The sequence below is a fragment of the Rhinopithecus roxellana genome, chromosome 12 (genome assembly GCF_007565055.1).
Source record: "Rhinopithecus roxellana isolate Shanxi Qingling chromosome 12, ASM756505v1, whole genome shotgun sequence".
Taxonomy (NCBI): Eukaryota; Metazoa; Chordata; class Mammalia; order Primates; family Cercopithecidae; genus Rhinopithecus; species Rhinopithecus roxellana.
In genome coordinates, this window is record NC_044560.1 from 73,856,673 (window position 1) to 73,928,761 (window position 72,089).

Below are 72,089 nucleotides of genomic sequence, written 5' to 3' on the forward strand. Positions count from 1 at the left end.
CCTCTCTACTGAAAATACAAAAAACTAGCCGGGTGCGGTGGCGGCCATCTGTAGTCCCAGCTACACGGGAGGCTGAGGCAGGAGAATGGCGTGAACCCGGGAGGTGGAGCTTGCAGTGAGCCGAGATTGCGCCACTGCACTCCAGCCTGGGCGACAGAGCGAGACTCCGTCTCAAAAAAAAAAAAAAAAAAAGAAATTTCCCATACTCTAGGGTGGGCCTGGCTCAGCTCAGCGAGGATGCCCTGCCTGAAAAGGCTGCAGCTTTCATCCCTCAGCCCAGCATCTGATCACATCTTCTGTAACTCAGGGATTGAGTGGGCGGGGCCTTAAGCATTATCCAATCAGAGACGCTGGGCTGGAAACCGTCCAATCAGGCAGGCAGCTGGAACAAAGAGGACGGCTTCTGGGTTTGGCGCGGCCTTTGTCTCTCTCTGCATCTGGAGCTAGGTGTTTCCTCTTCACTACTCTGTGCCCTCTGCTCCTAGAGGCGCAGCCTCTGTGGCCCTTTCTCCTGCAGGTATTGGGAAATCCACATCCAAGATGCCGGGACCCCCTGGAAGCCTAGGAATGGTGAGCGTGCCGGTTCGACATCCTGAGAGAGGAGGGACTGGTTGATGGGAAGTGGCTGTGGCGGCACTCAGGCCTCCCCGAAGTCAGCTCCACAGTCTGCGCCCCGAGTTCTCCTTGCCCAGCTCGGCCTCAGTCCCCTCCAGCCATAAGATGGCTACGGCGCTGTCAGCCAGTCCGGGGCTTCCTGTCTCTTGCCTGCGCAGTGACTGTGCCCTGGCCTGGCGCCCTCCCTGGGCAGCAGCTCTGCACCCGCAGCTCCGGGTCTCTCCCAGATTGTCAGGAACCACGAGAAGGTCATGAGGGGAGATCTTGACTCGGGGTGCGCGTTCACGAATGGGAAGAGCTTTGGTCCTTGGGGTTCAGAGTTTCTCTTTTCTCCTGTTAAAAATTTACGGGGCCGGGCGCGGTGGCTGACGGCTGTAATCCCAGCATTTTGGGAGGCAAAGGCGGACGGGTTGTCAGGGAAACTAAGTTCCTCTTCAAAGACTCAACTTCCTGGTCAGAAGTTGTAAAAATTGTAAATCAACCCTACCCCTTCTTTCCCCTTTTCCGTTTCTCGCAAATCGCGCGTTTATCCTATTTGGAAAAAGTTTGGATCAGCTTAGATTGTGCGATCTGACCCCAGCCAATAGGGGAAGGACACAAAACCAAAAACTACGTTGGGGTTAAAAACCCCCTCCTGGTTGGGCGCGGTAGCTCAGACCTGTAATCCCAGCACTTTAAGAGGCCTAGGCGGACGGATCACGTGGTCAGGAGTTCTAGACCATCCTGGCCAACATGGTGAAAACCCGTCTCTACTAAAAATACAAAAATTAGCCAGGTGTGGTGGCGGGCGCCTGTAGTCCCAGTTACTTTGGAGACTGAGGTATAAGAATTGGTTGAACCCAGGAGGAACAGGTTGAAGTGAGCCGAGATCGCGCCATCGCACTTTAGCATGCGGGACAGAGCAACACTCCTTCTCAAAAAAAAAAAGTAAGAATCTTAAAAATTTCTTCCTTTATATAAACACGGTGTTTAAGTAATTTCACTGGATTTTTCAAACAGTTTCAAGAACGAAGTGAATAACACTGACATGGAAATTAAATCTTAAACCTGGTAATTACGGGGCTGGGCGCGGTGGCTCAAGCCTGTAATCCCAGCACTTTGGGAGGCCGAGACGGGCGGATCACAAGGTCAGGAGATCGAGACCATTCTGGCTAACCTGGTGAAACCCCGTCTCTACTAAAAACAAAAAAAAAAACTAGCCGGGCGAGGTGGTGGGCGCCTGTAGTCCCAGCTACTCTGGAGGCTGAGGCAGGAGAATGACGTAAACCCGGTAGGCGGAGCTTGCAGTGAGCTGAGATCTGGCCACTGCATACCAGCCTGGGCGACAAAGCGAGACTCCGTCTCAAAAAAAAAAAAAGAAAAAAGAAAATCCTGGTAATTCCAAGCTAAGGCTAATATGAAGCCTGCAAAAGGAGGGGTTTTTAAAAAAATTTTTTTTTTATTTTGACGCGGAGTTTAGCTCTTATTGCCCAGGCTGGAGTGCAGTGGTGTGATCTTGGTTCACCGCAACCTCTACCTCCCTGGTTCAAGGGATTCTCCTACCTCAGCCTATGGAGTAACTGGGATTACAGGCATGCGCCTTCACGCCCGCCTAATTATATGTGTTTACTAGAGATGGGGTTTCTCCATGTTGGTCAGGCTGGTCTCCAATTCCCAACCTCAGGTGATCCACCCGCATTGGCCTCCCAAAGTGCTGGGATTACAGGGTTGCGCCACCGCGCCCGGCCAGCAGGAGGTTATTAAAGGCCCAGTTAGTTTTTTCTGGGGAGCCTCCCCTGCAGTTGTCCCAGCCTGCTCACCCCAGCTATGGAAGGAGCCTTTATCTTGAGAGAAGCTACAAAGCCCTGGAAAGCTGGGGCCCCACAGGCAGATGCAGTTAAGATTAAGGCGGAAGGAAACTGGGAGGGTCTTACTGATAATAAAGCTATTGTTTTGAGGTACTTTTCAGACTTTTTAAGATAAAAAAGTTAGATTTATATTAAGAAATGAATTAGTATTGGAACAGGAGAAAGTACCAACTAATTATAAGTTCTCTGTGGCTTACAAAAATGTAGGCAGAAAAGGGCTTTCTTTCCTAGAGAGGAGCAAACAAGATTAGATAAAAGGTGGGAGGGGAATGGCAAATGGAGGGTGAAAAAGTCGTATTTTAGCTCAGAGAATGTCTTACCCTGAAATCAGCATGTTTTTCGGAGGGACGTAAAATGGGGTTGTATGTTGACTTAGACTGACGGTAGCTCAAAGTTCAGGAGCCTGAGGGAGGGAGATAAACTTAAATAACGTTTGACTAATAAATATTTTAGGCCAGGCACGGGGGCTCATGCTTGTAATCCCAGCACCTTGGGAGGCCTAGGCAGGCAGATCACCTGAGGTCAGGAGTTCGAGAACAGCCTTAGCAGCATGGTGAAACATCGTATCTACTAAAAATACAAAAATTAGCCGAGCTTCGTGGTGGGCGCCTATAATGGCAGCTACTCGGGAGGCTGAGGCAGGAGTATTGCTTGAACCTGGGAGGTGAAGATTGCAGTGATCAGTGAGTCCAGATGTCGCCACTGCACTCCAGCCTGGGCAGCAGAGTGAGACTTAATCACACACACACAAAAAAAAGAATAAAAGAAAGAAAAGGAAAAAAAAAATTTGACGACTGAAGGCAAATCAGCTGATTTTTGTAATGAGAAAAAGGAGAAAATGTACAGAGTGTGTGTCTGGCTGTGTGATAGGTGAGAAAAGAGCACCATCTAAGTCATAATGGGAAGGGTGTTTCTTTCCATAAACTGTTTCTGGAGTACACAACAAATGGAGAATTTTATTAATCACAAATATTTTCCATGATTATCTATGTGTTTCATCTTTCCCCATCTCTTTTCTTTGTTGTATGCATTTCTTCCATTTGGCTTTTCCTGGGCTGCATCTTATATATTAAACCGGTAAACGTAACTACAGTGTTTCATTGAGTTCTGTGAATAGCTCTACCAAAGTATTGAACTTCAGGGACATTTCAGGAGTCCCCAGTTTTCAAACATTAATTCAAAAGAATAGATGGGCCCATAGGGTTTGTGACTGGCATCTGCAGTGAGGACAATCTTGTGGGACCAAGGGTCTGTGATGACTCTGGGTGGTGTTAGAATTCAAATGTTAGACAATGAGTTAGTGTTGGAGATTTGTTTGATGTTCAGCAAACTCTACAGATATTGGTGCCAGAAAAAAGTTATCATGGAGGCCCGGCCTGGGGCAAAGCTCTGAGTGTTTGGGATTGTGAATCTCTGCTCTCCTGTACACAGGCTGCCACACTGCCCATTGTTCTGTGATTCCTGGTCTTCTCCCAGGGTGACAGAGGACTGAAAACTTAGAGAAAAGGAGTTCTGATTAAAGACCCCCTTTTATTGTAGCTATCACCACAGTATTCTCACCCACTCACAAACACACACACTAGACATTGATGTGTCCACGCTCCTCCCAGGACTAGGCATCACCCTCTCAGAAACTTCACCACAGCATTTTTGGTCCTAGCGTTTCTTGTGTTTCTTGTCAAGAATCCACAAGTCTCTGTAAGTCTCCTGGTATATCTCCACCCCCAGACACCAAATCTGCAGCAGGAACCTGTTTTCTCCACCAACTTAGGATCTGGGCTGCCTGTTTATAGTCTCATCTGCCTGCATGCACACAGAAATAAATCAGAGTACAGTCCCACCTGGGCCACTATCTGTAGTGAAAATCAGTCCATTCACCTACATTGCACTCTCTTCCACCCAGGAATTTGTTTTCTTTTAGATTTTATTTTTTATTTTTGGTTTGGTGTACACTTGTGTGTTTTTTTTTTTTTTTTGAGACGGAGTCTCGCTCTGTCACCCAGGCTTGAGTGTAGTGGCGTGATCTGGGCTCACTGCAAGCTCCGCCTCCCGGGTTCACACCATTCTCCTGCCTCAGCCTCCTGAGTAGCTGGGACTACAGGCGCCCACTACCACGCCGGGCTAATTTTTTGTATTTTTAGTAGAGATTTCACTGTGTTAGCCAGGATAATCTTGATCTCCTGACCTCGTGATCCGCCTTCCTCGCCCTTCAAAAGTGCTGGGATTACAGGCGTGAGCCACCGCGCCCGGCCTGAAGTCTACATCTTAAGGGATATTTGTGAACAGAATAATTGCTATTGTAATTTTTTTTTTTTTTTTTTTAGCAGAATCTTACTCTGTTTCCCAGGCATGAGTGCAGTGACATGATCTCGGCTGACTGCAATTTCGGCCACTCAGGTTCAAGTGATTCTCCTGCCTCAGCCTCCCAAGTAGCTGGGATTACTGGCCCCGGCCACTGTGCCCAGCTAATTTTTGTATTTTTAGTAGAGGCGAGGTTTCACCATCTTGGTCAGGCTGGTCTTAAACTCCTGACCTCGTGATCCACCCTCCTTGGCTTCACAAAGTGTTGGGATTACAGACGTAAGGCACTGCACCCAGCTGTATAATTTCAATTTTTTAGCCTTCTTTAGTGTACATGTTGATTTTCTAATAAAATTACCCTAGAATACCTTAAGGGATTTGTTTAAATTGTGGATTAGTATATAGTATAAAGTTGACAGGGTAGTGGCTAGAAAAGATTAAAAGTATAGGAACTCTGGGATTTAAGTTTCTTTTAGGTAAGCTTAGAAAACACAAAACGGGAAGTACCCCAGTTGCATAGAGAACAGAATTCTACATAAGGTCCTCACACTTCCTGAGACCTGATCAGATTCACACTTTTTGGAGGCTTTATTTAGGTCTGACCCTACCCTGGAGTCTTGCCTCACAGAACTGATTAGAAGAAATCAGAGTTTTGGCTGCTGAATCCTGATGCCTTTCTAGAGCTGGTGCTCACAATTTCCTGACTTCCAAAAGCAGATGAATGGGAAAAATAAAGCACGTATTTTAGGGTCTTAGTTTTCTAAATTTTCTGTTAAAACCAGTGCTTGCAGAGACATCCTGTTAGGTAACTTTTTTTCTATTCCTGCAGATCCAGTAGTTGCTCCACAAGTCACAGAAAAGTAAATGTAAACAATAAAATTTTCTCTAAATTACCTTAAACTCTTCCTTTCTCTTTCTTCTTTCTATATTTTGCTTCTATCCTTTACAGTGTTTTAAAAAAAGTTGATGACAGAGAAACAGAAGAAGAAATAAAAATGCTGGGGCCTTTACCTAAATCCTAAAATGTATTAAACCCTTAGTACCAGCTTTCAGGGTGTTATGAAAATTAAATCACATAATGTGTTATGCCCAGCAAAGTGCTCTGTGTCATTCTCTTGAGCACAAAGTACCTGCTTAATAAACATTGTATTAGTACATGTGTACATGTTGTTTTCTAAATAGACTTATTCTGACATTGCTGTCTTCAGTTCCTCTGTAAACTTTAAAGAGGCAGCAAAGAATATAAAACTTTAGGATGGAGATGGGTTGTCCCTATTTGTATCAGAAGTATTTGGTTGTGACAAGAGTGCTGAGTGTAAGGGACCCTGTGCTGTGCCTGCTTCGCTAACTAATTTTAATAATAAGCCAAGGGGAAGCAACATCAGCATTGACAGGGGGCTTGTTTAAAACACTCATTCGTGGACCCTTTTCAAACCTGCAGAATCACATTACATAAAGTGGAGCCAAAATTACCTAGTGATTTATAAGCTCTTTAGAGCTTGAGAGGCAGTGCTTATCTTGGTGGTTATCAGCCCAGGCTTCTCATTAGGATCACATGGCCAATTTGCAGAAATCTCTTGTTCCCTCCCCACAGCTTCTGTTTATTCTGCGTGGAAGCATCCATGTTATTTTAGTGAAGGGCCTCATGTGACTCTTAAGGTGAGACCAGAATCGGGTATGAGGGCTTCAAAATACATTCATGAGAGTTAAGTTCTACCATTGCACTAAAGGGTGGTCACAGGGGCAGTTCTGTTTGGGTTTGGTACAGACAGGTCAGTGTGGCTTATAATGCCATTACTGGAAATTGCTAGTGTCTGTGGCAGGGAGAGCACCTGAGGACAGGAAAGGCAAAACTTATATTTCTGTCTTCGTGGAGCAGTTCATTGTTCCCTGAATCTCTTCTGTTTCAAAGGACGGAAATAGGTGGGCTTTTTCTGTCTTTTTCTGCCAGTTGATATCATGCCAGCAGGTAATCATGTGGTACTAACACCCGACCAGCTTGGTCAGGGAGACCCTAACCCAGGGGTGCTAGAGGAATTAAAGACACACACACAGAAGTATAGAGGTGTGAAGTGGAAAATCAGGGGTCTCACAGCCTTCAGAGCTTTATCCAGAGATTTATCCATGTATTTATTAACAGCAAACCAGTCATTAGCATTGTTTCTATAGATATTACATTAAGTAAGAGTATCCCTTAAGGGAAACAAAGGGATGGGCTGAATTAATTGCACCAGGAACATGCCCTTAAGACACAGCTAAAAGCTAAAGGCTTTTGTTTGTGGCTTACGAATGCCTTTAAGCAGTTTTCCGCCCTGGGCAGGCCAGATGTTCCTTGCTGTCATTCTTGTAAACCCACAACCTTCCAGCTTGGGCGTTACGGCCATTATGGACATGTTACAGTGCTGCAGAGATTTTGTTTATGGCCACATTTTGTTTATGACTTGCTCCCAACACCTTTGAAGGCATGTTCTCAAGATGCAGGTTAATTTTTCCAGAGAATCTCATCTGAGAAGGAATTCTATTTGATTTCAAGTTTTAAATTGATCTGGTATTCATTGCAGGGCTTCAATTGCATGTAAATAGATGTGAGAGTTGAAAGACCTATAAGGGGCTTCTCTCGCTTTACAATGTCTTATTATTTATTTATTTATTTATTTATTTTTCCTCTGGTTGATGAAATGCCAGGGTGAAAGGGATAGCCAAATGGACTAAAGCACAAGTGCCACTCTAGTTATTCTGCAGAGTGCCCATTAAAGGTCCACCACAATACCACCACACATCGGCTCAGGGATGAACAAGGGCTGACTGATTGATAAGCTCTTGAAAATTCTTGGCCGGGCGTGGTGGCTCAAGCCTGTAATCCCAGCACTTTGGGAGGCTGAGACGGGCGGATCACTAGGTCAGGAGATCGAGACCATCCTGGCTAACACCGTGAAACCCCGTCTCTACTAAAAAATACAAAAAAAAAAAACTAGCTGGGCGAGGTGGTGGGCGCCTGTAGTCCCAGCTACTCGGGAGGCTGAGGCAGGAGAATGGTGTAAATCCAGGAGGCGGAGCTTGCAGTGAGCTGAGATCTGGCCACTGCACTCCAGCCTGGGCGACAGAGCCAGACTCCGTCTCAAAAAAAAAAAAAAAATTCTTAAGCTCACTGCATCCCTTCAGGTCTCCAAGGAATGCTAAGTTCCTCCCTGCCGTGAGAGACAGGAAGTGAACTTAGTGTTGGGAGACGGAAGCTGGATGGTCCTCGGGGACTGACCACAGGGACTTCGAGATACAGCAGAGAGAACTTGGCATGACTCATTACTCCAGGCTGCAGAATCCTGGAAAAGAGCTACCATGTAGCCCATGCGTGGTCGACTGGAGGACCACCTTAGTGGAAAGGGCACATTCAGGGCCTCTGGCCTGCCATCTGCACAAGCATAACAATTGCTTTTGTTTAATGTGCAGATGGAATATTTGATCCATTTCAACCAGGCATTTGCATCTTGATATGTTGTCTTAATTGTCAAAGTTTGTTTTAAGTCTTTAACTTCCATGATCCTCTAGTAAAATGAATGTTTTATCACTTATTTTTATTAGTTTTTAGCCCAAAAAAGCTAAACACCATTTTATATTTAATAATGCTTTTTGTATGATTTTTATACCACATAAGCTAAATTTTACCTTTATATTAATGTGTTATTAATGTTAAATTTAATTTTAATAAAACCTTATGGATATATTTATCCAATTTTTAATGTTTGACCACAAGGTAAGATTTTATAGACTCTTTTTAACCTTTTATAATTTTTGTTAGAGCAGGTTGATGCTTTAAGAAAAACCTGTTGCATTTTTACTTTACTGTCCAGTTCACAGAAAAATTGGATGATACCTTTTTAACTTTAGCTAATATGTTTATACACAGAATTTTCTTTACAATTAACGTCTTAAAACTTGCTTAAACTTTTAAAGCAATAATTTTTTTAACCTTTTAATGCAGGTAAAAATCCACATTTTAATGCCTCCTTATAATCTTTTTACTACAGGTATATTTTACTTTTTTTATACACCTTGCATAAAACTGTTTCTTCAGTAGTACTCACGAGGCCTTATTACTTTTAAATTATACAACTTTTTTGCATAAATATTTTTGTAACTTTTTTTCTTTTACGACTTTTGCAGGCATTTTTTTTTTTTTCTGTCACCCAGGCTGGAGTGCAGTGGCGAGATCACTCACTGCAAGCTCCGCATCCCGGGTTCACACCATTCTCCTGCGTCAGCTTCCCCGGTAGCTGGGACTACAGGCGACTGCCACCATGCCATGCTAATTTTTTGTATTTTTAGTAGAGATGGGGTTTCACTGTGTTAGCCGGGATGGTCTCGATCTCCTGACCTCGTGATCCGCCCGCCTCGGCCTCCCAAAGTGCTGGGATTATAGGCGTGAGTCACCGCTCCGGGCCGTAGACAATTTTTTGACATGTCTCAACTTTCTGACTTGTTACAAACATTTTTTTCTTTAAACAACCAGTAATTTATTTCAGGACAAGAATTTACCATATAAAAGGCCGGGCGCGGTGGCTCAAGCCTGTAATCCCAGCACTTTGGGAGGCCGAGACGGGCGGATCACGAGGTCAGGAGATCGAGACCATCCTGGCTAACACGGTGAAACCCCGTCTCTACTAAAAACTACAAAAAAACTAGCCGGGCGACGTGGCGGCGCCTGTAGTCCCAGCTACCCGGGAGGCTGAGGCAGGAGAATGGCGTGAACCCGGGAGGCGGAGCTTGCAGTGAGCTGAGATCCGGCCACAGCACTCCAGCCTGGGCGACAGAGCGAGACTCCGTCTCAAAAAAAAAAAAAAAAAAAAAAAAAAAAAAGAATTTACCATATAAAATTATTTTATATAAACCCTGCCCTCCCCCCTTTCTTCCCTTTCTTGGAACTTTTTTTAACATAGTTCCTAGTGGGGTGGGCTTATTTGTGCCTAACCCATGCTTCTTTGAGAAAATACACCACGCTCACACCACACGCACACCAGAAAACAAAAAACAGGTAAAAAGGGCACACACACATTTCTCCAGTTTACACCAAACCAAAATCAAAACCAAAATCAGAGTATCCAGAAACCCAAGCCAGGTCAAAACCAAAATGAAAGTATCAAGCAATCCAAGTCAAGTCAAAAACAAAAACCAAAGTGCCGGTACGGGCCCACCGTGGATGATCAGGCCAAGCTTCTACTCAAATGGAGAAGGCACCAAAGTGCCAATAAAGGCACGCTGTGGGTGATCAGGGCACGCTTCCACTCAAATGAAGTGGGCAAGTTCCAAAGACTAGTCTTACCAAGTTTAAGATGTCCGGACTTCAAGTGCCAGTTCCTTCCCGGTGTTCAGCCACTGTGTTAATCATCTGCTCTGGCAAGGCATTCCACTGGGGCAATTGCCTACCTGGGAGCTGCTCTTTGGATGGCGTCACTCAGTCTGGCCAGAGTCCCCACAGGGATGCTCCAAGGGCAGGCCTAAGCCTCCTAAGGGGCTGCCTCAGCCATACATCAGTCACCCGGCCTCCGGGTCAGGGAACCAAGAAATGTAGCAGGATGAGCCACAGGCAAAACCTCTCAGACACCAGAGTTGTAGAAGGAAAGGCTCTATTCAGCTGGGAGCATTGGCAAGCTACTGCCTTAAAATCAGAATTCCCCGAGTGTACAATTTCTGTCCCTTTTAAGGGCTCACATCACTAAAGATTTCACATGAAAGGATCATGATTGATTTGAGCAACCAGGGGGTACGTGACAGGGTCTGCATGCACCGGTGGTCAGAGTGAAACAGAACAGGGCAGGAAGTTTCACAATGTTCTATACAATCTCTGGAATCTATGAATAAAATCAGTTTCTAAGTTATGAGTTGATTTTTAACTATTGGGTTTAGGCCAGGCAGGCCCAGGCCTGGTTTCAGGCCTGGTGCTGGGCTGCCTGCCTTTGGTTTTACTTCTTTGTTTTTTCTTAAAACAGGTACTGAGTATAAAACGATATAAAACAATATGAGAGGGTCTCTCTCTTTGCTCAATTGTACATGTTAAAGTTTGATAGGTGCTTTCTAACTCAACATGTCTTTTCCATCTGAAAAATATTCATAGCTGATTCTGTATGATGTAAATGTAGCACTCAAAAATGTACATATTCATGTTCGTGCCCTTAATTTTATACTTTATTATCTAGAAAAATATCATATATGAACTAATGTTGTGGATCTTAGGCTGCCCTTTTTTCTCAGAGTTGGAGAATATAATAGAGAATATTTTTGTGTTGAAAATTATTTTATTGGAGAATTTTAGTCAGTCCTATAAGTAACAACCAGTTCTTTTTACTCTCCCATTTCACCTTAAATAAAATTAAAAATTCGACCAATGGTGACTTGGTAAAAACGTGTGTGTTTGTGTGTTTTTCAGGGACCATTGCAATTCAGAGATGTGGCCGTAGAATTCTCTCTGGAGGAGTGGCATTGCCTGGACACTGCACAGCGGAATTTATATAGGGATGTGATGTTAGAGAACTACAGAAACCTGGTCTTCCTTGGTGAGGATAACTTAAATACATAATTCATAAAAAAAACCCTAGAAGTTTTATTTCTCTTTTTTGTGGAATGAATTTAGTGCTTTATTCTTTGCATAAAAGAGTTTCAGATGCCCTTTTTCCAGAAAATCTTCCGAATTTTTTTATTTAGAAAAGAATTTCTTCAAGATGTTTCATCTTAATCCAAACTTTCCACATTGCTGAGTTGAGCTTTATTCTTCACTCTAAATTAGTGGTAATTTCAGAATTTTAGTGGCTTAAAATATTGTTGCCCCCACCTGAAAATCTCATTGCCACCACCAATTTTTGATTCAGTAGTACCAGCTAGTAAATTTTAAAAGCCTACCTGCAGGGCCGGGTGCAGTGGCTCATGCCTGTAATTCTAGCACTTTAGGAGGCTGAGGCAGGCAGATCACCTGAGGTCGGGAGTTTGAGACCAGCCTGACCAACATGTAGAAACTCCATCTCTACTAAAAATACAAAATTAGTCGGTCGTGGTGGCATAGTCCTGTAATCCCAGCTACTCTGGAGGCTGAGGCAGGAGATTCCCCTGAACGCAGGAGGCAGAGATTTTGGTCAGTTGAGGTTGAGACATTGCACTCTAGCCTGGACAACAAGGGCAAATACTACTGTAATTTTGATAGGTAATTTATTGAATCTATAGATCACTTAGGATAATATGGCAATTTAAAAATCTATTTGGGTCTTCTCTAATTTTCTCAGTTTTTTTTTTAAAGGTTTTTTACCTTAGTGATTTTTTTCTAAGAAATTTATTTAATGCTATAGTAAATGAGACTTTTTCCTTTCTCTGTTTTATCAGATAGTTTTAAGTGTTTGAGACCATATACTTGTATGTTAATGTTTTGCTAATTTACTGAGTAGTGTATTTGTCAGTTTAGAAAGGTGTTTTTTTTTTTTTTTTTTTTTTGAGACGGAGTCTCGCTCTGTCGCCCAGGCTGGAGCGCAGTGGCGGGATCTCAGCTCACTGCAAGCTCCGCCTCCTGGGTTTACGCCATTTTCCTGCCTCAGCCTCCCGAGTAGCTGGGACTACAGGCGCTCGCCACCTCGCCCTGCTAGTTTTTTGTATTTTTTAGTAGAGACGGGGTTTCACCGTGTTAGCCAGGATGGTCTCTATCTCCTGACCTCGTGATCCGCCTGTCTTGGCCTCCCGAAGTGCTGGGATTACAGGCTTGAGCCACCGCGCCCGGCCAGAAAGGTTTTAAAGTACTGTTTATGGTTTTTTAAGTACCGCTTATGGTTTTTTAAATATAAGACTTTATGATCTACAAACAGAAACTTTTTACTTATTTTACTCCATCTCCAAAAGAAAAAGAAACCTACAAGTTGAAAGTATTTTCTAAATATTTAGAAATTTGTTATAAATTAGTATTTTGGTATGAATTTACTAGAATATTTTATTACATGCTTTCTGCTGAGCACATTACTAGGTTGTAATTGGAGAATATAAGCAAGATTCATGCTATTTATTTTTAATGAAACAGGTATTGTTGTCTCCAAGCCAGACCTGATCACCCATCTGGAGCAAGGAGAAAAACCTTTGACTGTGAAGAGACATAAGATGACTGCCGACCCCTCAGGTAGGTGCGAGTGAAAATGAATGCAACAGACGACACAGATAAGAGGTCCCAAGGTCAAAGAGAAAGCTAGCCCTTAAAATGTGATTCGGGAAGCTGTGTTCCAAAGGAAATAGTTCCTGGGCAGCTGTATTTATTTATTTATTTTATTTTATTTTATTTTATTTTATTTTATTTTATTTTATTTTTCTCTCACAAAGGGACATCTTCTGTCTCATGCTTCTAAATTATCTAAGAATTCTACTATTCTTTCTATGAGCTTCCTTCAAGTTCACAGTGAGAGCCAAATTCTTCTTTATGGTACCTAAGAGACTGCAGCTGCTTTTCCATTGTTTTGGGGACACACAAATATCTGCATGATTTCAAGAAACTAAAACTGTTTTTTAAGTTGTCTTTTTGCATCAGATCTGAAATGTGTGAGAGTATTAGTTTTTGTTGCCTTTTTGCTCATTTTTTCTGCACAGTCCATTCTGTTTTTATTACCAGATAGTCTTGAAATATGGTTTGAAATTGTAAGTATGATATCCTTCTGCTTTGATCTTTTTCCTCAAGATTGCTTTAGCTATCAAAGTTACTTTAGTTTCATTTAACTTTTAGAAATGTATTAGAACTATTACTATGAAAAAAAAAACCACTGCAATTTTGATAAGAAGTTTATTGAATCTATAGATCACTCAGTATAATATGGCAATTTTAAAATTTATTTGAATCTTCTCTAATTTTTCATAGTTCTTTTTTTTTTTTTTTTTTTGAGACAGAGTCTTGCTCAGTTGCCAGGCTGGAGTGCAGTGGTGCAATCTCTGCTCACTGCAACCTCTGCCTCCTGGGTTCAAGCTATTCTCTGCCTCAGCCTCCCAAATAGCTGAGATTACAGGTGCCCGCCACCATGCTCAGCTAATTTTTTTTTTTTTTTGTATTTTTTGTAGAGTTGGGGTTTCACCATGTTGGCCAGGCTGGTCTTGAACTCCTGACCTCATGATCCACCCACCGCGACCTCCCAAAGTGGTGGGATTACAAGCATGAGCCACCATGCCTGGCCCATAGTTTTTTTATTGTAAAGATTTTTTACCTCCTTGGTTAATCTTATTCTAAGAAAGTTACGACTTAATGCTATAGTAAATAAGACTTTTTTCTTCCTCTATTTTATCAGATAGTTTGTTTTAAGTGTATGAGACCATACATATACTTGTATGTTAATTTTATATTTTGCTAATTTACTGAGTGTATTTATCACTTTAGACAGGTTTTAATGTACTATTTATTGATTTTTAAATATAAGTTTGTATTATCTACAAACAGCAACTTTTTACTTATTTTTCTTTAATGTCAATGGATTTGTTTCTTTGATTAATTCTTCTTTCACATGCTTCCAGTGCTACATTAAAATAGAAGCATTGACAATGGACACAATATAGTTTTGTATTCGTTCCTAAATTTGATGGTGCAAACACCTCTTCAAGTTTTTCTTTTTCTTTTCTTTTTTTTTTTTTTTTTTTGAGACGGAGTCTCGCTCTGTCACCCAGGCTGGAGTGCAGTGGCCTGATCTCAGCTCACTGCAAGCTCCGCCTCCCAGGTTTACGCCATTCTCCTGCCTCAGCCTCCCGAGTAGCTGGGACTACAGGCGCCTGCCACCTCGCCCAGCTAGTTTTTTGTATTTTTAGTAGAGACGGGGTTTCACGGTGTTAGCCAGGATGGTCTCGATCTCCTGACCTCATGATCCGCCCATCTCGGCCTCCCAAAGTGCTGGGACTACAGGCTTGAGCCACCCCGCCCGGCACCATCTTTTTTTTTTTTTTACCAAAACTGAGTCTCTATTGCCCAGGTAGTACAATTTTGTTGATGGCATTTTTCCCATTTGACAGCCTTTTTTTTTTTTTTTTAAATAACTTTAGCGGCCGGGCGCGGTGGCTCAAGCCTGTAATCCCAGCACTTTGGGAGGCCGAGACGGGCGGATCACAAGGTCAGGAGATCGAGACCATCCTGGCTAACATGGTGAAACCCCGTCTCTACTAAAAAATACAAAAAACTAGCCGGGCGAGGTGGTGGGCGCCTATAGTCCCAGCTACTTGGGAGGCTGAGGCAGGAGAATGGCGTAAACCCGGGAGGCGGAGCTTGCAGTGAGCGGAGATCCAGCCACTGCACTCCAGCCTGGGTGACAGAGCAAGACTCCGTCTCAAAAAAAAAATAAAAATAAAAATAACTTTAGCAATATCACAATTTTTTTTCTGAGGTGCAAAAATGTTTTAAATAAATTCACTGGTGTCTGTAATCCCAGCATTTTGGGAGCCCGAGGTGGGCAGACCACCTGAGGTCAGAAGTTCGAGACAAGCCTGGCTAACATGGTGAAACCCTGTTTCTACTAAAAATACAAAAAATTAGCCAGGCATGGTGGCGCACGCCTGTAATCCCAGCTACTCGTGAGGCTGACACAGGTGAATCGCTGGAACCCTGGAGGTGGAGGTTGCAGTGAGCTGAGGTTATGTCATTGCACTCCAGCTTAGGCAACAAGAGTGAAACTGTGTCTAAAAAAAAAATTCACTGGTTACCTCATGTGACTATGCTTATAAATGGAGCATCATTATGTGATTTTTGAAATTTTGCTTATATGTGTGTTTGTTATAAATATATTTCTGTGTATCTAAGTTTGTTTATACAGTTTTTCATGTTTACATCGTGTTTTCTTTTAATAAATTTTTCAGTTATTTTTTGTATTTTTTGTATACACAATTTTTGGTTTTTTGATATTTTAGTATTTCTTTTTATTCTCATTTTTCTGATTTTCAGTAGTTGTCTGGGTTTCTGTTTTTTTTCTTATACAGTCTTTTTCTGTCACCAAGGCTGGAGTGCAATGGTGCAATCTCAGCCAGGCTGATCTTGAACTGCTGACCTCAAATGATCCACCCACCTCAGCCCCCTAAAGTGCTGGGTTTACAGGCATCAGCCACCGTGCCTGGCCTTTTTTATTTTATTTTTGAGACAGTGTTGCTCTGTTGCCCAGGCTGCAGTGCAGTGGTACAGTCTCCACTCACTGCAACCTTCCCCACCCAGGTTCAAGCAATTCTCCTGTGTCAGCCTTTCAAGTGGCTGGGATTACAGGCACTTGCCACCATGCCCAGCTAATTTTTGTATTTTTAGTAGATACAGGGTTTCACCGTGTTGGCCAGGCTGGTCTCAAACTCCTGACCTTGATCTCCCAGTGTGTTGGGATTACAGGAATGAGCCTCCAACACTGGGCTGTTCAATTCATTTGGAATTTTAAAAATTACTTTATATACTTTTTATGGGTGCTTTTGAAATTTTTTTTGATGGGGCCATGTTGTTTTAATATTTGGTATACATTACAATCTTTGATAGAGATTTGGAAATTAACAAAAAGCTACCTGTTACAATCTTTGTAATATAGCTTTGTCCTGGTGTAGTCTGAAATCAATTGTCTTGGCTAGAGATTCTGGGAATTTCTCAAACATGTTTTTAGGATGAATCTTGTCTAAAATTTTGTGTTTATTGTTTAGTTAAATCAGCTTATTTGTATTTCTTCTTAATAGTAATCACTTGCTATACCCATTCCCTGTTTGGGGTACCGCAGTTTCTCTGCTTCTCTATAATTTACCTTTAGACGCAGCAAACTGTCATTCCAATGTATATCACCATTGTTTTCAGCATTTTGTGTCATGGGACACTTTATCTAGTAGCTCCTAGAAGACAGAAATAAAGATGTATGTACCAATGTATATACATTGTTTTTTAAAAAGGAAACCAGGAGTTGGCACAATTTACATTTTTGTGTATGTATATGAGACAGAGTTTCACTCTTACCCAGTCTGGAGTGCAGTGGCATGATCTTTGCTCGCTACATTCTCTACCTCCACAGTTGAAACAATTCTCCTGCTTCTGCCTCCAAAGTAGCTAGGATTACAGGTACCTGTTACCATGCCTGGCTAATTTTTTTTGTATTTTAGTAGAGATGGAGTTTTACCATGTTTGTTCAGGCTGGTCTCAAACTCCTGACCTCAGGTGATCCTCCTGCTTTGCCCTCCCAAATTGCTGGAATTACAGGCATGAGCCATTGTGCCTTGTTGGCAATTTATTTTATTATTATTATTATTATTTTGAAACTGAGTCTGGCTCTATTGCCCAGGCCAGAGTGCAGTGGTGAATCTTGGCTTACTGCAACCTCCGCCTCCTGGATTCAAGAAATTCTCATGCCTTGGCCTCCTGAGTAGTTGGCATTATAGCTGCCAATGACCATGACTGGCTAACTTTTTGTAATTTTAGTAGAGATAGGTTTCACCATCTTGGTCAGGCTGGCCTTGAACTCCTGACCTCAAGTGATTCACATCAGCCTCCCACAGTGCTGGTATTACAGATGTGAGCCACTGCACCAGGTTGGCAATTTACTCTTAAAGGCACAATGTTATGCTGGGGAGCAAGAAGAGCTGTTGCATATAAGTAACAGACTTTTCTTTATCTTCTTTGTGACTGTTTGCTTTATGCTTACTCAGGGCCTTTCACACACTTAACTCGTTTATAAATTTTTCACAGGCCGGGCGCGGTGGCTCAAGCCTGTAATCCCAGCACTTTGGGAGGCCGAGATGGGCGGATCACGAGGTCAGGAGATCGAGACCATCCTGGCTAACATGGTGAAACCCCGTCTCTACTAAAAAATACAAAAAACTAGCCGAACGAGGTGGCAGGCACCTGCAGTCCCAGCTACTCCGGAGGCTGAGGCAGGAGAATGGCGTGAACCCGGGAGGCGGAGCTTGCAGTGAGCTGAGATCCGGCCACTGCACTCCAGCCTGGGTAACAGAGTGAGACTCCGTCTCAAAAAAAAAAAAAAAAAAAAATTTTTTCACAAATGTATTTTGGGCAGTATGTTTTTGTTACATTTATATGTCTAGGAAGAAATTACAGCTTGAGGTATTTTGCTATGTCATCTTGCTTATGTAGTTTGTATAACTTTATAAGTTATATTTGTAAAGTATATTTATCTGAGTCTAGCAATTGAAGTAATGTGTTTTTGTTGTTTCTTTCAGTTATGTGTTCTCATTTTGCCCAAGACCTTCGGCCAGAGCAAAGCATAAAAGATTCTTTCCAAAAAGTGATACTTAGAAAATTTGAAAAATATGGACATGGCAATTTACAGTTTAAAAAAGTCTGTGAAAGCGTGGATGAGTGTGAGGTACACAAAAGAGGTCACAATGGGCTTAACCAATGTTTGACAACTACCCAGAGCAAAATATTTCAATGTGGGAAATATGTGAAAGTGTTTCATCAATTTTCAAATTCAAACAAACAAAAGAGAGGACATACTGGCAAAAAACCTTTCAAATATATAGAATGTGGCAAAGCTTGTAAGCAGTTCTCAACTCTTACTACACATAAGAAAATTCATACTGGAGGGAAACGCTACAAATGTGAAGAATGTGACAAAGCCTTTAACTACTCTTGCAGCCTTACTAGACATAAGAAAATTCATACTGGAGGGAAACCCTACAAATGTGAAGAATGTGGCAAAGCCTTTAAGCACTCCTATACCCTTACTACACATAAGATAATCCATACTGGAGAACAACCCTACAAATGTAAAGAATGTGGCAAAGCTTTTAACCATCCTGCAACTCTTTCTTCACATAAGAAAATTCATACTGGAGAGAAACCATACAAGTGTGATAAATGTGGCAAAGCCTTTATTTTATCCTCAATCCTTCGTAAACATGAGAAGATTCATACGGGAGAGAAACCATACAAATGTGAAGAATGTGACAAAGCCTTCACTCGTTCCTCACACCTTACTATGCATAAGATAATTCATACTGGAGAGAAGCCATACAAATGTGAAGAATGTGGCAAAGCTTTTACATGGTCTGCAGGTCTCCATAAACATAGGAGAACTCACACTGGAGAGAAACCCTACAAATGTGAAGAATGTGGCAAAGCCTATACTACATCCTCAACTCTAATGGAACATAAGGCAGCTCATACTGGAGAGCAACCTTACAAATGTAAAGAATGTGGCAAAGGTTTTAACTGGTCCTCAGATCTTAGTAAACATAAGAGAATTCATATTGGACAGAAACCAAGAATGTGACAAAGCTTTATTTTATTATTATTATTTATTTATTTTTGTTTGAGAGCGAGTTTCGCTCTTGTTGCCCAGGCTGGAGTGCAATGGTGCAATTTTGGCTCACCACAGCCTCCACCTCCTGGGTTCAAGCGACTCTCCTGCTTCAGCCTTCTTGAGTAGCTAGGATTATAGGCATGCGCCACCACACCTGGCTAATTTTGTATTTTTAGTAGAGATGGGGTTTCTCCATGTTGGTCAGGCTGGTCTCAAAGTCCTAACCTCAGGTGGTCTCCCTGCTTTGGCCTCCCAAAGTGTTGGGATTACATGCATGAGCCACTGTGCCTGGCTGACAAAACTTTTTAAGGAAGTTCTCAACCCTTATTACACATAATTCATACTGGACAGACACCCTACAAATGTGAAGAATGTGGCAAAGCCTATAACAAGTTCTCAGTTCTTTTATTTTTATTCATTTATTTATTTTTTGGGATGCAGTTTCACTCTTGTGACCCAGGCTGGAGTGCAATGGTATGATCTCAGCTTACTGCGACCTCGGCCTCCTGGGTTAAAGCCTTTCTCCTTCCTCAGCCTCCTGAGTAGCTGGGATTATAGGTGCTCACCACTACACCCAGCTTGTTTTTGTATTTTCAGTAGAGACAGGCTTTTGCCATATTTGCCAGACTGGTCTTGAACTCCTGACCTCAGGTGATCCACTCACCTTGGCTTCTAAAGTCCTGGGATGACAGGCATGAGCCTCAATTCCCAGCCACAAGTTCTCAATTCTTAAGAGACATGGCGATAATTCATGCTGAAGAGGATCTCTACAAACCTGAAAGATGTGACAGTGCTTTTCCCAACACCTCCAACTTTTCTACGCATTAAAAAAAATTACACTCTGTGAAACCATAGAAATGTATGAAATGTGTCAAAGCCTTTATATAGTTGCCACACTTTATTGTAGGTAAGCTAATTCATACTTCCAAAACACGCACAAGTATGAAGAATGTGGCAAAACTTTTAATCAGTGCTTACACCCTATTTCACAGGAAAGCTATTATCCTTGAGAAAAATTGTACAAATATAAAGAATATGGAAAAGCCATTAATGCCCATCACATCTTACTCAACGTAAGATGGTTCATAGTTATTAAAAACAAAAGAGAAATTACTGTGAAAAAAATCTTTCAGAAAATATAAGCCTTTAAGGTGAAGAAGAGTATTGATTCTGAAGACAAGCATTACAAATATAAAGGGGTTTGTAGTACCTTTGCTTGTATTACAGATCTTATTGCACGCGTTTTGTATTAGAAGGAAACCCTAAAGCGGTTGCCAAGCTTTGTTCAACATCGGGGAATGTATATTGAAGAAGATTCCTGCAAACGTAATGAATTTGGAAACACTCTTTAGATAATTATTTGTGACCGGGCATGGTGGCTAATGCCTGTAATCCCAGCACTTTGGGAGGCTGAGGTGGGAGGATCACCTGAGGTCGGGAGTTTGAGATCAGCCTGACCAACACAGAGAAACCCCATCTCTACTAAAAATAGAAAATTAGTCATGTGTGGTGGCACATGCCTGTAATCCCAGCTACTCAGGAGGCTTGAACCTGGGAAACAGAGGTTGAGAGTGGAGATCATTGCACTCCAGCCTGGGCAACAAGAGTGAAACTCCCTCTCCAAACAAACAAACAAAAAAAAATATTTGTGTGTAACTAAAAGTAGATTTTTAGAAGCATTGTAATTACATTAAAAGTATACTTGTTCCGGCCAGGCACAGTGGCTCACACCTGTAATCCCAGCACTTTGGGAGGCCGAGGCAGGTGGATCACAAAGTCAGGAGTTCAAGACCTGCCTGGCCAAGATGGTGAAATCCTGTCTCTACTAAAAATACAAAAATTAGCTGGGCATGGTGATGGGCGCCTATAATCCCAGCTACTTGGGAGGCTGAGGCAGAGAACTGGAATTGCTTGAACCCAGGAGGCGGAGATTGCAGTGAGCTGAGGTCACACCATTGTCCAGCCTGGGTAACAGAGCAAGACTCCATCTCAAAAAATAAAAATAAAAAAAGTATACTTGCTTCCTTAAAAAAAAATTTTCTGAAAAGTGAATAATGATGTAATCCAGCTTTCAAATTACGTTATGCTATTTTATTCTTATTGTATTCATATGTGAAAGCGTGTGTTCAATTTTTGCTGCATCAGATATATTAGCGATACTTTTTTATTAGTTGGGCATTTATGACCTTTTCTATACAAGTAAGGATATTAAAATGTAAGATGCATGATGAAAATATAAGTGGAGAGGCTCTTTGTAGTTAATGTATATTAAGTAATGTATAAGGTAGGTGTTCAGAGTAATACTTTTCAACGTTATAGTGGTAAATAATTATAGAGAAAAGTACATTAAACTAAATTAGTATATTGTACTTTTATGTCACAAAATGCAGTACATTTAAAAATTGTTAGATTATGAGTGAACTTAATTTAATTTGATGTTTTTTTACTATGTTAAGACTATTGTGCATTTAATGAAGCATTATTATGCCACTAACTAACCTATCCCACCTTACTCAAAGGTGTAAGTAAAAGATGGTAAATATACTATTTGGTACATAATAAAGTAATGTCTCTACTAATCACTTTGCCAGTGGCTTTAAACAGCCAATGAATGTAAGAATATTGTTCCCATAGGTTAAACTTTTATTTTCAGGAGAAAAGAACAATTATTGGAACAAGACAAATTTTAATAAGGTGGTTAATAAAAAACTAAGCACCTCCAGAATGCTGAAAGCAAATCTATACTTTCTGCTTTGTCTTTTATTTATTAATGTAAAATGTTATGGCTTATGTGTCAAATTTTTTTCAGAATCTGCTTATTAAATTATAGGCAGCTTTGTCTCCAGAAACAACACTCTTGAGTATAACAATAAAAGCCCTCTTCAAACAGAAAACAAATAATCATTGTTAACACTTATTTTAATGAAAATTCAACCAAAATCAAGTAATTGGATATATTTTTATTGTTCTATGTGTGTGTGAATGTATAAAGTGGTGCATAAAGGAAAAATAATTTAAGCCAGAAAAAAAAGATGTTAAATAAAAATATTTGTAATGAATAAAACTGGAAATTAGTTAACTATTATTTGCAGGTGATATCTTTGTTTATGTAGATAACAAAAGCAGCAGAAAATTTTCACGGAGTCTCTCTCTGTCACCCAGGCTGGAGTGCAGTGATGCGATCTCAGCTAACTCCAAGTTCTGCCTCCTGGGTTCACTCCGTTCCCCTGCCTCAGCATCCCCAGTAGCTGGGACTACAGGCGTCTACCACCATGCCCGGCTAAATTTTTTTTGTATTTTTTGTAGAGACGGGGTTTCACTGTGTTAGCCAGGATGGTCTCGATCTCCTGACCTCGTGATCCGCTCGCCTCAGTCTCCCAAACTGTTGGGATTACAGTCGTGAGCCATGGCACCCAGCTGTGAGAAGCTTTTAATAAATAAGCATTTAAAAGAAACTAGGGTTACTTGTTATGTTTAAAATATATGCTATTCTCACACAAAATGAAACTGCTGCAATCCAACTTGAGAAGCCAAGAATAGCCTTACATTGTTAAACACAGAAAATATAAACGTATACTTTGCAGAACAGGGTTAGGCACTCTGACATGTGAAAGAAAATATTAGGAAATAAACTATGTTATTCTTTTTTCTTTTTTTTTTTTTTTTTTTTGAGACGGAGTCTTGCTCTGTCACCCAGGCTGGAGTGCAGTGGCCGGATCTCAGCTCACTGCAGGCTCCGCCTCCCGGGTTCCCGCCATTCTCCTGCCTCAGCCTCCCGAGTAGCTGGGACTACAGGCGCCACCACCTCGCCCGGCTAGTTTTTTGTATTTTTTAGTAGAGACGGGGTTTCACCGTGTTAGCCAGGATGGTCTCGATCTCCTGACCTCATGATCCGCCCGTCTCGGCCTCCCAAAGTGCTGGGATTACAGGCTTGAGCCACCGCGCCCGGCCAACAACTATGTTATTCTTTAGATATAGGTGAAGAAAGATGAAAATTCTGTAATTCCTTCTTGCCTGCAGCAAACTTAAATTTATAAGTAACTATTTTGATAAATATAGAGTGCCTATTAATTATGTAATTCACACATAACATGCAAATTCTAGCATATTGTCCTAAATATGTAAATCTAAAATTACAGACAAATTTGAAATAGAAAATAGAAGGTATAGGGAGAGTGACATCAGTAAGATGAAAAGATTAAAAATGCCCTATTTTGATATCCCCTTACAGCAAAAAAAAAAAATCAGCCATCCCTGACAAAAATGCCTTTATTGGCTGGGCACGGTGGCTGATGCCCTTAATCCCAGCACTTTGGGAGGCTGAGATGGGCAGATCACGAGGTCAGGAGTTTGAGACCAGCATGGCAAACATGGTGAAACCCTGTCTCTACTAAAAATACAAAAAAAAAAAAAAAAAAAAAAAAAAAAATAGGTGGTTGTGGTGGCACACGACTGTAATCCTAGCTCCTCAGGAGGCTGAGGCAGGAGAATTGCTTAAACCTGGGAGGCAGAGGTTGCAGTGAGGTGAGATGGCGCCACTGCACTCCAGCCTGAAGGAGAGAGTTTCAGAGAAATAAATAAATGCCTTTATTAGAGAACCAGGCATTATGGCTCACACTTGTAATGACAGCTACATGGTACATTAATAATGGAGAACAGCTTCAGGCCAGGATTTCGAGATCAGCCTGGGTTATGTAGCAAGATGTCATCTCTAAAATAATTGTCTCTATGAGAGATTTGAGATCCAGGGAGGGAGTTGTGAAACTGTTAAAGCTTAAGGTTGAGAAGTGTTCTATTCAGAAGGCAGGCCCTCATTCAGATGGAAAACTACCTGACCACTTTTCTTGGCTACAGACCAGGATAGGGTTCACCCAACTTGGTCCCACTAAGAATTCTGAACTTCATCTGTAATCATCCAAAACTCCTCCCAGCCAGTCTGGCAGAGGTCTTGCCATTCCAAAGACCTGGAGGAAGGCACATATTTATAGCCATATAGGCAGGCCTGCAGACCTTGGCCTGTACAGGGGTCCCTGAAGTGGTTCAATTACTCAGTTTCTGCAGACCCAGCAGCCTTGTGACCAAGCTACAACCCCTCTTCCTTACAAATTCAGAGAGCATCTCATCACCCTAAGGGTCCAACAAAAGACGATCTTTATCTTCTAAAATCAGTGTATGAAAACTTGAAGAGGTGTTTGCTCAATCAACTTCAGACAGCAATACAAAGCTATATTGTGCCCATTGTCAATGCTTCTATTTTAATGTAGCACTGGAAGTATGTGGCAGAAGAATTAGTCAAAAAATGTTTTTAAATCCATTGAAATTAAAGAAAAATGAGTAAAAAGTTGCTGTTTGCAGATTATACAATTTCATATTTAAAAAACCATAAACAGTATATTAAAACCTGTCTAGGCCGGGCGCGGTGGCTCAAGCCTGTAATCCCAGCACTTTGGGAGGCCGAGACGGGCGGATCACGAGGTCAGGAGATCGAGACCATCCTGGCTAACACGGTGAAACCCCGTCTCTACTAAAAATACAAAAAAACTAGCCGGACGAAGTGGCGGGCGCCTGTAGTCCCAGCTACTCGGGAGGCTGAGGCAGGAGAATGGCATAAACCCGGGAGGCGGAGCTTGCAGTGAGCTGAGATCCGGCCACTGCACTCCAACCCCAGCGACAGAGTGAGACTCTGCCTCAAAATAAATAAATAAATAAATAAATAAATAAATAAATAAATAAATAAATAAATAAAACCTGTCTAATAAATACATTCAGTAAATTAGCAAAATACAAAATTAACATACAAGTATAAGTATGGTTTCATTCACTTAAACTATCTGATAAAATAGAGAAACAGGCTGGGTGTGGTGGCTCATGGCTGGAATCCCAGCACTTTGGGAGGTCGAGGCGGGTGGATCATCTAAGGTCAGGAGTTTGAGACCCCAGCATGACTGACAAGGTGAAACTCTATCTCTACTAAAAATATAAAAATTAGCGGGCCGGGCGCGGTGGCTCAAGCCTGTAATCCCAGCACTTTGGGAGGCCGAGACGGGCGGATCACGAGGTCAGGAGATCGAGACCATCCTGGCTAACACGGTGAAACCCCGTCTCTACTAAAAATACAAAAACTAGCCGGGCGAGGTGGCGGGCGCCTGTAGTCCCAGCTACTCGGGAGGCTGAGGCAGGAGAATGGCGTGAACCCGGGAGGCGGAGCTTGCAGTGAGCTGAGATCTGGCCACTGCACTCCAGTCCGGGCGACAGAGCGAGACTCCGCCTCAAAAAAAAAAAAAAAAAAAAAAAAAAAATTAGCTGGACAAGGGGCCAGAGATTATAAGGGGCCCAGAACGGTCTTAAGAGGACCCAAGCCTCCATCTGGAGGGCCAAGAGCCTCAACTAATAAGCCCCCTAGGGAGTATAGGGGGGCAGAGTGGGAGAGAATGCTAGGATTGAGAAGGGAGAAGGAAAGATAGATGTTACCAATGTGGAAAAGACACACCACTTCAAGAGGGAGTGTCCTGAACTAGAGAGAGAGAAACTCTCACACTCAGGACTTTTGAGGAACAATAGGGAAGTCAGGGGCCCCACCTCTTTTATTTTGAGTCCCACCAGGAGCCCTTGATAAATTTGGAGGTGGAACCTAAATGTGAATTTATCACCTTTCTTGTCGATTCAGGGGCTTCACCCTCCTCTGTTTCCCTTCACCTGGTCTCACCTGCTCTTCAGAAGAACTTTTATTCTCTGAGGTAAAAGGAGGATTTAAGCAAAAAAATTTTAGAAAGCACAGAAGTCAGATATCAAGATTGATTTACCCATATTCAATTTTTATTAATTCCTGAAGCAGGAACTAATCTACTAGGAAGGGACTTAATGTTAAGGCTAGGCACAGACCTTCCAGTGGGCCCTAAAGGAGTCCTCACTTCACTACACTTACTGCTGTGGATGAGAAATATATTCATCCTGATGTCTGGTCAAAGGAAGAAAACAGAGGGATGCTCCAAATCCCTCCAATACATATCAAACTAAAAACTCCTGGGGAAATAGTAGGAGAAAGCAATACTCCATTCCTTTAGAGGGCAGAGTAAGGCTGAAGCCTGTGATTGAGGGTCTCGTTAAAGATGGGCTTCTTGAACCCTGTATGTCTCCTTACAATAACGCCAATCCTGCCTGTCAAGAAATCAGATGAATCATATCAATTGGTGCAAGAACTTAGAGCTATTAATCAAATAGTCCAGACCACTCACCCCATTGTTTCCAACCCTTACACCATTCTTAGCAAAATTCCATATGATCATCGATGGTTTACAATGATAAATTTGAAGGATGCCTTCTGGGCATGCCCCTTGGCTTAGGATAGCTGAGATATATTTGCTTTTGAGTGGGAAGACTCTATTCAGGGCAGAGACAACAATATTGATGGACAGTCTTGCCCCAGGGTTTCACAGACTCCCCCAACCTGTTTGTTCAGGTCCTAGAACAAGTACTAGAAAAAGTCACAGTCCCTAAACAAATATATCTGCTTCAGTATGTGGATGATCTTCTCACATCTGATAAAGTCGTAAAAGAAGTAGGTGACTACATACATTCTCAATCACTTGCAGTGTGAGGGGTTGTGGGTTTCAAAAGGGAAACTTCAGTATGTAGAACCTGAAGCTAAATACTTAGGCTACCTAATCAGTGCAGGTAAATGAAAAATAGGACCTGAAAGAGAATTGTTTCCCTACCCTTGCCTCAAACTAAACAAGAACTCAGGACGTTTTTAGGACTAATTGGATATTGTCATTGATGGATTTGACTCATATGCATGAAACAGTAAACTTTTTTTTTTTTTTTTGAGACAGAGTCTCACTCTGTCACCCAGGCTTGAGTGCAGTGAGGCGATCTTGGCTCACTGTAAGCTCTGCCTCCTGGGTTCAGGCCATTCTTCTGCCTCAGCCTCCCAAGTAGCTGGGACTACAGACGCCTGCCACCACACCTGGCTAATTTTTTGTATTTTTTAGTAGAGACAGGGTTTCACTGTGTTAGCTAGGATGGTCTTGATCTCCTGACCTCGTGATCTGCCTGCCTCGGCCTCCCAAAGTGCTGGGATTACAGGCATGAGCCACCGCGCCCGGCCGAAACAGTAAATTTCTATGAGAAACTTGCCCAGTGGAAGCCTGATAATTTCTTGTGGACTTCCCAGGAAATCCAGCAAATTGAGGAATTAAAAAGGATGCTCATAGCCACCCCGTTCTAGCTCTACCCTCCCTAGAAAAGTCATTTCACCTTTTCGTTAATGTAAATAACGGGGTAACCCTAGGAATTCTCACCCAAGAACATGGAGGCCGCCAACAGTCCATGGCCTTCTTGTCAAAGGTCTTAGATCCAGTCACTTGTAGGTGGCCCCAGTGTATCCAATTCATTGCAGCTACAGCATTATTAGTCAAAGAAAGCAGGAAGGTAACCTTTGGAGGAAGTTGACAGTAAGTGTGCCCCACTGAGTTAGAACTATATTAAATCAGAAAGCAGGGAGGTGGATCTCTGACTCAAGAATTTTAAAATATGAGGCTATCTTACTGGAAAAAGATGATTTAATACTAATTGAGAACATCATACCTAGATTTAGACTAATAGAAAATATTAGTCTACTACTACTGATAATTCACTTAATCCAGCAATATTTTTTTAACATGGGATCCAAACTTAAAACAAGAGCTCGTATGTTTAGATCTGATTGACTACCATACAGAAGTTCTACCAGACTTTGGATAAACTCCCTTCAAAACAGGGTGGCACTTATTCATAGATGGTCCTCTGAGGTGATTGAAAGGAAAAGACATAGTGGGTATTCAGTGATTGATGGAGAGACGTTTGAAGAAGTAGAATCAGGAAGGCTGCCTAATAATTGGTCTGCTCAAACCTGTGAACGGTTTGCACTCAGCCAAGCTTTAGGACATTTACAAAGCCAAGAAGGAATTATCTACATTGGCTGTAAGTGTGCCTTTGGGGTGGCACACACATTTGGGAAAATTTGGATGAAGAGGGGTCTTATCAATAGTAGAGGCCAAAATTTAGTTCATAGAGAGTTGATTGCTCATCTCCTCAACAATCTTCAATTGCCAGAAGAGATAGCTATTGTGCATGTAGCAGGGCACCAAAGGGACTTGTCTTTCACAAGTCAGGGAAATAATCTTGCAGATCAGATAGCAAAACAAGCCGCTATTTCTTCCGAAATGCCGGTTTTTCATTTAACTCCATGCCTTCCTTCTCCTACTGCAACCCCCATTTTCTCTTCCATTGAAAAAGGGAGGTTAAAAAAACAGGAGCTAAAGAGAATGCGGAAGGGAAATGGATATTACCAGATCAAAGGGAAACGTTATCAAAACCTCTCATGAGGGAGGTCTTGTCTCAATTACATCAGGGGACCCACTGGGGATGCCACGCAATGTGCGATGCAGTTCTCCAGGTTTATCGGTGTATAGGAATTTACACCCTGGCCAAACAAGTTATAGACAGTTACTTAATATGTAAAAAAACTAATAAGCAGGTTCCAAGGAAATCGTCCCTTGGAGGAAGAAATCCAGGGCTGAGACCATTTCAAAGTGTTCAGATGGATTACACTGAAATGCCTCCAATTTGGTCATTTAAAATGCTTATTAGTAATAATAGACCACGTTACCCACTGGGTAGAGGCAATCCCATTCTCAAGTGCAATCACTGGTAAAGTAGTGAAAGCATTAATTGAGAACATTGTACCCAGATTTAAACTAATAGAAAATATTGATTCAGATAATGGAACCCATTTCACTGCTCATGTCATTAAGAAGTTAGCCCAAGTACTAGATATAAATTGGGAATACTCTACCCCTTGGCATCCATTCTCCTCAGGAAGACTAGAGCGGATGAATCAGACTCTAAAAAACCACTTAACTAAGTTTGCTTTAGAAACTCGACTGCCATGGACTAAATGTCTTCCTATTGCTTTGTTAAGAATGTGGATTGCTCCTCAGAGAGATACTGGTCTCTCCCCTTATGGAATGCTCTATGGATTACCCTACTTACACTCCACTGCTGACATCCCTATGTTTGAAACAAAAGATCAGTTCCTCAAAAATTATATACTTGGTCTATCTTCTACCTTCTCTTCCCTTAAGACTAAAGGCCTCCTAGCACAGGCGCCACCCCTGGAGTTTCCAGCACATCAGCATCAGCCCGGAGACCACGTTCTTATCAAAGGAAGGAAGGGAAGCTGGAACCAGCCTGGGGTGGAAGGAAGGGAAGCTGGAACCAGCCTGGGGTGGAAGGAAGGGAAGCTGGAACCAGCCTGGGAAGGACCCTACCTAATGCTCCTAATCACTGAGACTGCAGTCCGGACAACGGAAAGAGGATGGACTCATCACACCCAAGTCAAGACAGCGCTGCCACCTCCAGAATCATGGACTGTCACTTCAGGCCCTACCCCCACCAAACTAACTGTAAAAAGAGCTTAATAATCACTTGCTTATTCTCTTTTTTCTTTTCTCTTTCTTTCTTTTTTTTTTTTTTTTTTTTTTTTTTTTTTTTTTTGAGACGGAGTCTTGCTCTGTCCCGGGCTGGAGTGCAGTGGACGGATCTCAGCTCACTGCAAGCTCCGCCTCCCGGGTTTACGCCATTCTGCTGCCTCAGCCTCCCGAGTAGCTGGGACTACAGGCGCCAGCCACCTCGCCCGGCTAGCTTTTTGTATTTTTTTAGTAGAGACGGGGTTTCACCGTGTTAGCCAGGATGGTCTCAAACTCCTGACCTCGTGATCCGCCCGTCTCGGCCTCCCAAAGTGCTGGGATTACAGGCTTGAGCTACCGCGCCCGACCCTCTCTTTTTTCTTTTCTACAGAAGGTCATCTTGTCATCAAGGTAACTCAGGCTAGTCATCTCTTTTTGTTTGTCTTTTTCTTGAGACGGAATCTCGCTCTGTCACCCAGGCTGGAGTGCAGTGGCGCAATCTCGGCTCACTGCAAGCTCCGCCTCCCAGGTTCACGCCAGTCTCCTGCCTCAGCCTCCTTAGTAGCTGGGACTACAGGTGCCCACTGCCATGCCCGTCTAATTTTTTGTATTTTTAGTAGAGATGGGGTTTCACCGTGTTAGCCAGGATGGTCTCAATCTCCTGACCTCGTGATACACCTGCCTCGGCCTCCCGAAGTGCTGGGATTACAGGCATGAGCCACCGCTCCCAGCCCAGGCTAGTCATCTTTTAACCCTTCAGTTCGATGCCTGTTCAGTCATCCCGTGTGGAGACCAGCAAGCCCAAAGGAAGCTATCCCATGTTGATAAGTATCTATGTGCATACCACAAAGAATCAAGCAAGTATAAGTATGGAGCCTTAAAAAGTCCCTGTGGCGACTGGGCAGATGTTTGGTGGACTGCTAAGTACAAAGGGTGGACAGCCAAGCCCCTGCTTCAAATAAGTTATGGGGACTAAAACAAAAACTCCAACTAGTCCCACCCCATCAAATTGTAAGCCATTACACTGTAACCCCTTGTTGCTAATTATAAATAATCCCCGGACAATGGCCCAAGAGCCCTCTATATTCGAATAGTATGGGTTAGGAGCAGACGTTAAAGGACAGGACCCTAGAGGAATCTTCTCCCTGAGGTTAGTCAAAACACTGGTTAACAATAATAATGGAGTTCAGACTCAAAGTCTGGGACACACGCGGAACCCAATGCTCTTCCCAAGTATAGCAAGTCCAACATCCTCCTCCCATCTCCAAAATGACCCAACCAAGGAAAAGGTGGTGGTGGTAGAAAACTTAAGGCAAACGATAACTTTAGAGACAGGATATCAAGATGCAAATGCCTGGCTGGAATGGATTAAATATTCCGTCAGCACTTTAAACAAAAGTGTATGTTACGCTTGTGCGCAGGGTAGACCCGAGGCCCAGATTGCCCCTTTCCACTTCGATGGTCTTCCAGCTGATTGGGCATGAGCTGTATGGTAGCTCTCTTCCAAAACCCCTCAGTCGGCCGGGCGCGGTGGCTCAAGCCTGTAATCCCAGCACTTTGGGAGGCCGAGATGGGCGGATCACGAGGTCAGGAGATCGAGACCATCCTGGCTAACACGGTGAAACCTCGTCTCTACTAAAAATACAAAAACCTAGCCGGGCGAGGTAGCGGGCGCCTGTAGTCCCAGCTACTCTGGAGGCTGAGGCAGGAGAATGGCATAAACCCGGGAGGCGGAGCTTGCAGTGAGCTGAGATCCGGCCACTGCACTCCAGCCCGGGCGACAGAGCAAGACTCCGTCTCAAAAAAAAAAAAAAAAACCCTCAGCCTGGGACAACAAATCCTGCCAAGTTCTTATTCTGCTGTTCCCCGAAGTTAAACACCCTGCAGGTCAGCCCCCGAGGGCCATTCAGCATCCATCTCCCAATGCCAATTTTCCTTCGTGTCTCTAATGACAGGGAGAGAACTTGGCATTCCTGGGAGCCTTAATGGGGTGCAGTGACCTTAAGCCCTTCCAAAAGCTTACCCATCAGTCTGTCCTTAGCCATCCTTGAGTGGATGCTTGGGGTACTTTGGTGGACCAATACTGGACACTCTGCCAAGTAACTGGAGTGGAATTTGTGCTCTAATTCAATTGCCCATCCCTTTCACCCTGGCATTTCATCAACCAGAAAGGGTAGAAACCAAACATCATTAAACAAGAGAGGCCCCTCCATGGGTCCTTCGATTCTCATATTTATACAGATTCCATTGGGGTCCCAAGAGGAGTGTCAAATGGATTTAAGGTCTGAAACCAAATAGCTGCCGGATTTGAATCTATGTTCTTCTTGTGGTTAGCTGTAAATAAAAAATATGGATTGGATAAATTACATTTATTACAATCAGCAATGATTTATCAATTATTTTAGAGATGCTATTAAAAGAATAGCTGAACAATTAGGACCCGCCAGTCAAATGGCCTGGGAAAATAGACAGATATGATACTACCAAAAGAAGGTGGAGTTTGTGTCATGATCAGGACTCAGTGCTGTACTTATATCCCTAATAACACTGCTCCCAGCAGGACCATAAGTAAAGAATTACAGGGTCTTGCTCCCCTATCAAATGAGCTAGCCAAAAATTCTGGACGAAATGATCCCTTCACAAATTTCATGGGAAATTGTTTCAGTAGATGGAAGGGACTTATGTCCTAATAACACTGCTCCTACACTGTGCCCGAGGATTAATGAAAAAAACTTGTTGAAACAACTTGAGCCACCGCGCCCGGCCTATGCTAGAAATATTTGAAAAGAAAGAGTGGTAACAAATGGGAAATGGGGAAGTTGTGGGATATGATGAGGTTTCTCTTTAAATAATCTGATCAATCTTTTATTCGTTAATTCATAGTACCCCCTTTTTCTAATTTTTTCCCTTTTTGCCTTTGTTAGATATCCAGGCACTGAAGGGGGCCAGCCCTTCCACACCTGCGAGTGTTTCTTGTCAGGTGGGACGAGAGACTGAGAAAAGAAATAAGACACAGAGAAAAAGTATAGAGAAAGAACAGTGGGCCCAGGGGACCGGCGCTCAGCATATGGAGGACCTGCACCTGCACTGGTCTCTGAGTTCCCTCCGTATTTATTGATCACTATCTTTACCATCTTGGTGAGGGGGATGTGGCAGGACTATAGGGTAATGGTGGGGAGAGGGTCAGCAGGAAAACATGTGAGCAAAGCTCTCTGTGTCAAAAATAAGTTTAAGGAAAGGTGCTGCCGGGCGCGGTGGCTCAAGCCTGTAATCCCAGCACTTTGGGAGGCCGAGACGGGCAGATCACAAGGTCAGGAGATCGAGACCATCCTGGCTAACACGGTGAAACCCCGTCTCTACTAAAAATACAAAAAAAAAAAAAAAAACTAGCCGGGCGAGGTGGCGGCGCCTGTAGTCCCAGCTACTCGGGAGGCTGAGGCAGGAGAATGGCGTAAACCCGGGAGGCGGAGCTTGCAGTGAGCTGAGATCCGGCCACTGCACTCCAGCCTGGGTGACAGAGCGAGACTCCGTCTCAAAAAAAAAAAAAAAAAAAAAAAAAAAGGAAAGGTGCTGTGCCTCGATGTGCACGTAGGCCAGATTTATGTCTGCCTTTACACAAACATCTTAGTGCAGTAAAGAGCAGTATTGCCGCCAGCATGTCTCACCTCCAGTCATAAGGCGGTTTTCTCCTATCTCAGTAAATAGAATGCATGATGGGGTATTATAGGGAGACATTCCATTCCCAGGGATGAGCAGGAGACAGATGCCTTCCTCTTGTCTCAACTGCAAAGAGGCCTTCCTCTTTCACTAATCCTCCTCGGCACAGACCCTTTATGGGTGTTGGGCTGGGGGATGGTCAGGTCTTTCCCTTCCTACGAGGCCATATCTCAGGCTATCACCTTGGGAGGAACCTTGGGCAGTACCCAGGCTTTCTTGGGCAGAGGTCCCTGTGGCCTTCCGCAGTGCATTGTGCCCCTGGGTACTTGAGACTGGAGAATGGTGAGGACTTTTACCAAGCATACTGCCTGCAAACACATTTTTAACAAAGCACATCCTGCACAGCCCTAAATCCATTAAACCTTGAGTCAACACAGCACATATTTCTGCAGGCACAGGGTTGGGGCTAGGGTTACAGATTAACAGCACCTCAAGGCAGAAGAATTTTTCTTAGTATAGAACAAAATGGAGTTCCTTATGTCTACTTTTTTCTACATAGACACAGTAACATTCTGACCTCTCTTTCTTACCCCGACAGGCACGCCACAGTACTTATCAGTACCAGCTCACATTCCTTTCCTTATTTGGAAAGAGAACTAACTTTCTAGCTCATTACAGAGACCCCTTCCCCTTCCTTTCCACTTTCTTTTACATACTTTTATCTAATTAAAAAAAAAAATCAAACGTTTAGCCAACCAGGATTAGTTTAGATTGTATGACCCAACCCTGGCCAATGGGGAAAGGGTACAGGGACAGAACTTGCATTAGGAATGAAGACTCTTTTTTTCAGGTATGCCTTTTTGTTTAGGTGAGCTCTCATGGCAGCTGGCCAAGGGGGCACCCCTCTGGGCAGAAGTAAAATTGCTTTGCTAAGAATCATTTTTTCGAGTGTTCAATTTCCTTAGGATTTTGAGCATTATTCCTAATACCCTTCAGGGTATATTATGAAGTATGTATTAACGTTTTCCTCACCGAGAAAGACCAGTTGTCTGTAGTTCTCTAACATCACATCCCTATATAAATTCCACTGTGCAGTGTCCAGGCAATGCCACTCCTCCAGAGAGAATTCTATGGCCACGTCTCTAAATTGCAATGGTTCCAGAAACACACACACACACACACACACACACACACACACACAAACACACACATATTTTTACCAAGTCGCCATTGGTGGAATTTTTAATTTGATTTAAGGTGAAATTAGACAGTAAAGGTAAATGATTCTGACTTATAGGACTGACTAAAATTATCCAATAAAATAATTTTCAACACAGAAATATTCTCTAATATATTCTCTAAGAAAAAAAGAGCAGCATAACATCCACAACATCAGTTCATATATTTTTCCATATATTAAAGTATAAAATTAAGGGCACGAACATGAACATGTGCATTTTTTAGGGCTATATTTACATCATACAGAATGAGTTGTGAATATTTTTCAGATGGAAACGACATGTTGAATTAGAAGGCACTTGTCAAATTTTGTTTTGTTTTGAGACGGAATTTCCATCTAGTTGCCCAGGCTGAAGCACAGTGATGCCATCTTGGCTCACTGCGACCTCCGCCTCCCGGGTTCAAGCGAATCTCCTGTCATAGCCTCCCAAGTAGCTGAGATTACAGGCTTGCACCACCATCCCCGGATAATTTTGTATTTTTAGTAGAGACGGGGTTTTCTCTATGTTGGCCAGGCTGGTCTCGAACTCCCGAACTCATGTGATCTGCCCGCCTTGGCCTCCCAAAGTGCTGGGATTACAGGCATGAGTCACCACACTTAGCCGATTTTTTAAATTTCTAAGAAGCTCACCAGTAATGCCAATGTTTTTGGCCCAAGAAGGATATGTTGTCAAACATCCAGTAAGTGGAAGAGCTTGTATTTTTCCCAGATTTTTTAGCCTGTAAGCAAAGATAAAAGCCTTCATTTTCCAAAGAGAAATATGTAGAAAAAAATAAGAAAAAAGAACAGCTGCCAGATTAAATGTGATGGTTTATGCACATCAGTTGCATAAAGATACAATAATGAAGAGAAAAATAATTAACTCTATAGTGAAAAAAATCTGAGAGCTATTCCACCAAGTGAATCATTAACCATTAACTGCATGAGGACAAATTTTTATGATGTGCTAATGCACACAGGAGAACACAGCATCACTGTTGAAATATTCTTCCCAAAAAACCTAAATTATAGTCTGAATTTAACAATAAAGAAACATTAGTTTTATGCAAACTTCAACATCCAGATAACTCCTATGTTCTGTAATTTTTTTTTTTTTTTTTGAGACGGAGTCTTGCTCTGTCGCCCGGGCTGGAGTGCAGTGGCCGGATCTCAGCTCACTGCAAGCTCCGCCTCCCGGGTTCCCGCCATTCTCCTGCCTCAGCCTCCGGAGTAGCTGGAACTACAGGTGCCCGCCACCTCGCCCGGCTAGTTTTTTTTTTTTTTTGTATTTTAAGTAGAGACGGGGTTTCACCGTGTTAGCCAGGATGGTCTCGATCTCCTGACCTCGTGATCTGCCCGTCTCAGCCTCCCAAAGTGCTGGGATTACAGGCTTGAGCCACCGCGCCCGGCTGTTCTGTAATTTTTAGCAGTAATTTTAAGCAGGCTTCATTTAGCACCCTAGAAAACAGGTATCTCCTAATAAGTTTTTTCAGAACTTTCTGGGTAATAAATGTCATCCCATTTTAATAAGAATTTTCTTAATCCTGTTCTGCATAGAGCTAATGGAACACACAGATGGAGCCTCAACATCACGTTTTCCATCTTTACTAAGGACCACAGTTTTTCCCAACAGAAACCTTGAGTATCCACATCTTTCCATGTTCAACAGCCACAAAAAGAACATTTTTAATATTACAGATCATAAATCCTTGCTGGGAATCCTGCGTGACATGTAAGAAGCTATGACATAGAGAATGCAGAGATGGCTCTGGAATATAGGAAAGAAATATTTTTCAGAGACCCTTGACTATCATAAGAATTTTAAGAAGTACTTAAATCAAACTTATTAGGGAGGAAAAAATACATGTAGAAAAGTAAAGGTTTGTGAGTACTAAACGCAAGGCAGTCCAGGAGGCAGAGTGGACACAGCTCTTCATCTGAGACATGTTTACCTGAAGAAAAGCCGTTTTTTTTCTATCTCCTACTTCTCTGGAATTCCTTCTCAGAAGAGATTTTCTAGACAAATTACACCTGCATCTGAAGGATATGCCTTTAAATGTGTCAGTACCACATGTTTACCTGCTAGCATGACATCAACTGGCAGAAAAAGACAGAAAAAGTCCACCCATTCCTGTCCTTTAAAACAGAAGAGGTTCAGGAACAATGAGATGCTCCATGAAGATGAAAATATAAGTTTCTCCTTTCTTGTCCTCAGGTGCCCTCCCCTGCCACAGACACTAGCAATTTCTGCTACAGTAAAGGAAATATGTGCCACACTGACCTGTCCCTACCCAATCCAAGTAGAACCAGCCCTGTGACCACCCTTTAGTCCAAAGGTGGAACTTAACTCTTATGAAGGTATTTTGAAGCCCTCATACCTGATTCTGGCCTCACCTTACAGTCACATGAGGCCCTTCATTAAAACATGATAGATGCTTCCATCGAGAATGATAAACAGAAGCTGTGGGGAGGGCACAAGAGATTTCTGCAAAATTGGCCATATGATCCTAATGAGAAGTCTGGGCTGATAACCACTAAGCTAAGCACTGCCTCTCAAGTTTTAATGAGCTTATAAATCACTGGTAATTTTGGCCCCACTTTATGTAATGCGATTCTGCAGGTTTCAAAAGGGTCCATGAGTGGGTGTTTTAAACAAGTCCCCTGTCAATGCTGATGTTTCTTCCCCTCGGTGCATTATGAACATTAGAGAAAGCAGTCACAGCACAGGGTCCCTTACACTTAGCACTCTTGTCACAACCAAATACGTCTGGTACAAATAAGGACAACTCATCTCCATCCTAAAGTTTTATATTCTTTGCTGGCTCTTTAAGGTTTACAGAGGAAACAAAAGGCAGCAATGTCTGAATAAGTTTGTATTTAAAAAACAACATGTAAACATGTACTAAAGCAATGTTTATTAAGCAGGTACTATGGGCTGAAGAGTAAGATACAAAGCACTGTGCTGGCCATAACACCCTGGGAGCTGGTACTGAGGGTTTAATAATTTTTAGGATTTAGATAAAGGGCCCAGCATTTTTATTTCTTCTGTTTGTCTGTCATCAAATGTAAATAATAAAGCTAAATATAGAGAGATGAAAGAGATATAGAGTTTACCGTAGCTTAGAGAAAATTTTATTTTGTTTATATTTACGTTTTTGTGACTTATGGAGCAACTACTGGACCTGCAGGAATAGAAAACAAGTTGCTAAAGAGAACTCTGCAACCACTGGTTTTAATAGAAAATTTAAAAACTAAGACTCTACAATACATATTTTATTTTTCCCATTTATCTGCTTTTGGGTTTCAGGAAATTGTGAGTACCAGCTCTAGAAAAAGGCAGCAGGATTCACCAGCCAAAACTCTGATATCTTCTAATCAGTTCTGTGAGGGAAGACTCCAGGGTAGGGTCAGACCTAAATAAGGCCTCCAAAAAGGGTGCATCTGAACGGGTCTGGGACAAGGTGAGAACCCTATAGAATTCTGTTCTCTATGCCACTGGGGTACTAACAGTTTTGTTTTTTGTAAGCTTACCTGAAAGAAACTTAAATCACAGAGTTTCTGTAATTTTAATCTCTTCTAGCTACTGCCCTGTCAAATTTATACTATATACTAATATGCAATTTAAACAAATCCCTTCAGGTTTTGTAGTGTAATTTTATTAGAAAATAAATACCATGCACTTAACAACATAAAAGAAACACATTTTATATGGCCAGGTGCGGTGGCTCACACCTGTTATCCCAGCACTTTGGGTGGCCAAGACAGGTAGAATACAAGGTCAGGAGTTTGAGACCAGCCTGACGAAGATGGTGAAACCTCGCCTCCACTAAAAATACAAAAATTAGTCAAGTGCAGTAGCAGGTGCCTGTAATACTAGCTACTCAAGGGGCTGAGGCAGGAGAATCGCTTGGACCTGGGTGGCAGAGGTTGCAGTGAGCCAAGATTGCACCACTGTACTCCAGCCTTGGTGACAGAGTAAGACTCCATCTCAAAAATAAAAAAGAAATTGTAATAACAATTTTTCTGTTCATAAATATCCCTTCGGGTGTAGACATGAGAAGTCAGAACAATATAAAGAAATAGCCCAAATAAAGCCTAAGATTTTGGGCATATCTATTTATTGTACCAACCATATGATGCATAATTCAATTATTTACCCAGTTCCTAGTCTAGACTAAAAGTTTCTGGATTGTAAGAACCACGACTGCTTCATGGTTTTTTTTTTTTTTTAAATGACCATATGAAATGGAAGCAACTAGTTTATCTATTTGAGTCTCCAGATATTCTCGTTGTTTATCATCCAAGTACCAGAAAACTGGAGAAACTCTCATCTGGGTACCAACCAAAGACACCTCTTGTATGAGAAGATGAACAAACAGAGGATGACTCATTTCTCTTACACTGAGACAGAAGGAAAATTAACCATTCTTGTCAACCTGACATAATTCTGCTTGGGACATCCTCAAATGCCTCAAAGGCACCTAGATGATTATGAGAGAATTCCCAGTGACCAGAGGCTGATGGCCCAATGATAATCAAGGCTAGAGAGACTCAGGCTGATTCTAAGTAGAAAATGGAACTGTCCTGGTGGAGCTCCAGAAACTAGATCACCTGTTCCAATTTGCTAGCTCCATGGTATAAAATATTTTTTTGGAACTTTTTAAATTTTTTGAACTCTTGGACATCTGAATTTTGCATACTGTATGCACTTGAAAGCATGTTTATGGGTGAAAATGCAGAAGAGGGAAATATGTTATAAAAAATCCATGAATGAACAAGACCTATGCAACAGAACAGAGAGCCCAGAAATAATGCCACCCTCTTGCAACCATCAGATTTTTGCCAAAACTGACAAGAGGAATGTGGGAAGAATTCTCTATTTCATAAATGGTGCTGGAATAACTACCCAGCACTATGTAGAAGACTGAAACTGGACCTCCTCATTACACCATATGCAAAAATCAACTCAAAATAAATTAAAGAGCAGTGTGGTGATTCCTCACAGAACTAAAAACAGAATTATCATTTGACCCAGCAACCTCATAATTGGGTATATATCCAAATAAATATAAATTATTGTATTACAATGACACATCTACATGCATGTTCATTGCAGCACTATTCACAATAGCAAAGACATGGACAGGCACTAAATGCCTATCAATGATAGACTGGATAAAGAAAATACAGCATGGTTAGATGTTGTGGCTCATGCCTGTAATCCCAGCACTTTGGGAGGCCATGGCAGGTGGGTTGCCTGAGCTTAGAAGTTTGAGATGAGCCTGGACAATATGGCAAAATCCTGTCTCCATGGAAAATATATACATAGAAAAAAAATTGGCCAGGCATGGTAATGCACGCATGTGGGCCCAGCTACAAGGGAGGATGAAGTAGGAAAGAATCACTTGAACCTGGGAGATTGTGGCTAAAGTAAGCCAATATCATGCCCTGGCACTCTAGCCTAGGCAATAAACCTGTCTCCAAAAATAAAATAAAATAAAAGATTTAGTAAAAACAAAATATGGTACATAAACATTACAAAATACTGGATAGCTATATAAAAAAATCATGTCCTGGCCGGGCGCGGTGGCTCAAGCCTGTAATCCCAGCACTTTGGGAGGCCGAGACGGGCGGATCACGAGGTCAGGAGATCGAGACCATCCTGGCTAACACGGTGAAACCCCGTCTCTACTAAAAAAATACAAAAAACTAGCCGGGCGAGGTGGCGGGCGCCTGTAGTCCCAGCTACTCCGGAGGCTGAGGCAGGAGAATGGCCTAAACCTGGGAGGCGGAGCTTGCAGTGAGCCGAGATCCGGCCACTGCACTCCAGCCCGGGCTAGAGCGAGACTCCCTCTCAAAGAAAAAAAAAAGAAATCATGTCCTTTGCAATAACATAGATGAATCTGGAAACCATTATTCTTAGAAAACGAATGCAGAGGCCAGACATGGTGGCTCACGCCTGTAATCCCAGCACTTTGGGAGGTTGGGGCGGGCGAATCACCTGAGGTCGGGAGTTTGATACTAGCCTGACCAACATGGATTAACCCTGTCTCTACTAAAAATACAAAATTAGCTAGGCATGGTGGCGCCAACCTGTAACCCCAGCTACTCGAGAGGCTGAGGCAGGAGAATCGTTTGAACCCGGGAAACGAATGTTGTGATGAGCCAAGGTGGTACCATGGCTCTCCAGCCTGGACAACAAGAGCAAAACTCCTCAAAAAACCAAAACAAGACAAAACAAAAACAACAAGAAAACTAATGCAGAAACACAAAAACAAATGCATGTTATTATTTTTAAGTAAGAGCTAAGCAATAAGAGCACAGAACACAAACAGAAGAACAATAGACACTGAGGCCTAGTTGAGGCTAGGAGGGTGGGAGGACTCAGAGGATCAGAAAACATAATTGTTTGGTGCTATGGGTAGTACCTCAGTGACAAAATAATCTGCACACCAAACCCCCATGACATGATTTTAGCTGTATAACAAACCCACATGTGTACACTGAACCAAAAATAAAAGCTAAAAGAAAAAAAAATCCCCTGGTGGGAGAGAGTGCAATGTAGGTGAATGGACAGATTTTTGCTACAGATAGTGGCCCAGGTGGGGCTGTACTCTGATTTATTTCTGTGTGCATGCAGGCAGATGAGATTATGAAAAGGAGGGCCAGAACCCTAGGTTGGTGGAGAAAACAGATTGCTGCTGCAGATTTGCTGTTCGGGGATGGGGATATGCAAGGAAACTTGTAGATATTTTTGGCTTTTAGTCTAGAAATGCTTGGATCAAAAATGTCATGGTGAAGTCCCTTAGGGTGGTGCCTAGTCCTGGGAGGTGTGTGGACACATCAATGTCTAGTGTGTGTGTTTGGGAGTGGGTGGGAATCCTGTGGTGGCAGCTGCAAGAAAAGGGGTTGTATCATCAGAGCTCCTTTCCTCTAAGTTTTCAGTCCTCTGTCATCCTGGGAGAACACCTGGAATCACAGGACAATGGGTGGTATGACAACCTGTGTATAGGAGAACAGAGCCTCCCATTCCCAAACACCCAGAATTTTATTCCAGGCCAGGCCTCCGTGATATCTTTTTTCTGGCACCAAATCTGTAGAGTTTGCTGAACATCAAACAATTCTCCAACACCAACTCATTGTCTAACATTTGAATTCTAACACTACCCAGGGTCAGCACAGATCCTGATTCAGGGCTCGGTCCCACAACATTGTTCTCACTGCAGATGCCAGTCACAAACCCCATGGGCACATCTATGGTTCTGAGCTACTGTTTAAAAATCGGGGACTCCCATAACCTCCCTGAAGCTCAATAATTTGGTAGAGTTACAGAACTCAGCAAAACACTGTAGTTATGTTTACTGGTTTCATATATAAGATGTAGCCCAGGAAAAGTCAAATGGAAGAAATGCATAGAACAAAGAAAAGAGATGAGGAAAGATGAAACACATAATTATGAAAAATATTTGTGATTAATACAATTCTCCTTCCTTTTTGTGCTTCAGGAACAGTTTATGGAAAGAAACGCTCTTCCCATTATGATTAAGATGATGCTCCCTTTTCTTACCTATCACACAGCCAGACACACACTCTGCACATTTTCTCCTTTTTCTCATTAAAAAAAAAAAAAAAAAAAAAGCTGAATTTGCCATCAGTGGTCAAAATCAATTTTTATTTTATTTTATTTTATTTTTGTAGATGGAGTCTCGCTCTGTCACCCAGGCTGGAGTGTAATTGGGCCATCTCTGCTCACCGCAACATTCACCTCCCGGGTTCAAGCAATTCTCCTGCCTCAGCCTCCCAAGTATCCGGGATTACAGGCACCTGCCACAATGCCCGGCTAATTTCTGTATTTTTAGTAGACACAGGGTTTCACCATGTTGGTCAGGCTGGTCTTGAACTGCTGACCTCTGGTGATCCGCCTGCCTCAGCCTCACAAAGTGCTGGGATTGCGGGCTTGAGCCACCGCAACCGGCCTAAAATAAAATATTTCTTTTTTTTTTTTGAGACGGAGTCTCGCTCTGTCGCCCAGGCTGGAGTGCAGTGACCGGATCTCAGCTCACTGCAAGCTCCGCCTCCCGGGTTTACGCCATTCTCCTGCCTCAGCCTCCCGAGTAGCTGGGACTACAGGCGCCCGCCATCTCGCCCGGCTAGTTTTTTGTATTTTTTAGTAGAGACGGGGTTTCACCGTGTAGGCCAGGATGGTCTCAATCTCCTGACCTCGTGATCCACCCGTCTCGGCCTCCCAAAGTGCTGGGATTACAGGCTTGAGCCACCGCGCCGGGCCAATAAAATATTTCTTAATCAAACTTTACTTAAGTTTATCTTCTCTCAGCCTCCTGAAATTTGAGCTACCCTCATTCTTGGTCAACATACAACCCCATTTTATGCCCCTCCTAAGAACATGCTGATTTCAGGGTAAGAAATTCTCTGATCTAAAATCTGACTTTTTCACCCTCCATTTGCCATTTCCCTCCCACCTCCTTTCTAATCTTGTTTGCTCTTCCCTAGAAAAGAAAGCCCTTTTCTGCCTATATTTTTGCAAGCAATAAATTATATTATAGTTATTTGGTGCTTCCTTTCATTGCAATACATTTTTGGAATTTTTTTTTTTTAACCTGCATCTTGAGAACATGCCTTTAAGGGTGTCGGTACCACATGTTTACCTGCTAGCATGACATCAACTGGCAGAAAAGACAGAAAAAGTCAATCCATTTCTGTCCCTTAAAGCAGAAGAGATTTAGAAAAATGTGCTGCTCCATAAAAATAAAAAAGTAAGTTTCTCCTTTCCTGTCCTCAGGTGCCCTCCCCTGCCACAGAGAGCAGCAATTTCTGCTACAGAACCTGCAGAGATTAACAGAAGAAATTAAAATGCTGGACACTTTTTTTAAATTCTGGAAATTATTAAATTCTTAGTACCAGCTCCCAGGGTGTTATGAGAATTAAATCACATAATGTGTTATGCCCAGCATAGTGCTCTGTATCACAATCTTGAGCACATAGTACCTGCTTCATACAGTAATACAAATATGCACCACTCTGACCTGTCCATACCAAGCCAAAACAGAAAAGGCCCTGTGGCCATGCTTTAGTGCAAAGGTGGAACTTAATTCTCATGAATGTATTTTGAAGGCCTCATACACGATTCTAGCCTCACCTTAGAGTCACATGAGGCCCTTCATTAAAACAACATGGATGCTTCCACCCAGAACAATAAACAGAGGCTGTGGGGAGGGGACAAGAGATTTCTGCGTATTGGCCGTGTGATCCTAATGAGAAGTCTGGGCTGATAACCACTAAAGCTAAGCATTGCCTCTCAAGCTTTAAAGAACTTATAAATCACTTGGTAATTTTGGCCCCATTTTAGGTAATGTGATTGTGCAGGTTTGAAAAGGGTCCATGAATCAGTGTTTTAAACAAGTTCCCTGTCAATGCTGATGTTACTCCTCCTTGGCTCATTATTAGCATTAGTTAGAAAAGCAGGCAAAGGCGAGGTCCTTTACACTTAGCACTGTTGTCACAGCCAGCTACTTCTGGTACAAATAAGGACAGCTCATCTCCATCCTAAAGTTTTATATTCTTTGCCGATTCTTTAAATTTTGCAGAAGAAACAGAAGGCAGCAATGTCTGAATAAGTCTGGATTTAAAAAACATGTACCCATGTACTAGTGCAATGCTTATTAAGCAGTTACTATGTGCTCAAGTATGATACAGAGCACTGTGCTGGGCGTAACACATTATGTAATTTAATTCTCATAACACCCTGGAGCTGGTACTAAGGATTTGATAATTACCAGGATTTAGAAAACGGACCCAGAATTTTAATTTCTTCTGTTTTTCTGTCATCAACTTTTTTAAAAAGTTGTATAGAATGAAAGCTAAGTATAGACAGATGAATGAGATATAAAAAGAAAAATTATTTTAGAGAAAATTTTATTCTGTTTATATTTACTTTTTTTGTGACTTATGGAGCAACTACTGGATCTGCAGGAATAAAAAACAAGTTGCTAAATAGAATGTCTCTGCATCCACTCGTTTTCATAGAAAATTTAAAAATGAAGACCCTCAAATACATTATTTTTTGTACTTACCTGCCTTCGGATTTCAGGAAATTGTGAGCAGCAGCTCTAGAAATGCTGCAGGATTCACCAGCTAAAGCTCTTATCCCTGCCAATCAGTTCTGTGAGGCAAGACTCCAGGGTAAGTCTGGACCTACATAAGGCCTCCAAAAAAGGTGAATCTGAACAGGTCTGGGGCAGGGTGAGGATCCTTTGTAGAATTCTGTTCTCTATGCCACTGGGATACTTCCAGTTTTGTTTTTCTAAGCCTACCTAAAAGAAACTTAAATCCCAGAGTTTCTGTAATTTTAACATTTTCTAGCCACTGCCCTGTTAACTTTATACTATATACTAATATGTAATTTAAACAAATCTCTTAAGGTTTCCTAGGATAATTTTAGTAGAAAATAAATATGTAAAGTTAGCAAGGTAAAAGAAACTATAAGGCTGGGCGCAGTGCCATTCCAGCACTTTGAAAGGCCGAGGTGGGTGGATCATGAGGGCAGGAGTTTAAGACCAGCCTGACCAAGATGGCAAAACCTCGCCTCTACTAAAAATACAAAAATTAGCTGGGCACCGTGGCTGTGGCCAGTAATCTTAGCTACCTGGGAGGCTGAGGCCGGAGAATCACTTGAACCCAAGTGGTAGAAATTGCAGTGAGCCGAGACCGTGCCACTGCACTCCAGCCTGGGCAACTGAGTAAGATTCTGTATATATATATATATATATATATATAAACAAAACAAAAAACAAAAAAATGTGACAATTATTCTGTTCATAACTATCACTTCAGGTGTAGACATCAGAAGTCACAACAGTATAAAGTGGTGTAAATAAAGCCCAAGATTTTGGACACATCTATATATTGTAGCAACCATGTGATGCTTAATTCAACTATTTATCCAGTTGCTAGTCTAGACTAAAAGTTTCTGGATTGTAGGAACCATGACTGCTTCATGTATTTTTTTTATCATTAGGATTATTTAATGATAAATTCTACCCATAAGAGATTTTTTTAAAGAGGTTAATTTTTAAATTTTATTTATTTATATATATGTGTGTATATGTTTTTTATTATACTTTAAGTTCTAGGGTACATGTGCACAACGTGCAGGTTTGTTACATATGTATACTTGTGCCATGTTGGTGTGCTGCACCCATCAATTCATCAGCACCCATCAACTCGTCATTTACATCAGGTATAACTCCCAAAGCCATCCCTCCCCCCCATGTATTTTTTAATGGCCATATGAAATGGAAGTAACGAGTTTATCTACTTGGGTCTCCAGGTCTCCTTCTTTTTTTTTTTTTTTTTTTTTTTTTGAGAAGGAGTCTCGCTCTGTCGCCCGGGCTGGAGTGCAGTGGCTGGATCTCAGCTCACTGCAAGCTCCACCTCCCGGGTTTACACCATTCTCCTGCCTCAGCCTCCCGTAGCTGGGACTACAGGCGCCCGCCACCTCGCCCGGCTAGTTTTTTGTATTTTTTAGTAGAGACGAGGTTTCACAGTGTTAGCCAGGATGGTCTCGATCTCCTGACCTCATGATCCGCCCGTCTCGGCCTCCCAAAGTGCTGGGATTACAGGCTTGAGCCACCGCGCCCGGCCTCAGGTCTCCTTCTTGTTTATCATCCAAGTACCAGAAAACTGGATAAATTCTCATCTGAGTACCAACCAAAGATAACTCTTGTATAAGGGGATGAACAAACACAGGATGACTGATTTCTCTTACACTGAGACAGAAGCAGAATTAATCACTCTTATCAACCTGACACAATTCTGCTCTGGATATTCCCAAATGCCTCAAATACATCTAGGTGATTGTGAGAGAATTCCCAGTGACCATGGGTTGACGTCTCAATGATAAGCCAGGCTGGAGAGACTCAGGCTGATTCTAAGTAGAAAATGCTCCAGAACCTGATCACCCATTCTGATTTGCTAGCTCTTGGGTAAGAGAAAGAACAAAAATGCTCTACTCCAGTAAGACATTTTACAGGTAAATATAGTTGTGGTCATGGCTCTGGATATTTTGTGGTCTTGATCTCTCAATCCTAAAATGCTTATTTACACTTACAGATTCTGCCATCAGATTCTATTTCCTCCTGGAAACTCTTACATAACTATATCAGACCAATGAACAAGATGAGAAAAATCTCAGAAACACACTCTTATGTTGATATTTCACAATGCATAAAATACCTTTTTTTAAATTTTCTGTACATTCTCTATCCAAAGTCCGATCCTTTTTTGTAAAGCCCAGGCAGAAGCCAGACCTTATCTGCAGATTCTAGGTAGGATCCACCTGGCTCTGCATCCTTTGGTGTTACAGCAAGTGGAGTGCAATCAGAGAAGAGATTCCCTAATAACACATTCTAAGTAATAAGTCTCTATAGAAAAAAAAAAAAAAAAAAAGCTGACACAACACGAATATAAGTAGACAGTTTATTTGGGTCAAGTTAAAGGATTATAACCTGGGAGCAAAGACTCAAGTTGCCTGGAATCTAACTTTGATTAGCAGCAGTTGCAAGAGGAGTTGTAAAGACAAAAACAAAGGGACAGAGAGTGGACTGATAGTTGTTTGTCAGAAAAATTTATTTATTTAAATAAATAACATTGGTTATTGATTAGATATATACCATTATGGTTTAGGGTATGAGATAGTGTCCAATGTGGTATTATTAGTTTTATATATATCTACCTGTGGCAATAGTGAACAGTTTCAAGAGATGAATACATAATTTAAAGGGGGAGAACGACATAACGGCACTTTCAATGTCTGAGTTTTATAACCAAAAGTACTTGCGTGTTTTAGATAAAAATTTTCCACTTCCCAAATCTTGAGACCTGGATACAAAATGTAGAGCTGCAGATTTAGGGCCTGAATGGCTGGAGTAGCAGCAGGTCTTACCTGCACATTTGTGATCATTTTACCAACAGAAAAAAGGGGAAAGTGGAGATTCTCATGTCTACATGTGTACTCAATGAATACATGTTACTCTGATTAGGTTTCTGGGCCCCACGGTCTCTGAATGAGTTTCAGGTCTGAAGATAACAAGAATCATTGAGGGAGATAAAATGATTGTTGCCCAGTGAAGTTGGTAGAAATTTGGTCCAGCCTCTCTAGAATTGACTGTTGAGGACTATAGATACCAAACAGGTAGAAACACAATTCTGCCTGCATATTTAGGGGACAGCATGCACTTTGTTGCACAAGTGTGAGTTGACCAGAAGTCTGAGGGAAAGTCCCCCCTACAGTAAATTCTGGTTGGCACCTTATGTGTTTATATCATATCTGGTAATTACAGACAGTATTTGGAAAAAATAATTAAATGAAAAATTTTCTCCAGCCCCAGAAAAATTCTACAATAATAAACAGAAAGAAAACTCTTTTAGTACACAATCAAACTTGAATTGTGCACATAGTCATCTATAAAAACGCACGAAAGATGGTCAAATTAGTCCACACATTAAAATTAGCACACATATGTTCACCTAAAGCCCTGGGATTGAAGGGCGATCTGGGTCTAACTGTTAAATTCATACCAACAACTTTTCACATCATAAGAATTGAGCAGTTGACACCGGTATGTCTATTAGCTTCACTCTCTCAAAATGGTTGAAAGAGTCTCTCCTGCCGGGCCGTGTCACCGTATGGGCACTTTTGAGGCCGAGACGGGCTATCAGAGTATGCATAACTGATCCGGCTAATTAAACCTCTCATGACAAAAATCAAAAACTATCTTCGATACAGGCTGGAGTCCCAGTACTCGGAGGCGAGACAGGAGAAACCGGAGGTCGAGCTTGCAGTGAGCTGACCGGCCATGCCTCCACCTGGCTCAGAGCAACTCGTCTCAAAAATGGTGAAAAAAAAAAAAAAAAAAAAAAAAAAAGAGTTCTCTCCTTTTGGACTACTTTTTAGAGCAGTGTTTCTGCACTCTATGGCATTGGCTACAGCACTCTTGCTTGCTTTTTCCTGGTTGCTAGTGTCCTCTCTTGACCTCTATCATCTGCCACTGAGGCACAGCCTTGAGCACAGCTCACAGTTTATGTGAACCACAATTCCCACAGCAGTACTCTAGTGTCGCATCAGACAGAAAGCCTGAGCTGCAGGAGGAGAGCCTGGAGGCCTCGTGAGTGGAATTGCACCTTCACAATAATGGGAATATGACCAATGTTTCAGCCCCAGTTTTTAATTATGATGACATGGAAAAAATTTGGATGCATTTCTAGCATGAGTCCAGATAGAGATAGCTCCAAAAGTTCTCACGGTGACAGCCTACCTCATTCAGACACCATGGGATACTAATAGGGCTTCTGAAACAGACACCCAAATTGTTGGAGAGAAAAACAGATCTCCACCTGAGCAAGATAATTTTGAGAGAAAAAAGTTAAAAAGATCTTAAGAAAAAGCTCAGTTTTGATATAAGATTGATCAAGTTAGCCAGAAAATATTCCCCTAAAAGCATTTTCTCTCTAAACACCCAAAGTGCACAATTATGCTCAGCATGTGAAACATGAGCATTATGAAGGGGGCAGAATTTCATAAGAATTTTATAAAGCTTTTGTTCCCATCTCTGCTGCTCATTTCCTAGCCATTGAAGGAGTGTTCTATATTGAAATACATCTGACAACTTCCAACAACACTTTTTGATGAAGAAATAGAATCTGACTGTGTTCACATTGTGGAATATATTAGAACTTCCAACATAGTTAACTGAAGAGCTATCATGGTTTTTGGGTGACCACATCACCTGTCTTTATTTCATTTGTAATAGCAGCATTCCAATTTAGTGAAATAAAAGACACTAAAATTGTGTTTACTCATAATTATCCCTATTGAATAAAGTAATAAACATGTCAGACTAATATCTACTGTAACAATTTGTAGTACTTTTTTGGGGTATTAGATACAAATATCTAAGTATGAATAATTTTAATAAACTAGTAGTAATGCATGTAGCATTTAAAAAAATTTTAACTATACTTCAAAGTTTATATTTCAAAAGTGTAAATAACAATATTAAGATAACCATATAAGGGATTCATTCAAAGTAAGTATTGTGGCTTTATATTCATAGTATTATAAAAAATACTATTTATGGCTCACACCTGTAATCCCAGCCAGCACTTTGGGAAACTGAGGTGTGTGGATCACCTGAGGTCAAGAGTTCACAATCAAGCTGGCCAACATGGTGATACCCTATCTCTACTAAAAATACAAAAACTTAGCCAGGCATGGTGGCATGTACCTATAATCCCAGCTACTCAGGAGGCTGAGGCAGGAGAATTGCTTGAACCCAGGTCCCAGTGGTTGCAGTGAGCAGAGAGCAAGCCCTTACACTCCAGCCTGGGCAAGAGTGAGACTCTGTCTCAGAAAAAAAAAAAAAAAGAAGAAGAAGAAAATACTGTTTAATGTATGTGAATGTATTGTTATATGTAGTGTCTGCAAATGCTACACATAACTATGCTAATTATTCTGAAGTACTTAGTAGAAATCTAGGTATAACTACAGACTCTACTGTTCAGTTTATGCCCTGAACTGTTTTTGCTTTTGCTGTGTAAGTACTTCAGCCTGCAAATTTTGGATAACTACCTTGGCTAATCAGGTTTCTTTCAAAGAAACCATCTTTTAGTGTTTATCACTCTGTATAAATTTAATTCTATGTTTCTACTAAGCTTCCGTGTGCTCTTAAAATTAGCTTTTATCTAAACACAAATGTGTTTACTTTAAAAGACTAAAAATGGGCCAGGCATGGTGGCTCACACCTGTAGTCCCAGCACTTTTGGAGGCTGAGGCAGGTGGATCACTTGAGTTTGGGAGTTCGAGACCAGCCTATCTACTAAAAATACAAAATTAGTTGAGTGTGGTGACACGTGACTGTAACCCCAACTACTTGGGAGGCTGAGGTGGGAGAATCCCTCGAACCCGGGGGGCAGAGGTTACGTGAGCCAAGATCATGCCATTGCACTCCAGCCTGGGTAACAAAAGTGAAACTCCATGTCAAAAAAAAAAAGTCCTAAAAAGGAGAAAAATAAACTTTTTAAAATTAGAAACAAAGCAATGAATCAGAAGTACTAGATAAGATAATCTAAAGTAAAAAAAAAAATCACAGAAAGTTTATTGGTTAATATGGTTTACAGATATTTCAAGAAAGCAGAGAAAAATATCTACATATAATCTAAATCCCTTAAGGAAAAAGAATAAGAAAAATATTTTTTGGAACTTTTTAAAGAGTTTTTGAACTCTTGGTGACCTAAGTTTTGCAAATTGGATGCACTTGAAAGAATGTTAGCCTGGGCGCGGTGGCTCACACTGGGAATCCCAGCACTTTGGGAGGTTGAGGTGAGCAGATAACCGAGGTCAGGAGTTGGAGACCAGCCTGACCAACAAGGAGAAACTCTGTCTCTACTAAAAATGCAAAATTGGCTGGCGTGATGGCGCATGCCTGTAATCCCAACTACTCGGGAGGCTGAGGCTTGAACAAAGGAAGTGGAGGTTGTGGTGAGTCGAGATCGTGCCACTGCACTCCAGCCTGGGCAACAATAGCTAAAGTGCGTCTCCAAAAAAAAAAAAAAAAAAGAATGTTTATGGGGGGGGGAAGCAGAAGAGAGAAAGATGTTATAAAAAATTCATGAGTGCATAAGACCAATGCAACAGAATAAAGAGCACAGAAATAATGCTACCTTCTTGCAACCATCAGATTTTTGACAAAGCTGACAAAAGAAATGTGGGAAAAATTATTTAATAAATGGTGCTGGAATAACTAACTAGTACTATGTAGAACACTTAAACTGAACCCCTTAATTACACCATATACAATAATCAACTCAACATAAAGACTTAAATGTAAAACATAACATTATAAGAAACCCTGCAAGATAACCTAAAAGCTACCATTCTAGACAGAGAAACCTGCAAGATAACCTAAAAGCTACCATTCTAGACAGAGAAACCTGCAAACACTTGAGGATGAAGCTACCAAAAGCAATTGCAACAAAAGCAAAAGTTGACAAATGGGACCTATTTAAACTAAAGAGCTTCTTCACAGCAAAGGAAACTATCAACAGAGTAAACAGACAACCTACAGAAGAAAAGAAAATATTTGCAAACTTTGCCTCTGACAAAGGTCTAATATCCAGAATTAATAAGAACTTAAACAAGTTTACAAGAAAAAAAAAACCTCATTAAAAAGTAGGCAAAAAACATGAACAGATGCTTTTCAAAGGAAGACATACATGTGGCTAACAAGCATATGAAAAACAAAGCTCATAGGTGATCATTAAAGAAATTTAAAAGAAGCTGGCATGGTGTCTCATACCTGTAATCCCAGCACATTGGGAGGCTTAAGGAGGCAGATCACAAGGTCAGGAGTTTGAGACCAGCCTGTCCAATATGGTGGAACCTTGTCTCTAATAAAAATACAAAAATTAGCCTGGCATGGTAGTGGGCACCTGTAGTCCCAGCTACTCAGGAGGCTGAGACAGGAGAATCGCTTAAACCTGGGAGGCGGAGGTTGCAATGAGCCGACATCGTGCCACTGCACTCCAGCCTGGGTGACAGAGTCAGTCTCCAACTTGAAAAAAAAAAAAAAAAGAAGAAATTAAAAGAAAAACCACAATGAGATACCATCTCACATCAGTCAGAATGGCTATTTTTAAAAAGTCAAAAAATAACAGATGCTTCCAAGGTTTCACAGAAAAGGGAATGCTTATACTCGCTGGTGGGAGTGTAAATTAGTTCAACAACAGTAAAAATCAGTGTGGCAGTTCCTCACAGAACTAGAAAGAGAATTATCATTTGACTCAGGAACCTGATAATTGGGTATATACCCAAAGAAATATGAATTATTATAAAGACACATCCGCATGCATGTTCACTGCAGCACTATTCACAATAGCAAAGACATGGACAGGCCCTATATGCCTATCAATGGTAGACTGGATAAAGAAAATATGGTATGATCAGAAGCGGTGGCTTATGCCTGCAATCCCAGAGCTTTGGAAGGCCGAGGTAGGTGGATTGCCTGAGCTTAGAAGTTTGAGACTGGCCTGAAAAAAATAGCAAAATCTTGTCTACACAGAAAATAACAAAAAGAAAAAGTGGCCATGGTAATGCACACTGTAGTCCCAGCTACTTGAGAGGATGAGGTAAGGGAGAATTGCTTGAGCCTGGGAGGCTGAGACTAAAGTAAGCCAAAATCACACCATGGCAATCTAGCCTGGGCAATAAGTGAGACCCAGTATCCAAAGATAAAATAAAAGATTTAGTAAAAAAACAAAATATGGCACATAAACATCATGGAATACTCTGTGGCAATTAAAAAAAAAAAAAAATCATGTCCTCTGCAATAACATCAATGAAGCCCATTAAAAAAAAAAAAAAACAGCTCTGATCTTAGTTATTTCTTGCCTTTTGCTAGCTTTTAAATGTGTTTGCTATTGCTTCTCTAATTATTTTAATTGTGATGTTAGGGTGTCAATTTTAGATCTTTCCTGCTTTCTCTTGTGGGCATTTAGTGCTATAAATTTCCCTCTACACACTGCTTTAAATGTGTCCCAGAGATTCTGGTATGTTGTGTCTTTGTTCTCATTGGTTTCAAAGAACATCTTTATTTCTGCCTTCATTTCATTATGTACCCAGTAGTCGTTCAGGAGCAGGTTGTTCAGTTTCCGTGTAGTTGAGCAGTTTTGAATGAGTTTCTTAATCCTGATTTCTAGTTTGACTGGACTGTGGTCTGAGAGACTGTTATACTTTTTGTTCTTTTACATTTGCTGAGGAGTGCTTTACTTCCAACTATGTGGTCAATTTTGGAATAAGTGTGATGTGGTGCTGAGAAGAATGTATATTCGGTTGATCTGAGGTGGAGAGTTCCATAGATGTCTATTGGGTCCACTTGGTGCAGAGCTGAATTCAATTCCTGGATATCCTTGCTAACTTTCTGTCTCACTGACCTGCCTAATGTTGACAGTGGGGTGTTAAAATCTCCCATTATTATTGTGTGGGAGTCTAAGTCTCTTTGTAGGTCTCTAAGGGCTTTCTTTATGAATCTTTTGATCTTTGTTGGTTGTCCGGAGCCATGAGGCCCGGAATTAGCCGACCTCTGTTGCTTGATCTCTGCAAAGCGGAGACAAGATGGCACATTTCCGGGTTCTTTATTGTGGACCCTTCCCACGCACATCCAAACTGTTCCCGTGAGCGCCCAAAGCTTTTCCCGCGCGTGCCTAAGTTTCTCCCATGCGCGCCTAAACTGTTCCCACGCGTGCCAACCTTTCCCGCGCGCGCGCAAACATTTTCCTGCCCAGGAAGATATGCAGCCTAGGGCGCAGGCTCCATCCCGCGCCCGGGAAAAGTACAAACCCACGGCGCATGCGTGATTGTAATTTGAGTAAGCCCAGCCTCCCTTCACCGCCCTGGCCCAACCTCTTCCTCTGCCAGCCTATATAAGGCATGACCCTGCATTCAATAAACGAGACTTGATCAGGCCTATTTGTCTTGTCTCCATTTCTTGTGTTTTCTTGTCTCCTCCATTCCCACTCCCCCTTCCAGGGCCCGTTTGATTGTCCTGCAGGTCGGGACACCTGGCGCCCGAACAGGGACCTGGACACGGGGGAAGAAGTGAGGAAGAAGGCACTAAAGTCGGCAGAAAGTGAAAGTGGAAGAAATTCCTCCGGACGTCGCGGGAGCCTGCCGCGTTGGAACCAGAGGTGAGTAATAGTGTCTGATTATGGGACAAGAATTAAGCCAGCATCAAATTTATGTGGGGCAATTAAAAGAGGCTTTAAAAACACGAGGAGTAAAGGTTAAAAGTAATGATTTGTTTAAGTTTTTTGATTTTGTAAAAGAAACCTGCCCTTGGTTTCCACAAGAGGGAACCATTGACATAAAGAGGTGGCGTAGAGTGGGAGATTGTTTTCAAGATTATTATAGTACTTTTGGACCAGAAAGGGTTCCGGTGACAGCTTTTTCTTATTGGAATCTAATCAGAGATATAATAGATAAAAAGGAAAAAGAAAAAGATCCTGAGGTAATGGCGGTGGTTACTCAGACTGAGGAAATATTAAGAGGCAGCTCCCAAACCGACCTCGAAAAATCTATACCTAATAAAGAAATAGACCTTATATCGCTACAAAGCGATGAGGAAGAGGCTGGGGTCCCCTCGATAACAAATATAGAAACATCAAATAAGGAAAAGGCCAAAAAATACCCAGTTTTACCTACAACTAATGAAAGCAAAAGTAAAAATAACCTTAACCCTTCAGAAGTAAACTGGGATAATTTAGAGGAAGGGGCAGCAAAATATCATAATTCTGACTGGCCACAAACTCTTACTTATCCCCCTCCCTATAATAAGGCTTCTGCCCCTGCAGTTATGGCAGTAATAGACCCAAAAGAGGAGCTTAGAGAAAAAATTGCACAACTTGAAGAGCAAATAAAGCTCGAAGAACTACATCAGTCTTTAATCACTAGATTGCAGAAATTAAGGACAGGAAGTGAGAGCATTCAATACCCTAAAGGAATAGAGAAACCCTCTCACCCTCAGAGACCCGGACAGCATGTCCCAAAAGGAAGGTCGCTTGGTAGTAGGGATAGGGAGGATTCCTCTCCTCGAGACGTTTTTCCAGTAACTGAAACTACAGATGTGCAGGGCCAAGCCTGGAGACACCACAATGGGTTTGAATTTACTGTAATAAAAGAACTAAAAACTGCTGTCTCGCAATACGGAGTTACTGCCCCGTACACCCTGGCCATAGTCGAATCTGTGGCCGAAAATTGGCTCACTCCCATAGATTGGAATACCTTAGTTAGAGCAGTTCTTTCCGGAGGCGACCATCTGATTTGGAAGTCAGAATTTTATGAGAATTGTAGAGATACGGCCAAGAGAAACCAACAAGCTGGAAATGGTTGGGATTTTGATATGCTAACTGGCTTGGGTAATTACACAGAAACGGATGCTCAGATGCAGTACGATCCTGGACTGTTTTCTCAAATCCAAGCAATGGCTACCAAAGCCTGGAGAAAACTTCCTGTTAAAGGGGATCCAGGAGCCTTGCTCACGGGGGTCAAACAGGGGCCTGATGAGCCTTTTGCAGACTTTGTACATAGACTTTTAACCACAGGCCAGCAGAATATTTGGAAATGCCGAGGCAGGGGTGGATTATGTAAAACAGCTAGCTTACGAAAACGCTAACCCGGCTTGTCAGGCAGTAATCAGACCTTATAGAAAGAAAACAGACTTAACAGGTTACATCCGCCTTTGTTCAGACATAGGGCCCTCATATCAACAGGGTTTGGCTATGGCTGCTGCCTTTAGTGGACAAACCGTAAAAGACTTCCTCGCCAGTAAAAATAAGAATAGCAAGGGGTGCTTTAAGTGTGGAAAAATGGGACACTTCACTAGGGATTGTAAGGGAGAGCTAGCTAAGACCTTAGAGGCAAAAGCTCCAGGCCTCTGCCCTAGGTGTAAAAGAGGAAAACATTGGTCCAACGAATGTAAATCTAAAACTGACAATCAAGGAAATCCCCTAACACCTCAACGGGGAAACGGATTGAGGGTCCGGCCCCAGGCCCCGAAACAACCTTATGGGGCGGTCAGTTTTGTACCAACCAACAACAATCCGTTTCACAGCTTAGTAAAGCAACCCCAGGAAGCGCAGGATTGGACCTCTGTTCCACCTCCCAGACAGTATTAACCCCTGAAATGGGACCCCAAGCCCTAAGTACGGGTATATATGGACCCCTACCCTCAAACATGTTTGGATTAATCCTAGGGAGAAGCAGCGTCACCATGAGAGGCCTACAGGTCTTTCCGGGAATAGTTGATAGTGATTATATAGGAGAAATCAAAATCATGGCCAAGGCTATTGACAACATCATTATTATTCCTCAAGGGGATAGAATAGCACAGTTACTCCTGTTACCATTGCTAAAAACAGCTAATAAAGTCCAATCGCCCCTAAGGGGAAAGGGAGGATTCGGATCCTCAGACATCTACTGGGTCCAGCCCATTACTAATCAAAAACCTTCTCTCACCTTGTGGCTAGATGGAAAGTTATTTACAGGACTGATAGACACAGGGGCCAATGTAACAATTATTAAACAACAAGATTGGCCCTCCAGTTGGCCCACTTCAGAGACCTTAACAAATTTACGAGGAATCGGGCAAAGTAATAACCCTAGACAAAGTTCCAAATATCTCACCTGGAGAGATCAAGAAAGTAATTCCGGTCTCATTAAGCCATTTGTTATCCCTGATTTGCCTGTTAACCTTTGGGGTAGAGATCTTCTCTCCCAAATGAGGGTCATGATGGGTAGCCCAAATGATATAATCACTGCACAAATGTTGGCTCAGGGCTACCACCCTGGAAAAGGGTTAGGAAAAAGAGGAGATGGCATTTTACAGCCAATCCCAGTCATAGGAAAATTGGATAAAAGGGGGCTTGGAAATTTTTAACTATGACCATTGACATGCCTGCACCCCAAAAATTTGCTGATCCAATCACTTGGAAGTCAGATGAACCCATTTGGGTTGATCAATGGCCACTAACCAATGAGAATCTTGCCGCTGCCCAACAGTTAGTGCAGGAACAATTAGAGGCAGGACACATTACAGAAAGCAACTCTCCTTGGAACACCCCCATATTTGTCATAAAAAAGAAATCCGGAAAGTGGAGACTCTTACAAGATCTAAGAGCAGTAAATGCTACTATGGTCCTTATGGGCGCCTTACAGCCAGGGCTACCCTCTCCAGTAGCAATCCCTCAAGGATATTTTAAAATTATCATAGACCTTAAAGATTGCTTTTTTACAATTCCCCTTCATCCTACTGACCAAAAATGATTTGCCTTTAGCTTACCATCTATAAATTTTAAAGAACCAATGAAGCGATACCAATGGAAAGTGTTACCTCAAGGTATGGCCAACAGTCCCACCTTGTGTCAAAAATATGTGGCTACAGCCATACACTTAGTTAGAGAGACATGGAAACAAATATACATTATACATTACATGGATGATATCCTCATAGCAGGAAAAGTGGGAGAACAAGTTCTACAGTGTTTTGCTCAGCTCCGACAAGAACTAACCACAGCGGGGTTACAAATTGCCCCAGAAAAAGTACAATTACAAGACCCTTATACATATTTAGGTTTTCAAATAAATGGACCTAAAATTACAAATCAAAAAGCCGTTATCCGTAAAGATCAGTTACAAACCCTCAATGATTTCCAAAAGCTCCTTGGAGACATAAATTGGCTCCAGCCATACTTAAAACTCACCACGGGAGACTTAAAACCTTTATTCGACACCCTGAGAGGTGACCCCAACCCTAAGTCCCTTAGGTCGTTATCCAAAGAAGCTCTTTTATCACTTAATAGGGTAGAGACGGCCATTGCTGAACAATTTGTTACTAACATAGACTATTCAGTCATTAATCTTTTTAATCTTTAATACAACACTGACACCTACTGGTTTATTCTGGCAAAATAACCCTATTATGTGGGTCCACTTGCCTTCATCACCCAAAAAGGTATTACTCCCCTATTATGATGCCATAGCTGATTTAATCATCTTAGGTAGAGACAATAGCAAAAGATATTTTGGAATTGAACCCTCTACAATCATACAACCTTATTCTAAGCCACAAATCCATTGGCTAATGCAAAACATTGAAACGTGGCCGATTGCTTGCGCCTCTTATGCCGGTAACTTAGATAACCATTACCCACCAAATAAGCTTATCCAATTTTGTAAGCTACATGCTTTTGTCTTCCCTCATGTCATCAGTAAAACACCTTTAGACAATGCCTTATTAGTATTCACTGATGGGTCATCCACAGGAACTGCTGCATATACCTTTGCTGACACCACTGTTAAATTCAAAACCAGCCATACTTCGGCTCAGCTAGTAGAATTGCAGGCCCTAATCGCGGTGCTGTTAGCCTTCCCTGATCAGGCTCTTAATATTTATACCGACAGTGCATACTTAGTTCACTCAATACCTCTACTTGAGACAGTAGCACAAATTAAGCATGTGTCACATATAGCCGAGTTATTTTTACAATGCCAACAATTAATACGTAATAGAACAATACCCTTCTTTCTTGGACACATTAGAGCTCATTCAGGATTACCAGGACCTCTATCCCAGGGCAACCAACTGGCTGATATGGCAACCAAGACGGTAGCCATAGCTACAAATACAAACCTAGCCCAAGCACAGGCTACTCATGCCTTACACCATCTTAATGCTCAAACTTTGAGACTGATGTTTAAAATAACTAGAGAACAAGCAAGACAAATAGTTAAACAATGTCAGAGCTGTATAACATACCTGCCAGTCCCTCACTTAGGAATTAACCCAAGAGGACTAGTTCCCAACATCATCTGGCAAATGGATGTCACTCATTATTCAGAATTCGGTAACTTAAAATACGTCCATGTATGTAGATACATTTAGTGGATTTATACTAGCCACCTTACAAACAGGAGAAGTTACCAAACATGTTATAGCTCATTTACTACACTGTTTTTCCATAGTTGGAAAGCCTAAACAACTAAAAACAGACAATGGTCCTGGCTATACATCCAAAGCCTTTCAAAACTTTTGTCTTAAATTACAAATGAAACACATTACTGGAATTCCCTATAACCCTCAAGGACAAGGAATAGTTGAAAGAGCACACCTATCCTTAAAAACCACCACTGACAAAATAAAAAAGGGAGAATGGTACCCTACTAAGGGCACCCCTAGAAATATCCTTAATCACACACTTTTTATTTTAAATTTTTTAAATTTGGATAACCTGAACAGATCAGCAGTCAATCAATTTTGGCATTCCGAGTCCAAAAAACAATTTGCCATGGTTAAATGGAAAGACCCCTTAGACGACACATGGCATGGTCCAGACCCAGTGTTAATCTGGGGAAGAGGCTCAGTTTGTGTTTTTTCTCAAACTCATGATGCAGCCAGATGGCTACCAGAGCGACTGGTAAGACAGGTACCTAACAATATCCAATCCAGGGAGTAATTTTCGCCCTAAGAGTACTCTTTTCCTCTATTGCAGAGATGAACTTCAACTACAAGCCCCTCTGGACCATGGTGCTGATTTGCCAAGCACTCCAGGTATATGCCAGCTTTGGTAATCCCCATGAGGCCCGTAAATATATACGACAACAATACGGTAAGCCCTGTGATTGTTTGGGGGGATATGTGACCTCCCTTCCAAATACGTACATCTCAGCTGTGTCCTGCTCCACTTACACAGCATACCTGTCTAGTGACTCTCTTAAGTGGAGGTGTGTGTCAACCCCAAGAATATTTAGCGGAGGGGATACCACAACCTGCCCTTGTGACACATTTGAGACTGCTATGCATAGTTCCTCCTACAATACTTATTTAGAATGTACCTCTGGCGGTAAAACATACTATACTGCTATCTTAACAAGATCTAGAACCCCCACTATAGGGGCCAGTAGTGTCCCTACAGTTGTAGGAAATACCAATAACCTTATATCAGCTGGCTGTACTGGCATTGTAGGACAGCCTGTCTGCTGGAATATTCACCCCCCTCTTCATATCTCTGATGGAGGAGGACCACAAGACAAGGTCCGAGAAATTAGGGTATACAAAAAACTTGAAGAGTTGCAAAAGTCCCTGTACCCGGAAATTCACTACCACCCCTTGGCCTTGCCCAAAGCCCGAGGGAAAGAGAAAGTTGATGCCCAGACCTTTGCCCTCCTCACGGCTACTCATAACCTGCTTAACTATTCCAACTCTAGTCTGGCTAATGACTGCTGGCTGTGTCTGCAATCAGGAGATCCCGTTCCTCTTGCCATACCCAGCAATGACTTAAATTATACATCCAATACCCCTTGCACCATAATTCCTCCCCTTAAAGTACAACCTTTAGAATTTCCTAGTTCCTCTTGCATCTGTTCCCCTCCCCTTAATAACACTTACGACCTTGATGTAGGATTCAATCAATTCAATAATTGTTCCACCATAGTAAATATTTCCCAATCGTTGTGTGCCCCAAACAGCTCAGTTTTTATATGTGGCAATAATAGGGCTTATAACTATTTACCTACTAACTGGACAGGACACTGTGTCTTAGCCACACTTTTGCCAGACATAGACATTATCCCTGGAGATGAACCTGTACCTATCCCAGCTATAGATCACTTTTTAGGAAGAAACAAAAGGGCAATACAATTTATCCCCTTACTTGCAGGATTAGGCATAACTACTGCCGTAGCAACTGGGGCTACAGGCCTAGGGGTTTCTGTTACTCAATACACCAAATTGTCTCGCCAATTAATCTCAGATATGCAGGACATTTCAAGTACTATACAAGATTTACAAGATCAGGTAGATTCTCTGGCAGAAGTAGTGCTCCAAAACAGAAGAGGCCTAGATTTACTAACTGCAGAACAGGGAGGCATCTGCTTGGCTTTACAGGAGAAGTGCTGTTTCTATGCCAACAAATCCGGGATCGTCAGGGATAAAACCAGGCGTCTACAAGAAGACCTAGAAAAACAACGAAAAGAAATAACCGATAACCCATTTTGGACTGGGTTCCATGGAATCCTTCCCTATCTTATGCCATTCCTGGGCCCCCTGCTTTGCCTATTGCTCTTACTCTCTGTAGGACCTTTGGTCTTCAACAAGCTCATGACATTCATTAAGCAACAAGTCGAGGCTATCCAAGCGAAGCCTATACAGGTCCATTATCATCAGCCTAGAACAAGAAGATCGCGGTGGTTCATACTCACACCCATTATGACCACCTTCCCTATGAGCTGAACTGGACAGCCAATGACGGGTAAGAGAGTGTCATCTCTCACTAACCTAAGACAGGAGGGCCATCATAAGCTACTGCCTAATCCCATGACGGGTACCAGTGATGAGATGCATTACTCCAACCTAAGACAGGCGCAGTTCCCGAGGGACAATCTTCTAGCCGTAATTATATATAAAAAAGGAGGACCTGTCCGGAGCCATGAGGCCCGGAATTAGCCGACCTCTGTTGCTTGATCTCTGCAAAGCGGAGACAAGACTGGCACATTTCCGGGTTCTTTATTGTGGACCCTTCCCACGCACGCCCAAACTGTTCCCGTGCGCACCCAAAGCTTTTCCCGCGCGCGCCTAAGTTTCTCCCGCGCGCGCCTAAACTGTTCCCGCGCGTGCCAACCTTTCCCGTGCGCACGCAAACATTTTCCCGCCCAGGAAGATATGCAGCCTAGGGCGCAGGCTCCATCCCGCGCCCGGGAAAAGTACAAACCCACGGCGCATGCGCAATTGTAATTTGAGTAAGCCCAGCCTCCCGTCACCGCCCTGGCCCAACCTCTTCCTCTGCCAGCCTATATAAGGCATGACCCGGCATTCAATAAACGAGACTTGATCAGGCTATTTGTCTTGTCTCCATTTCTTGTGTTTTCTTGTCTCCTCCATTCCCACTCCCCCTTCCAGGGCCCGTTCGATTGTCCTGCAGGTCGGGACAGTTGGTTTAAAGTTCAGAGACCAGGATTGCAACACCTGCTTTGTTTTGTTGTTTTCCATTTGCTTGGGAGATCTTCCTCCATCCCTGTATTTTGAGCCTATGTGTGTCTCTGCACATGAGATGGGTCTCCTGAATACAGCACACTGGTGGGTCTTGACTCTATCCGATTTGCCAGTCTGTGTCTTTTAATTGGGGCATGTAGCCCATTTACATTTAAGGTTAATACTGTTATGTGTGAATTTGGTCCTGTCATTATGATGTGAGCTGGTTATTTTGCCTGTTAGTTGATGCAGTTTCTTCCTAGCATTGATGGTCTTTACAATTTGGCATGTTTTTGCAGTGCCTGGTACCGGTTGTTCCTCTCCATGTTTAGTGCTTCCTTCAGGAGTTCTTGTAAGGCAGGCCTGGTGGTGACAAAATCGATCAGCATTTGTTTGTCTGTAAAGGATTTTATTTCTCCTTCGTTTATGAAGCTTAGTTTGGCTGGACATGAAATTCTGGGTTGAAAATTCCTTTCTTCAAGAATGTTGAATATTGGTCCCCACTCTCTTCTGGCTTGTAGAGTTTCCGCTGAGAGATCTGCTGTTAGTCTGATGGGCTTCCCTTTGTGGGTAACCCGACCTTTCTCTCTGGCTGCCCTTAACATTTTTTCCTTCATTTCAACTTTGGTGAATCTGACAATTATGTGTCTTGGAGTTGCTCTTCTCGAGGAGTACCTTTGTGGTGTTCTCTGTATTTCCTGAATTTGAATGTTGGCCTGCCTTGCTAGGTTGTGGAAGTTCTCCTGGATAATATCCTGAAGAGTGTTTTCCAACATGGTTCCATTCTCCCCGTCACTTTCAGGTACACCAATCAGATGCAGATTTGGTCTTTTCACATAGTTCCATATTTCTTGGAGGCTTTGTTCATTTCTTTTTAGTTGTTTTTCTCTAAACTTCTCTTCTTGCTTCATTTCATTCATTTGATCTTCAATCACTGATACCCTTTCTTCCACTTGATCAGATTTGCTACTGAGGCTTGTATATGCATCACGTGTTTCTCATGTCATGGTTTTCAGCTCCGTCAGGTCACTGAAGCTCTTCTCTACACATTCTATTACAGTTAGGCATTTGTTGAACATTTCTTCAATTTTTTAGCTTCTTTGTGATGGGTTCAAACATCCTCCTTTAGCTTGGAGGAGTTTGTTATTACCGATTGTCTGAAGACCTGAAGGAGAGAGAGACACAAAAAAAAAAAACTTCAAAAAAAAAAAAAAAAAAATCAATGAATCCAGGAGCTGCTTTTTTGAAAAGATCAACAAAACTGATATACCACAAGCAAGATTAATAAAGAAGAAAAGGGAGAAGAATCAAATAGATGCAATAAAAAAAAGATAAAGGGGATATCACTACCAATCCCACAGAAACAAAAAAATAGCAACAAAGAATACTATAAAAACCTCTACACAAATAAACTAGAAAATCTAGAAGAAATGGATAAATTCCTGGACACATACACCCTCCCAAGACTAAACCAGGAAGAAGTTGAATCCCTGAATAGATCAATAACAGGCTCTGAAATTTAGGCAATAATTAATAGCCTATCAACCAAAAAAAAGTCCAGGACCAGATAGGTTCACAGCCAAATTCTACAAGAGGTTCAAAGAGGAGCTGGTACCATTCCTTCTGGAACTACTTCAATCAATAGAAAAAGGGAATCCTCCCTAACTCATTTTATGAGGCCAGCATCATCCTGCTACCAAAGCCTGGCAGAGACACAACAAAAAAAGAGAATTTTAGACTAATATCCTTGAAGAACATGGATGCAAAAATCCTCAATAAAATACTGGCAAACTGAATCTGGCAGCACATTAAACAGCTTATCCACCACAATCAAGTTGGCTTTATCCTTGGGATGCAAGGCTGGCTCAACATATGCAAATCAATAAACACAATCCATCATGTAAACAGATCCAAAGACAAAAATCACACAATTATCTCAATAGATGCAGAAAAGGCCTTCAACAAAATTCAACAGCCCTTAATGGTAAAAACTCTCAATAAACTAGGTATTGATGGGACATATCTCAAAATAATAAGAGCTATTTATGACAAACCCACAGCCAATATCATACTGAATGGGCAAAAACTGGAAGCATTCCCTTTGAAAACTGGCACAAGACAGGGATGCTCTCTCTCACCACTCCTATGCAACATAGTGTTGGAAGTTCTGGCCAGGGCAATCAGGCAGGAGAAAGAAATAAAGGGTATTCAATTAGTAAAAGAGGAAGTCAAATTGTCCCTGTTTGCAGATGACATGATTGTATATTTAGAAAACCCTGTCGTCTCAGTCCTAAATCTCCTTAAGCTGATAAGAAACTTCAGCAAAGTCTCAGGATGCAAAATCAATGTGCAAAAATCACAACCATTCCTATAAACCAATAACAGACAGAGAGCCAAATCATGAGTGAACTCCCATTCACAATTGCTTCAAAGAGAATAAAATACCTAGGAATCCAACTTACAAGAGATATGAAAGACCAAGGAGAACTATAAACACTGCTCAACAAAATAAAACAGGACACAAACAAATGGAAGAACATTCCATGCTCATGGATAGGAAGAATCAATATCATGAAAATGGCCATAGTGCCCAAGGTAATTTATAGATTCAATGCCATCCCCCAATCAAGCTACCAATGACTTTCTTCACAGAATTGGAAAAAACTACATTAAAGTTCATATGGAATCAAAAAACAGCCTGTATCCCCAAGACAATCCTAAGTCAAAAGAACAAAGCTGGAGACATCAAGCTACCTGACTTCAAACTATACTACAAGGCTACAGTAACCAAAACAGCATGATACTGGTACCAAAACAGAGATATAGACCAATGGAACAGAACAGAGCCCTCAGAAATAACACCACACATCTACAACCATCTGATCTTTGACAAACTTGACAAAAACCAGAAATGGGGAAAGGATTCCCTATTTAATAAATGGTGCTGGGAAACTGGCTAGCCATATGTAGAAAGCTGAAAGTGGATCCCTTTCTTCCACCTTATACAAAAATTAACTCAAGATGGATTAAAGACTAAAGTGTTAGACCTAAAGTCATAAACAACCTAGAAGAAAGAAAATGTAGGCAATACCATTCAGGATATAGGCATGGACATGGACTTCATGTCTAAAACACCAAAAGCAATGGCAACAAGAACCAAAATTGACAAATGGGATCTAATTAAACTAAAGAGCTTCTGCACAGCAAAAGAAACTACCATCAGAGTGAACAGGCATCCTACAGAATGGGAGAACATTTTTACAATCTACCCATCTGACAAAGGGCTAATATCCAGAATCTACAAAGAACTTAAACAGATTTACAAGAAAAAATATCAAACAACCCCAAGAAAAAGTGGGCAAAGGATATGAACAGACACTCCTCAAAAGAAGACATTTATGCAGCCATCAGACACATGAAAAAATACTCATCATCACTGGCCATCAGAGAAATGCAAATCAAAACCACAATGAGATACCATCTCCTACAAGTTAGAATGGCAATCATTAAAAGTCAGGAAATAACAGGTGTTGGAGAGGATGTGGAGAAATATGAACACTTTTACACATTGGTGGGACTGTAAACTAGTTCAACCACTGTGGAAGACAGTGCGGCAATTCCTCAAGGATCTAAAACTAGAAATACCATTTGACCCAGCCATCCCATCACTGGGTATATACCCAAAGGATTACAAATCATGCTGCTATAAAGACACATGCACATGTATGTTTATTGTGGGACTATTCACAATAGCAAAGATTTGGAACCAACCCAAATGTCCATCAATGATAGATTGGATAAAGAAAATGTGGCACATATACACAATGGAATACTATGTAGCCATAAAAAAGGATGAGTTAATGTCCTTTGTAGGGACATGGATGAAGCTGGAAACCATCATTCTGAGCAAACTATTGCAAGGATAGAAAACCAAACACCACATGTTCTCACTCATAGGTGGGAACTGAACAATAAAAACAGTTGGACACAGGGTGGGGAACATAACATGCTGGGGCCTGTTGTGGGGTGAGGGGAGGAGAGAGGGATAGAATTAGGAGATACACCTAAAATAAATGACGAGTTAATGGGTGCAGCACACCAACATGGCACATGTATACATATGTAACAAACCTGCACGTTGTGCACATGTACCCTAGAACTTAAAGTATAATAATAAAAAAATTAATAATAAAAAAATCAGGTCTTTGCAATAACATCAAGGCACGGTGACTCACGCCTCTAATCCCAGCACCTTGGAAGGCCGAGATTGGTGGATCACCTAAGTTTGAGAGTTTGAGACCAGCCTGACCAACATGGAGAAACCAAATCTCTACTAAAAATACAAAATTAGTCAGTCATTGTGGTGCACGCCTGTAATCCCAGCTACTCAGAAGGCTGAGGCAGGAGAATCGCTTGAACCCAGGACGTGGAGGTTGCGGTTAGTGGAGATCACGCTGTTGCACTCAAGCCTGGGCAACAAGAGTGAAACTCTGTCTCAAAAACCAAAACAGTAACAAAAAACAAACCAAACCAAAAAGAAAACTAATGTAGAAAAAGAAAACCAAATACATGTTATTGTTTATAAGAGCTAAATAATAAGAACACATGAACACAAAGAGAAGAACAACAGACACTGAGGACTAGTTGAGGGTGGAGGGTACAAGGATTCAGAGGATCAGAAAACATACCTGTTTGGTGCTATGGGTAGTACCTCAGGGACAAAATAATCTGCACACCAAACCCCCGTGACATAATTTGCTGTATAACAAACCCACATGTGTACCCCGAAACAAAAATTTAAGCTAAAAGGAAAAAAAAAAAATCCCATGGTGAGAGAGAGTGTAATGTAGCGGAAAGGACTGATTTTCACTACAGATAGTGGTCCCAGTGGGGCTGTACTCTGATTTATTTCTGTGTGCATGCAGGCAGATGAGATTATGAACAAGTGGCCCAGAACCCTAGGTTGGTGGAGAAAACAGGTTGCTGCAGCAGATTTAGTGTCTAAGGGGATATGCCAGAAGACTTGAAGACACTTATTTTTTTTGGTAAAAAACACGGATCAAAAACGCTGTGGTGAAGTTCCTGATGGTGATGCCTACTCCTGGGAGGAGTGTGGACACCTCAATATTTAATGTGTGTGTTTTGCAGTGGGTGGGAATCCTGTGGTGGTAGCTGTGTGAAAAGGGGGTCTGTCATTAGAGCTCCTTTCCTCTAAGTTTTCAGTCCTCTGTCACCCTGGGAGAAGACCTGGAATCACAGGACAATGGGCAGTGTGACAGCCTGTGTACAGGAGAGCGGAGTCTCTCATTCCCAAACACCCAGAGTTTTATTCCAGGCAAGGACTCTGTCATATCTTATTTTTGGCACCAAATCTGTAGAGTTTGCTGAACATCGAAAAATTATCCAGCAACTTATTGCCTAACATTTGAATTCTGACACCACCCACAGTCAGAACAGGCTCTGATTCAGGGCTTGGGTTCCAACATTGTCCTCACTGCAGATGCCAATCACAAACCCCATGGTCCCATGTATGCTTCTGAGCTAATGTTTAATATTTGGGGACTGCCATGACCTCCCTTAAGTTTAATAATTTTGTAGAGCTACTCACAGAACTCAGCAAAACACTGGTAACCACAGTTTACCAGTTTCATATATAAGATGCAGACCAAGAAAAGTCAAATGGAAGAAATGCATAGAACAATGAAAAGTGATAGGGAAAGATGAAACGCATAGACAATGCTGGAAAATATTTGCGATTAATACAATTCTCCATCCTTTATGTGCTCCAGGAACAGTTTATGGAAAGAAACACTCTTCCCATTATGACTTAGACGGTGCTCCGTTTTCTTACCTATCACAGAGCCAGACACACACTCTGCACATTTTCTCCTTTTTCTCATTAAAAAAAAAAAAATCAGCTGAATTTGTCTTCAGTGGTAAAAATAAAATATTTCTGACTTTTTCTTCAGCCTGAGTCTCACTCTGTCATGCAGGCATAAGTACAGTGGCGTGATCTTGGCTCACTGCAACATCTGCATCCCAGGTTCAAGAAATTCTCCTGCCTCAGCCTCCAGAGTAGCTGGGATTATAGGCGCCCGCCACCATGCCCGGCTAAGTTTTGTATTTTAAGTAGAAACAGGGTTTCACCATGTTGCATAAACTGGTCTCAAACTCATGACATCAGGTGATCTGTATGCCTTGGTCTCCCAAACTGCTGGGATTACAGGTGTGAGCCACCATGCCAGGCCTAAAATAAAATATTTCCTTCTTTTTTTTTTTTTTAAGTTGGAGTCTCGTTCTGCTGAATAGGCTGGAGTGCAATGGCGCGATCTCGGCTCACTGCAACCTCTGCCTCCCAGGTTCAAGCTATTTTCCTGCCTTAGCCTCCTGAGTAGCTGGCATTACAGGCATGCACCCCCACACTCGGCTAATTTTTGTATTTTTAGTAGAGACAAGGTTTCACCATCTCAGGCTGGTCTGGCACTCCTGACATTGTGATCTGCCTGCCTCAGACTCCCAAAGTGCTGGAGTTACAGACGTGAGCCACCGCACCCAGCCTAAAAGTAAATATTTCTTAAACTTTACTTAAGCTTATCTCCCTCCCTCAGGCTCCTGAACTTTGAGCTACCCTCCGTCTGAGTCAACATATAACCCCATTTTATGTCCCTCCTAAGAACATGCTGATTTCTCTTTTCTATAATCTTTTTCACTCTCCATTTGCCATTGCCCTCCCACCTCCTTTCTAATCTTGTTTGCTCCTCCCTAGAAAAGAAAGCCCTTTTCTGCCTACATCTATGCAAGCCATAAACTTCTTACAGTTAGTTGGTACTTCCTCCTGTTGCAATACGTTTTTGGAATTCATTTTTTTTTTTTTTTTTTACATAAATCTAACATTTGTATTATACAAAGTGTAGAAGGTGCCTCAAAACAAGAACAACTTCATCATCATTAGTAAGACCCTCCCAGTTTCCTTTCATCTTAACCTTAACTGCATCTGCCTTTGGGGCCCCAGCTTTCCAGGGTTCTGCAGCTTCTCTGAGGATAAAGGCTCCTTCTTCCACAGCTGGGGTGAGCAGACTGAAACATCTGCAGGAAAAGTTCCCCAGAAATAACTAACTGGGCCTTTAATAACCTCCTGTTGCAGGCTTAATATTAGCCTTAGCTTGGAGTCACCAGGTTCAAGCTTTAATTTCCATGTGAGAGTTATTCACTTGGTTTTTGAAACTGTTTGAAAAATCCAGTGAAATTTCTCAAACACAGTGTTTACATAATGGATGGAAATTTTAAGGTGCTTACACTTTTTTTTTTGAGATAGAGTCTCACCCTGTCGCCCAGGCTGGAGTGCCATGGTATGATTTCAGCTCACCACAACCTCTGCCTCCCAGATTCAAGTCATTCTCCTGCCTCAGCCTCCCAAGCAGCTGAAACTACAAAGTATGTGCCAGCATACTCTACTAATTTTTGTATTTTTAGTAGAGATGGAATTTCACTATGTTGGGAAGGCTGGTGTGGAACTCCTGACCTCAAGTTATCTACCCGCCTCAGCCTCCCAAAATGCTGTGATTACAGGCGTTGAGTCACTGCACCTGGCTAAAGTGCTTGTATTTTATGCCTTCATAAGAAAAACAAATATACCTACTTCTTTCAGACAATATATGTATTATCTTATTATTTCTATTAAAAATAATGTAGTAAAAAATTAGTCTAATGGGAACACTTGTAGAAGGTACCATGTTTCATCACATATAATTTAGCATTCAACTCAGAAATCAAGACAATAGGATATAGAACTGAGATATTCACTTTCACTAATTTACCCAGCAAAAGGAGGTACTGATGTTTTGATGAATCTATGTAACTCATCAATTATCTACCACATTTTCCTGTGGAAATATATTGTCTACAGCCAAAGTGAAAGAGATTTTTCTTATTTTTTCCTTTGGTAGCTAGTATTCTTAAAGCTAAGGCTTGGAATTCTGTTTGAAATCACTCAGCCATAAAAAACACACCTGAGAAAATTCCTAAACTCACTCTAGGAAAGAAAAATATAAATGAGAATTATTAACAAATGGAATATGTGGTTAGATATTAATTGTTTTAAACTCTTTTCTTTGTAAATATTTTCTTACCTTTCAAGCCCTACTAATAAAATGCAAATCGCAGTTTAAAAAAAACTGATGTCGGGCTGGGCGCGGTGGCTCAAGCCTGTAATCCCAGCACTTTGGGAGGCCGAGACGGGCGGATCACGAGGTCAGGAGATCGAGACCATCCTGGTGAACACGGTGAAACCCCGTCTCTACTAAAAAAAAAAATACAAAAAACTAGCCAGGCGAGGTGGCGGGCGCCTGTAGTCCCAGTTACTTGGGAGGCTGAGGCAGGAGAATGGCATAAACCCAGGAGGGGGAGCTTGCAGTGAGCTGAGATCCGGCCACTGCACTCCAGCCTGGGTGACAGAGCGAGACTCCGTCTCAAAACAAACAAACAAACAAACAAACAAACAAAAATCTGATGTCAAGCTGGGTGCAGTGGCTCATGCCTGTAATCCCAGCACTTTGGGAGGCCAAGGCAGGTGGATCACTTAAGACTAGGAGTTTGGGACCAACCTAGTCCATCTCTACTAAAAATGCAAAAGCTAGCCGGGCCTAGTGGTGCGCACCTGTAGTCTTAGGTACTTGGGAGGCTGAGGCATGAGAATCAATTGAACCCAGGAGGTAGAGGTTGCAGGGAGCCGAGATTTAGCCATTGCATTCCAGCCTGTGCAACGAGTGAGACTGTCTTTAAAAAAAAAAAAAAAAAAAAGTGAGGTCAAAATAAGTGAACACATCTTTTGAAGGTACAGATTCAATCACCCACCCCATCCTGTTCACTTACATGCTCAATAACCACACCCCCAGATGACACTGCGCTATGCGCCAGTGAGTGCCCCAGGTGCATTTTACTTCGTAAACTTTCACGCCATCTCACTGGGGTCAGTTTTTTTTTTTTGGCTTTTGGAGTGTTTTTTTAAACAAAATTTTCACTATTTTTCTTTCATTATTTTTCTACCCCCGACCCCCAACAAGATAATCCAGGGGGCAGAAAGTATTTGTTTTCAATACCAGCATCTGATTGGCTGACAAGCAACGTGTCTCCAAGAATTGGAAACTTGGTTGAGTGAAGACAATCTTCATGCTGGGATTATAGGCGTGAGCCACTGCGCCCAGCCTCAAGGGGTTATCTTTTCAAAAAAAAAAAAGAAGTGCACCAGGAGATGTCTTTCAGCTGCAAGGCTACCACCCGCTCCCTTGTGAGGGTACACTCCATACTTCAGGCGGTTCTATGGGAGAAAATGACCCAAGAGCTAATGTTCACTAGACACTCTAGCAGACATAGCCATGGTGGGTATCTTGGTTTATTCCCAGAAAGTACTATAACCCAGGATCAGAAAAAAACTGAAGGTTGGCTGAGGACAAATCATCCTACAAAGTTTCCAAAGGGTAATGTTGACCCAAAAACATTTTGTTAAGTTCTCTGGAAAAATAAAAGAAAAAGAGGAGCCGGGCGCAGTGGCTCACGCCTGTAATTCCAGCACTTTGGAAGGCCCAGGCGAGTGGATCACGAGGTCAAGAGATCGAGACCATCCTGGCCAATAGGGTGAAACCCCGTCTCTGCTTAAAACACAAAAAATTAGCTGGGCGTGGTGGCGCGCGCCTGTAGTCCCAGCTACTCGAAAGGCTGAGGCAGGAGGATCCCTTGAACCCAGGAGACGGAGGTTGCAGTAAATCGAGATCACCTGACTGCACTCCAGCCTGGCAACAGAGCCAGATTCCGTCTCAAAAAACAAAAACAACAAAAGAAAAACAGGCACAGATATTTTTTACAATACAGTGTCAGGGGATTATTCTTTGCTTTCTTCTTCTGGGAAATATTTACAAAGAGAAAACAAGTCTTTTCAATAGTGTTATGTAATGCTTTTAAAAAAATGATTGAGGAACATGGGGTACGTTTGAGGCCCTGCTTGGGACACATGTGAAAAATGCCAGGGAAAATCACTGCCCTGTGGGGTGTGAAAATAATTAAGTGGCAGGCAATTAGACTGAGGAGCCTCTAGTCCTCGGATTCCTACTTCTAAAATAAAAATCTAAACTCAAGTGCAGTTTTTGCTAAATTAC

The 72,089-nt window shown here is 41.9% G+C and overlaps 1 protein-coding gene across 1 annotated transcript; it reads left to right on the plus strand.

Annotated features, from left to right (window-relative positions):
• Positions 1-326: 326 nt before the first annotated feature.
• Positions 327-18,991, plus strand: LOC104675532 (zinc finger protein 486-like). Its single transcript, XM_030942327.1, has 4 exons — positions 327-570; positions 11,185-11,311; positions 12,811-12,906; positions 17,937-18,991. Exons 1-4 carry the CDS (start codon positions 541-543, stop codon positions 18,989-18,991), a joined length of 1,308 nt encoding a protein of 435 aa, XP_030798187.1. The 5' UTR covers positions 327-540.
• Positions 18,992-72,089: the final 53,098 nt, after the last annotated feature.

Excerpts from the sequence above, each read along its gene's own strand:
- LOC104675532 (XM_030942327.1), top strand. The coding sequence starts at position 541 with ATGCCGGGACCCCCTGGAAGCCTAGGAATG. Across the intron at positions 11,312-12,810 it reads CAGAAACCTGGTCTTCCTTG|GTATTGTTGTCTCCAAGCCA; the intron begins GTGAGGATAACT and ends TTAATGAAACAG. Across the intron at positions 12,907-17,936 it reads GATGACTGCCGACCCCTCAG|TTATGTGTTCTCATTTTGCC; the intron begins GTAGGTGCGAGT and ends TGTTTCTTTCAG.